The sequence below is a fragment of the Bubalus kerabau genome, chromosome 15 (assembly GCF_029407905.1).
Source record: "Bubalus kerabau isolate K-KA32 ecotype Philippines breed swamp buffalo chromosome 15, PCC_UOA_SB_1v2, whole genome shotgun sequence".
NCBI classification, from domain to species: domain Eukaryota; kingdom Metazoa; phylum Chordata; class Mammalia; order Artiodactyla; family Bovidae; genus Bubalus; species Bubalus kerabau.
The window spans coordinates 84,933,722-84,994,640 of record NC_073638.1 but is presented as its reverse complement, the minus strand read 5'-3'; the positions used below and the strand labels follow the sequence as shown (position 1 = coordinate 84,994,640).

General features: G+C 49.2%; 1 protein-coding gene across 2 annotated transcripts; it reads left to right on the top strand.

The window, feature by feature from the left end:
- Positions 1 to 277: 277 nt before the first annotated feature.
- NCAPD3 (non-SMC condensin II complex subunit D3) lies at positions 278 to 60,413 on the top strand. Of its 2 annotated transcripts, none has more exons than XM_055547265.1 (34): positions 278 to 492; positions 1,432 to 1,586; positions 4,437 to 4,599; positions 5,894 to 6,078; positions 6,638 to 6,805; positions 6,912 to 6,973; positions 7,163 to 7,250; positions 9,374 to 9,507; positions 11,087 to 11,159; positions 11,885 to 12,010; positions 12,137 to 12,389; positions 12,756 to 12,812; positions 15,547 to 15,636; positions 26,264 to 26,337; positions 26,870 to 27,004; positions 27,750 to 27,970; positions 34,116 to 34,307; positions 34,645 to 34,742; positions 34,830 to 34,945; positions 42,394 to 42,501; positions 44,525 to 44,639; positions 44,729 to 44,839; positions 45,495 to 45,733; positions 45,841 to 45,920; positions 52,194 to 52,331; positions 52,477 to 52,610; positions 53,256 to 53,455; positions 55,159 to 55,269; positions 56,681 to 56,803; positions 57,227 to 57,363; positions 57,479 to 57,600; positions 58,575 to 58,673; positions 59,746 to 59,914; positions 59,991 to 60,413. In XM_055547265.1, the coding sequence occupies exons 1-34, from the start codon at positions 429 to 431 to the stop codon at positions 60,094 to 60,096; spliced, it is 4,446 nt and encodes a 1,481-aa protein (XP_055403240.1). In that variant the 5' UTR covers positions 278 to 428; the 3' UTR covers positions 60,097 to 60,413. The 2 variants fall into 2 exon arrangements, with proteins under 2 accessions (XP_055403240.1, XP_055403239.1); XM_055547264.1 differs by having other exon boundaries at positions 26,261 to 26,337.
- The last annotated feature ends 506 nt before the right edge of the window (positions 60,414 to 60,919 follow it).

Below are 60,919 nucleotides of genomic sequence, written 5' to 3'. Positions count from 1 at the left end.
ATCTGACTGCCTTTTCTGCCTTTCCTGTGTTTAACCCGTTGACCGGTGGGCAGCTCCCCAACTCGGACGTGTACGCCTCCGCTTGCTGACTGACGGGTAAACGCGGCCCTTCGACAGGCCGGCGACAGGCCGCCTGACAGGCGGCAGAAGTGACAGTTACAACAGGAAGTGCCCTGCTTCAGCTTCTCTTCAGTGCGTCCGCCACGTAGGGAAAAGGAGCCCACATTGAAGTGACAGCTGAAAACCAACCCCAACTTCAGCCGCGTGGGCGGTGCTCTCTCACCTTGCGCATCCGGCGGAAGGCCCTGCTGATTGGCTGCCGTCCTGCCGGCGGGGCGCGGTGATTGGTCGGTGCTGACCCTTGACGTCAGCGGGGCCTTCTGGGCGCGCGCGCCGGAGCAGCTTTGAAAGTGAGGCGAGCGGGCGTCATGGAGGCTTGCGGGAACCTGGCGTGCGCCCTGCAGACCTGGTGCCCACTGGACCTCAGCCAAGGTGAGGACGCGCCCGGGGTCCGGGTGCTCGGAGGGGTGCTGGGCAAGGGCCGCGTCCTCCTTCCGCTCTGTACTCCTGTGTTTCGGCCTTGCCCCCGGGTCTGCGCGGAAGCCTCGCAGGTGCCGGGGCTTCGGCCGCGCGGCTGTTTGTTGGCCGAGCTGACCTTCTGAACTTGGGGCCCAGGGGTGCGGCTGCAGCCTCCGGGCGCCCGTCGTCACTGAACGGCAGTGGGTGTCCCCACCCGCCGCAGTCGCTGCTGGCTGCTGCCTCGAGGCTGCGTTCCATCCCGCGGCATCTCTGTAGCCGGCAGTCTTTTTTTTTTTTTTTTTTGACTCATATGTTTCTGAGTCATTTCATTTTGTTTGCCTCACCTGTCCCTTTCCACTGTACACTTTATTTGGGCTTATTAGCTAGTGATTTAGACGGTAAAGAATCTGCCTGCAATGTAGGAGACACGGGTTCGATCCCTGAGTAGCCAAGATCCTCTGGAGAAGGGAACGGCAACCCACTCCAGTATTCTTGTCTGGAGAATCCCACAGACAGAGGAGCCTGGCGGGCTGCAGTCCATGGGGTCACAGAGTCGGACGCGACTGAGCGACTTCAGCTTGGTTATAAGACTTTCACAAAGGGACAGCTGAGATAGCTTTTTATTATTTCTTCTCTAGCTTGAACATATGGGGAGGCTGGGTCTTCCCCCAAACTGTTAACATCTATAAAGTGTTTTCCTACTTCATGTTTTTAGAGGATGGCCAACCTAATAGCCAGCTGTCAGTTTAATAAGTAACAGGTTTTTCTAACCTTTTCTGCTTCTCTCTTCATTCTGCCTCCCCTGTGTAGTATGACTTGTGCCCAGAAAACTGTTCTCTTCTTGAATGTATTTAGAGTCTAAAGCTAATTGCTGCAGAACATTAGCTGACTGTGGTTGCCCTTTCCTGCTAGAATGGGTGGATGGAGTATGGGAACTGGAATTCACGGAGACCGAGCCTCTGGATGCCAGCATAGAAGCAGAGATTGTGCAGACTGGACTGAGCGCATTCACAGAGCTTTACAGCGCAATGCTACCTTTTGCTACTGAAAAACGTGAAGCTGCTGAGGTAAAAGAGAAAAAAACCAACCCAGCCCTGTCGTTGTTAGAAATGTCAGGTAAAAACCCGGTATCGTCTAGAGCTTGGTCTCTGGTGTGCAGCGCAGAAGGGAGAGCGGGGTAAAGAGTGCGGTTCACTTACTGGGATGGCCTCATAACCGTCCTCCCAACTTATTAGTCTGTGATTCCTTTCATGTCATGAGCGTTGTTAACAAGAGCAAATTAAAGGACAAGAGTAAAGGCCAAGGTAAGGATGAAAACCAGTAAGCGAAATAAGAAAAGGTGGCCGAGGACAATGCAGTGACAACTCAGGACACCTTCGCTTTAAGGAATTGGATGTTAATCTGAGAAGTGATTAGTTGAACTAAGAAAGGGAAAAAAGAGTTGCTTTAAATGGAGTTCTACATAGTGTGACTGTTACTCTTTAGGTCATAAGCTTCTTTTCAAAAAACTAAAGAACTAGAAAGCAGAACAAAGAATGCTATGCTAAGTCGCTTCAGTCGTGTCCAACTCTGTGTGACCCCATAGATGGCAGCCACCAGGCTCCCCTGCCCCTGAGATTCTCCAGGCAAGAACACTGGAGTGGGTTGCCATTTCCTTCTCCAATGCATGAAAGTGAAAAGTGAAAGCGAAGTCGCTCAGTCGTGTCCGACTCCTAGCGACCCCATGGACTGCAGCCCACCAGGCTCCTCCATCCATGGGACTCTCCAGGCAAGAGTACTGGAGTGGGATGCCATTGCCTTCTCTCAAACGAAGAATACTTAGGTATTAATATTTCTGAAAGATTTAAATTAACAAAAAATATTTCTGTTATTAGTTTCAGGTAGCTTTTCAAAAATTAAATCAATCTGTTAAATACTTGTTGAGCATAATGCTAAGTACCACGTGCAGTACCCAGGAGGGTCACATGGTGAGGGTACGGAGCCTCCCCCTGCAGGGGCAGCGGGAGGGAGAATGAAGCGCTGGGAGCGTGCACTGTCATTGCTCTGGCCAGAGCCTGTGCAGTGACCACATCCACGGGCGTGAAGAAGCACGGGCCACCAGCTCTATGTGTTAGAAACTGCTGTAGGACACGTTAAATACCATCTTGGCGTGGAGAAGGCATCTTGGCTTGCCTGGAAAAGGCAGCTTGCTGAGGTTGAGGTTGGGAAGGTCCCAGAAAGAAAGAAGGTAGCTGGCTGGAGGCACATCTCCACAAACGGCTGGAATGCTGACCAGTAATGAGGATTCCAGGGCAGCCTTGAGAGGGATCCTCACAATGGGGATGCACAGCAAGTCTGAGGGGATGGGGCAGGGTGGGGGCCACAGGACAGCTGTGAGTGGGGTCCGTGGTAGGCTTCCAGAGTGAGGTGTTTGCTGTCCACAAGGTTCGGGTCTAAACGTCATCCCTAGACTAAACCGCTTGTCCTCACATCTGCCTCTAGGAGGAAAGGGTTCTAGGGCGCAGTAGACCCAGGAACGTGAAGAGTGCTGTTTCAGATGGGTGTTCTTAACCAAACACGGACTTAAGGGGGGACTGCTGTCCCCAGGGAGCTCCCTGGGGACATTATGACTGACCCCTGAATCACATGGGTTTTGGCTGCACAGGCCCACTTATATGCAGAGTTTTCAGCAGGACTGCATGGTCCCGGGTGTTTCAGTCCCTGGATGCAGAACCACAGATGTGAAGGAACTGTGTCTACGGAGGGCTGGCTGTGAATTACATGAGGACTTTCCACTCGCCCCATGTTGTTCAACAGTCAATTGTGTTTTGCTCATTGATTTTAAAAAAAATGTGTGTTGTGGTGTGGTCTGGGTTATGGTTGTGGAAATTGGAGTGGAGGGCTAGAAACTGGGGACTCTTTTTTCAAAAAGAGTTAATAGAGTTTTGTGAACTGGGTCTTTGTCAGATATGAAATGCTGCTAAGGTGATTGGGTTCCCCAGGGTCACAGTTCCAGGCAGCGGGAGGGGAGCTGAGGTGGCCTTAGAAATGAAGATGTAACTGCTTTCTTCCACAAGCTTCATGGTGAAGGAAAGAGGTTGCAGAGGTCTAATTTCCTGAACTTTTGTGGGCTTATGTGTTTTTAAGGTGGCTCATAGTAAACCATATTTTGTTCCTACTGTTTGCTTTATACAAATAACCTATTTTCTTATCATGTCTATAAGAGAAGAAAGCATAGAACAGTGATCAGATTAATGAAATTATGGTGTATGCTCTAGGATTTACTTCCTCTCCTACCGAGGCTGTTTCTGCAGTCTGTTGAGCGAGACACTTTCAGGTTTTCCTCTTCTGTTCCCATTGCCCACAGAACATTTCGACTTAAAAAAAGTTTCTCTGATTTTTTTTAGTTAGTAATTAGAGTAATAAATGGATTGAGGTACATTTAACATAGATGGAGGGGTGACTTGTCCGAGTAATCACTGATATAGGTTCCCCAGTGTAGCTTTCAGGTATAGTAATTTCAGAAATACACATGTTTCAAATTTACCCGAAGTTATTTTGCAAGTTTAATTAAGGTTCTTGTATAGTTTCTTATCTTTGTGACTTTCATTTTATTTTTTCTTTTATTGGCTGAGCCACTCAGCTTGTGGGATCTTAGTTCCCAACCAGTAACGGAACCCAGACTCTCCCCAGTGAAAGCATGGAGTCGTAACCACTGAACCACTCCAGGAAGCTCCTCAAATTTGTAAACTTTGAATAATACACTTTAAAATTTTCTGTTTTAGTCCCTTTGAAAATGGCAGACGTTTATAATTAGGAGGCAGAATGGTCTATTCGTTTTTTTTATAGAGCACTAAGCATTCAGAGGAATCAGATACAGCAAGAGGAGACTCTCACAGTGCTCTAACGACTGGTACTTACCGTTTGCCCTCCCCTAGAGCATTTGGACCTTCTTCATGGAGAACAGAATTTCCCACAATGCGCTGATGGCCTTGTTTCACCACTTCGTTTATAAGGTCCTTAAGAAAAACGTCAGTGCTCAGCAGCAGGAATTCGGCCTTCATGCTGCCGGGCTGTATTTTCTGCTATTGGAAGTGCCAGGTATGCACGTTTGGTGTGATGGGGCAGGCCTTCTGTTTGTAATTTGTTTGCTTGGTTTTGAACTGTTATATCAATGCTTTGTCCTCACTGGGAGATTAGGTGACAGTGAATCCGTGAAGCACATGGTCTGTCACAGGTGTTCAGAAAGCTCTCCTGTTTTCCTGTAAATGTGATTTCGGATGTTACTATGCTAAGTCTATAACCCAGCACACAGTCCCAGAGAGGTAAGGCTGGAGGGGGTGTGCCATGTGCCATCGAGACATCCCTGCCCTCTGACTCCTGTCCAGCCTGAGAACAGTGGCAGTTGGAGGGATGCTGTTGCTTCCGCTGTGTGGCGTGGACAGTCGGTGGACTGCTCTCATCTCCAGGGCTGAGCACAGCTGCTCACAGTGAGGGAGCACAGAGGGGAGTGTGTCTGTGCTGCTGCCCCACCTCCTTCAGGCGAGACCCACCCCGGGCCCGGGCAGGAGACGGTGTGGCTGAGGAGTCAGCTGCAGCTGTGGGACTGCGAGTTCACTAGAAGAGAAAATCAGGATCAGTCCACCTGCTGCTTGTCATTGCTTATGTCAGTGCCTTTGTAGTAAATGTTAGGGACCTACTCCATATGATTTGAGAATTGGAAGAAAAGCTATGACCAATCTAGACAGCATATTAAACAGCAGAGACATTACTCTGCTGACAAAGATCCGTCTAGTCATAGCTGTGGTTTTTCCAGTGGTCATGTATGGATGTGAGAGTTGGACTAACGAAAGCTGACCACTGAAGAATTGATGCTGTGGTGCTGGAGAAGACTCTTGAGAGTCCCTTGGACTTAGAGGATATCCAACCAGTCCATCCTAAAGGAAGTCAGTCCTGAATATTCATTGGAAGGACTGATGGTGAAGCTGAAGCTCTAATACTTTGGCCACCTGTTGGGAAGAACTGACTCATTGGAAAAGACCCTGATGCTGGGAAAGATTGAATGTGGGAGGAGAAGGGGATGACAGAGGATGAGATGGTTGGATGGCATCACCACCCCGATGGACATGAGTTTGAGCAAGCTCCAGGAGTTGGTGATGGGCAGGGAGGCCTGGCGTGCTGCAATCCATGGGGTCTCAAAGAGTCGGACACAACTGAGCGACTGAACTGAACTGACTGCTCATTGCCTAGGTGGAAGTTGAATGAAACTTTTTTGCTAAAGGTTGCTGTTAGTTAAGGAAAAGCCTGTGTTTGTTTTTTAATATTTCATTGTTGTAGCAGATATATTTCAAAGCAATTAAACCTACCTTGCTTACTCTTCATTCTTTACGAATAGGCAGCGTAGTCAATCAAGTTTTCCATCCAGTGATATTTGACAAATGCATTCAGATTCTAAAGAAGTGCTGGCCTCAGGAATCCAGCTCGAATCAGAAAAGAAAGAAAGAGCAACCAAAGAACACTCAGGGCAGCTCACAGGAGAGCAGTAAGAGAGCAAGGCCCCACAGGAGAGAGGAGGTGGAGGTAAGAAGGGGTGTGGTCATAAGGCGTGTCTGATTTGTGTAAGAATTTATATCAAGTTAGGGTGTCGGGGATCATGATTATGCCAAAGCCCTAGCATGCTGTCCTCCTTCCCTCCCCTAGGAGTGGCCTCATGCCCTCCTGAGCCTCTGTTCCCCATGCCGTCTCCCCAGCCTCCCTGTCACCTCCCTCCAGTCTGTTCCCAGGGGTGCCTCACCGCAGGCCAGCAGGTGTTACCTTATTTTCATTAGAGACCATGGTTGAAGTGTTCAGAGGACTCATGTCCACAAGAACATCATAGAATAACATTAATTCCAAATTCTCGTGTGACTGGGGTAGAGGTTCATTGACAGCAGAACTGGTAAGAAACCCAGGCAGTCTCCCTGACGTGAAAATCCGGACCCAGAAGCTGTGGTAGCCTTCATCTGGTCCAGACTGAGCTTGCAGCCATGGGCCCAGGGTGGCCACCTAGAGTTCCACTGGCTTCTCAGGGACATTGCAACCTCGGGACAAGCTGTGAGGCGGCGCCACACAGTCAGCTGTGTATTTCTCCATAATCTAGATGGATGAAAGTGCTCAAGAAGAAGAGGGTGAAGAGAGTATTTTTTTTTCTTCTGAAGATCGTCGTCAAATTCGAAATGTCATCTTTCAAGTTTTGAAGAACTTTATAAGGCTTCTTTCTAAATTCTCCTTAAAAGAAAAGCCAGAGTGTATACAGAATTGTGTGGAGGTAAGTGAGAATGCCAGGGACCTTGGGCAAGTTCAAAGAGCGACGACAATGGCCAAGATTTAAAGAGTGAAAAAAACCAGGCCTTTTCTTGGTATCTGTTTTCCAGGTCTTTGTTGCGTTAACTAGTTTTGAACCAGTTCGTTACGAATTCCAGGCTACGCAAGCCCGGTGAGCAATTAAATCTTCCAGTGCTAACATTTAATTAGGGTATGATGTTTTGCTGAAGCAGAGGTGTAAATGTCATTTTATCCTAATTGGCACACAGGTAGAATTTATTCATTTAAATATGGCTGATAGGGTTAGGAGTTTATCCTAGTGAAATCATGTCCATTAACTAGTCTTTTGCCTTTTTTTTAGAATTCTCAGAGAAATGAAATGTATACCAGAACTGGCCTATCACGGATTGTATTTGCTTTGTTCCCCTCTTCACAGAGAAGGAGACAAGGTAAAGGGGACGGGAGCTGAGTTACAGGGAACTGAAGGCACAGGGTCGTGCGACTAGAAACGCTGGAAGGACTCAGCGTGACGTGGTGTGAACTTGCTGGACCATTGGTGTCTGTGACGAGAAGCGCCGTCAGCACGTGGCTGACATTCAGGCCCCTGGTGCCGCAGGGCGCTCCTGTGGGCGTAACGCAGGCTCCAGTGGGGCCTGTAGACGAGCAGGAGCCGCCGAGCACTGCTGCCCCTCGCGCGCTCGCCAGAGGCCTCTGGGGCAGGGCAGATGGCTACGGGCCTTGCCGCTCCCTCGCAGGCCCCTGTGCCCCTGTGTTCCTGTTAGCGCCTGTGCCTTAGTGGATAATTCTGCTGACACTCCTGGTCAGCATTCGTATCTAGATTTGCCCGCTGCTGCTGCTAAGTCGCTTCAGTCGTGTCCGACTCTGTGCGACCCCATAGACAGCAGCCCACCAGGCTCTACTGTCCCTGGGATTCTCCAGGCAAGAACACTGGAGTGGATTGCCATTTCCTTCTCCAATGCAGGAAAGAGAAAAGTGAAAGGGAAGTCTCTCAGTCGTGTCTGACTCTTTGCGACCCCATGGACTGCAGCCTACCAGGCTCCTCTGTCCATGGATTTTCCAGGCAAGAGTACTGGAGTGGGGTGCTGTTGCCTTCTCCAAGATTTGCCCGCAGTGACCTTCAAAGCCACACAGCCCTGACACTGGGGTTAGGGCTTTTTAGGCCCTAGGCTGTTACTCAACCTGAATGTCGTTGGTGCAGCAGGAGTTTGCAGAAAACGTGGCAGACCAAGGCCCTTGCCTTCGGTGCCTGCAGTGCCCTGGTTTCCAGGGGCAGCGGGGTGAGGAGGCCCTGGGCACTCGGGCTCTGCACTTGGGTCCTACCCCTCGCTGCTGTGTGTCTCCCTTTGAAAAGAAAAAAAAGGATTACTTACTTTTGGCTGTGCTGGGTCTTTGTGGCTGCGAGCAGGCTTCCTCTCAGTTGCTGCAAGTGGGGGCTACTCTCTGATTATGGTGCAGTGGCTTCTCGTTGAGCACAGGCTTAGTTGCTCTGAGGCATGTGGGATCCTCCCGGACCAGGGCTTGAACTGGTGTCCCCTGCATTGGCAGAGGGATTCCTTACCACCGAGCCACGGGAGAAGCCCTGTGTGTCCTCCGTGAGTCCTTGGTGTCCTCACCTGGACAAGGAGGATGAGGGGCTTCCCTTCCTGTGGATTTCTCAGGAGGACTGCAGGGAGGAGTGCCTTGGTGTAATGCCTTCTGTTTAGAAAACACCCCATATTTCTCTAATATTTGATGTCGTTCTCTCTTCCCCGTGTTTGGAATATGTGATAGCATTCACATTAAGACTTTTAATTTCTGTGCCCTTTTTAACATTGTAGGAAGTGCAGAGGATGGGAAATAACCCTTTCAGGCAGCAGCATCTCTAAGGACAGGGTGTTTTTCATTGCAAAAGTGTTGGCCTGATGTTGGGTGACTGGTTGTAGCCTGACCTTTGATTACTTGACTTGGGACTACTCATCTTCCAAGTCTTTTATTAAGTATAAAGTGGAGATAATAATAGTGTCAAGTATAAAATGGAAATGTCTTGCTGACCTTGTTAGGTTGAGAGATTTCAGAGTAAGTATGGTCAAATCTCGTAATGCAGAGACATGCTTAATGCAGTACCTGCCACATCCTTGGTTTCCAGTAAATTATTTTATTCACTGGATGCATGAGTTAAGTTCTTGAGTAGATTATGTGAGATGATATATGGGAAGCTGTTCTCTAAGCTTCAGGTGTAATATAGGTAGAGAATCATCACCTTCCTCTTTCCTCTGAGGGGTAATCCGTTGCACTCTTTGCCCTTGCTCAGTTGCGGCTGATTCTCTGAGCCCTGGTTTCTGGGCTGGAGTATAAGGCAAGCAGAGAAACTGGGTGGAATCCGGCTCATCAATCTGTAGGCAGCACCTCCACACTGTTCATTTTGTGCAGGTATGACACCTGGTCATCAACCAAAACCTGTGTCAACCTCTACCTGCTGGCACTTGAAATAGCTCACTGTGGTCTGCGTCAGTTTCCAAGGCCCTGGGTTTCTCTGTCATGCCTTAAAGTTGCATTTCCTTTGCTCTTCCAGGTTCTCAGATACGTTTTGCATCAAATGCTCTGCATAATACTGATGGTAGAAGTGGGTAAAGGCTCCCATCACACCCCCCTTGCCATCACACCTCCGGTTGTCAGCAGTAGGAAGCTGGCCGTCCAGTTTGTAAGGTAAAGGACACACAGCTCGGGTCTCTCTCTCTGTCACTTGCCCTCAGTCGCCTGGGCCCTGTGCTAGCCAGGACCTCTGACACCTGTGGAACTGACACATGTCTGGGCTGTGTGTGGTTTGTGGTTCAGAATAAAGCGCATAGCAGCTTGTCTGGCTTGTGTGGTAGAGGGTGGTGTTGGGAGCAGTGAGGAGTGCACGGTCCGTGGGCCCGCCTGTGAGGCCAGCTCTGGGTCCCGACCTCAGTCTCAGTGTCTGCTGCTCCAAGTCTCTCTGCCTTTTTGACTCTCCTCTGAGTCTCTTTCCTTAGGTTCCTTGCCACTTTTTTTTTTAACTTCTTTATCAATAATTGATAGACTAATCTTCCCCTCACGAGTCAGTAAGCTTTGCCTACAAAGTCCCACGTCTGGGCTTTACTGGGAAGATGCTGCTGCATCACAAGCTGTTCTGTCCTCAGTCTTGTCTGTCTGGCAGCAGCACGGAGGTGGTGGGGACAGTGGAGAGCGTGCCCGTGAGCAGATGCGGTGCCCAGGCAGGTGCGGGCGTGGGGCATGGGTGCGGGCGCAGGTTGCGGGTGCAGGTGTGGGGTGTGGGCGCGGGGTGTGGGTGCGGGTGCTGGCATCTAGGTACAGGCACTGTCTGACCCCTGAGTGAGCCTTTCTCCTTAAGGATTTTTTTTTAAACAGCAAATAAGAGGTTTTAAGTAGAAGCATGTGTTTTAAATTTTCCATGTATTCATGATGTCAGCAGTTGTAGTACTATTTCTATAATGGCGTAAATAAATTTGAAAATGGGTTGAATCTGGGCATTTAATAGCTTCTTTGAGGGTTAATTTTGGAGTACTGTTAGATATTCATTTTGCTGACCTACCACAAGGTAGTACTATGTCTCAATCTGTCATTTACTTCAAAAGGCTATATTGGAGCCTTTTTTTAAAAAAAACTATTATCAAGCTCTTCACAGAGAAAGCTTGCCAAATTTTTTTAAAGTTATTTATTTATTTATGGCTGTTCTGGGTCTTAACTGCTGCATGGGCCTCTCTCTAGCTGTGATGACTGGGGGCTACTCTGATCGCAGTGTGCAGGTGTCTTGCTGCAGAGCGTGGACTCGAGGGCTCCCAGGCTTCAGGGGTTGAGGCACGTGGGCTCAGGAGGTGTGGCTCACGGGCTTAATTGCGCCTCTGCCTGTGGGTCCTTCCTGGATCAGGGATTGAATCCACATTTACTGCATTGGGAGGTGGATTCTTTACCACTGAGCCACCAGGGAAGCTTTATTTCAGCCTTGATAAGAACCATTGTAAGCAGTCCAAGGATCTTGGGAGGTCTGGGCCCTGCCCCTCCCTGACTGGCTGCTGGAAGCAGTTTGGAGACCACCCGGGCGTGGGGAACGGTGCTCCACCGTGACGCTCTCTTCACAGCCCACACGCTCAGACCTTGCTGCCAGCACAGGCAGATTGTTCTTAGTAGTTACGGTTTCTAAAATGTAGAAATGTCACTATTTTTGAGAATAGGTTCAGGGAAAGTTGTTATTTTACTTTTATTATAGGTATAAACAGTGACTGTTTCTTTTTTTTTTTTAAAGTTTGCTGGTGGATGAACTTAAAGAAAGCATGTACCCAGTCCTTCGTACTCTACTGCAGCACATCTGTGTCAAGGTACTGTTTGCTGTATTATCAAGAGTATGAAAAACATGTGAAAGTAAATACCTGTGTGTGTTCGTAGACATGAGTCTATATCATTACCAAGCACTGTATTTTTTATTTAGTATGTTCACTGTTCTCTTTGAATATTTTTGGGAGGATAAAACAACTTTTTTTCCTTCTTTAGAAAACTTCAAATATATAAAGATATAGAACAGAGTAATGAACAGAATGTTAAGTGATTTTGTATAAGGAGAAACTCGACCAGCACATAGGCACACTGGATTTTCTTAGGAAGCAGATTTCATCATATCTCTTCAGACATAAATATTGCATGCGTCTCTACAGCATAAGAACTCTTCAGAAACATATCCACAAAATATTAACATACCTAAAAAACTCACAATAATGCCTTAATATCATCCAATGTCCGGTTAGTATTCAAAATTCTGTAAATATCTCTTAAAACTTTTAACAATTTGGACAGATGATGCTTCACTTGAACTCTGTGGATCCTAGAGATCTGTAAACTCTCTGAAATTGGGCTTGGAGATTTCTTCTAGGCTAGTCTCCCAGTAGGTCTGAGACGTAGAACTGGATAGTCATTTCTGTAACATGTAGATGTTTGGCACTGTTGCTGAGCTGGGTGCACTCAGCGCTTGTCTGCTTGCACCAATGCATGTGTCTCTGTCGTGGTGCGTGGGGCCTGGCGGGGCAGCTTCTCAGGGTCTGTGTTTCAGGTGGTCGACAAATCTGAGTACCGGACTTACGCAGCTCAGTCCCTGGTCCAGCTGCTCAACAAGCTTCCCTGTGCAGAATATGCCTCTTTCATGGCCTGGCTTTATGGATTAACGCGCAATGCCAAGGTAGGCGCTACGCCTGCGTGAGCTCCTGGCTCGCGGCTCTGCAGCTCTGTGCCTGCAGGCTGCAGCTGCAGCAGCACGGTGCCTGCTTCCTCTGTGATGGGGACGCGTGCGGCTCTGCTTCACCAGGTCTCCCACCGGGTCTTCACTCTTGATGTGGCCTTGGCCCTCCTGGAGCTGCCTGAACGAGAGGTGGATGGCCCGCTGGCCCCCGAGCATGAGAAGTTCCTGAAGCATAAGTTCTTGGTTCAGGAAATCCTGGTTGCCCGCTGTAAAGACAAGGCCCCGACGGTGCGCAGCAAGGCGCTCTCCAGTTTTGCACTCTGCTTGGAGTCCTCTGCCACAGCCCCGTCGGACAGCATCCAGGAGCTCCTGCATAACAGTGAGTGCGCTGAGCACCCCGAGCCTGGCCTCGCTCCTGCTGGTCCAGACTGGGTGGCAGAAATAATCAGAGTGCTGCGATAACCGCGGCCCCAGTCCCCTTCAGCTGGTGGTGCTGTGGAGTAGCTCTTACGTGAGTGGTTTCACAGGCCTGTCCTCGGGTTGAGATTGTTGGCTGCGGTCGTTACTACTTTGTGCCGTTGGGTAGTGGATGCATGGGGCCTGTGTAATGCACACAGTGAATTGTCAGTATTTAGAATCTGTCTCATCTTCAGGCCTGATTATCTCGAAATGGGTTCTTCTGTAAATATTTACATATGGTTTCATACTGTGACTTTCCTTCTCTGACCCGTCTGCTTACTTATAGCTCCTGCAGTTCCAGGAGTACAGAGCCACCGACAGAGTCCATCAACAAATTCATCAGGTAAGAAAATCAATGACTATAGTAAAGTTGCAGGATATAAAATCAACACCCAGAAATCCCTTGCATTCCTATACACTAATAATGAGAAAACAGAAAGAGAAATTAAGGAAACAATTCCATTCACCATTGCAACGGAAAGAATAAAATACTTAGGACTATATCTACCTAAAGAATCTAAAGACCTATATATAGAAAACTATAAAACACTGGTGAAAGAAATCAAAGAGGACACTAACAGATGGAGAAATATACCATGTTCATGGATTGGAAGAATCAATGTAGTGAAAATGAGTATACTACCCAAAGCAATCTATAGATTCAATGCAATCCCTATCAAGCTACCAACAGCATTCTTCACAGAGCTAGAACAAATAATTTCACAATTTGTATGGAAAAACAAAAAACCTCGAATAGCCAAAGCGATCTTGAGAAAGAAGAATGGAACTGGAGGAATCAACCTACCTGACTTCAGGCTCTACTACAAAGCCACAGTTATCAAGACAGTATGGTACTGGCACAAAGACAGAAATATAGATCAATGGAACAAAATAGAAAGCCCAGAGATAAATCCACGCACATATGGACACCTTATCTTTGACAAAGGAGGCAAGAATATACAATGGATTAAAGACAATCTCTTTAACAAGTGGTGCTGGGAACTCTGGTCAACCACTTGTAAAAGAATGAAACTAGAACACTTTCTAACACCATACACAAAAATAAACTCAAAATGGATTAAAGATCTAAATGTAAGACCAGAAACTATAAAACTCCTAGAGGAGAACATAGGCAAAACACTCTCTGACATACATCACAGCAGGATCCTCTATGACCCACCTCCCAGAATATTGGAAATAAAAGCAAAAATAAACAAATGGGACCTAATTAAACTTAAAAGCTTCTGCACATCAAAGGAAACTATTAGCAAGGTGAAAAGACAGCCTTCAGAATGGGAGAAGATAATAGCAAATGAAGCAACTGACAAACAACTAATCTCGAGAATATACAAGCAACTCCTACAGCTCAACTCCAGAAAAATAAATGACCCAATCAAAAAATGGGCCAAAGAACTAAATAGACATTTCTCCAAAGAAGACATACAGATGGCTAACAAACACATGAAAAGATGCTCAACATCACTCATTATCAGAGAAATGCAAATCAAAACCACTATGAGGTACCATTTCACACCAGTCAGAATGGCTGCGATCCAAAAGTCTACAAGCAATAAATGCTGGAGAGGGTGTGGAGAAAAGGGAACCCTCTTACACTGTTGGTGGGAATGCAAACTAGTACAGCCACTATGGAGAACAGTGTGGAGATTCCTTAAAAAACTGGAAATAGACATGCCTTATGATCCAGCAATCCCACTGCTGGGCATACACACTGAGGAAACCAGAAGGGAAAGAGACACGAGTACCCCAGTGTTCATCGCAGCACTGTTGATAATAGCCAGGACATGGAAGCAACCTAGATGTCCATCAGCAGATGAATGGATAAGAAAGCTGTGGTACATATACACAATGGAGTATTATTCATCCATTAAAAAGAATACATTTGAATCAGTTCTAATGAGGTGGATGAAACTGGAGCCTATTATACAGAGTGAAGTAAGCCAGAAAGAAAAACAGCAATACAGTATACTAACGCATATATATGGAATTTAGAAAGATGGTAACAATAACCCTGTGTACGAGACAGCAAAAGAGACACTGATGTATAGAAGAGTCTTATGGACTCTGTGGGAGAGGGAGAGGGTGGGAAGATTTGGGAGAATGGCATTGAAACATGTAAAATATCATGTATGAAATGAGTTGCCAGTCCAGGTTCGATGCACGATACTGGATGCTTGGGGCTGGTGCACTGGGATGACCCAGAGGGATGGAATGGGGAGGGAGGAGGGAGGAGGGTTCAGGATGGGGAACACATGTATACCTGTGGCGGATTCATTTTTATATTTGGCAAATCTAATACAGTTATGTTAAGTTTAAAAATAAAATTTAAAAAAAAATTAAAAAGAAAAAATTAAAAAAAAAATAAATAAACAAAACTGCAAAAAATATCTTGGCTTCATATTTAATTAGAGTGAAGCCTTCTCCCCGTGGGACAAGCACCTCATTAAAACACATTTCCAAACCACTTATAATGATTCTTTGACAATTTGGATATCCCAGGTGCTTTTCAGCTTATTGGGGAATCTGCTGATTGGTGATCACTTTGAAGACAGTTCAGGCTTAAGTGGATTTAGAGTCCAGGAAAAAAAAACAAAAACAAAAAACTCCCAAGTGAACAGAATACCTTTAGGACTTTTTGGAGTTTTGAAGTGCTGGAAGGAGCTGCCAGGACAGGCAGGAGAAATGAATTCCAGTACAAATGTGCAGTTAATCATTTCTGTGATCTTATTCCCCTCAAACTCCATTTGCTTTATTTGTTTCATTGGAAAACTAAGTATGTGTGGAAATAGGGGTAAAAAAAAAAAAAAAGAAAATCGGTCAATATACTGTCAGATATTGAATAATCGTGCTTTTAATTAAAGGACTTGCTGAATATTTGTAATGTTTTCTGTCTGCATATTACCTGATTTACTATTGCACTTTTTTCTTCAAAGAAGTTAAAATTTATTTCAGTAATGATTCATAGTAACTTAAATGTGTAATATGCTATGATTATGTTAATGAAAAGTATAACAATTTTTTAGTGTATTGACAGAGCCTTTTTAAAATTTATTTTTCAGCTTTTTCCTATCAGAGGCAGGTACCTAACCCTTCTGCAGGTTCAGAGGTGATCCACACAGACAGCAGTGGTGAAGGAGCCGGATCTATGGGTATGTCAGATCTTATCCCTTATTAGATGAGCAGTAACCAGTAGATTTCAGACAACTGTAGGCAGAGCCTCAAAACGTGGGAATTTTTTTTCAAACTCACCCTTACCATTGGAAGGTCTTTTGTTTTCCCTTAAAAGTAATTCCCATCTTATTTCCTTAATGGTGTCCTTGCACTATTCTGTATTTCATTTCAAGGTAAAGAATAAGATGCATTTCACTTGTCATGTATTTCTGTATTTCACATATTTCTGTCACACTTCAGAGAATGTTACAAGTATTTTATTTGCTCACTGAAGTCAGTTGTTATGAACACTTGGGCTTCCTGACCAGAAAGGACCAGTTACTAGGGAAGGTGCTGCTGATGCTGCTGCTAAGTTGCTTCAGTCGTGTCTGACTCTGCGCGATCCCATACACGGCAGTCCACCAGGCTCCCCCGTCCCTGGGATTCTCCAGGCAAGAACACTGGAGTGGGTTGCCATTTCCTTCTCCAATGTGTGAAAGTGAAAAGTGAAAGTGAAGTTGCTCAGTCGTGTCCGACTCTTCACGATTCCATAGACTGCAGCCTACCAGGCTCCTCTGTCCATGGGATTTTCCAGGCAAGAGTACTGGAGTGGGGTGCCATTGCCTTCTCCAAGGGAAGGTGCAGTAGAATTAAATTTAGTTTAGAGAAAAGTCATCACAGAAGAGGGGGAAAAAATGCACAATACTGTGGCCCTTGTTTATCTTTTATTCCTTATTACTTTTTCATGTGGCATCTTGACTGTGCTCATGCCACCCCAGGATCCACTTCTAATACATGACAGGGAACTGTGAGTCCTGGCTTCCATGGGAAAGTGCAGAATCTGGGTTATAGTTTCTCTATACTAGTAATGCTGAAGCTGAAACTCCAGTACTTTGGCCACTTCATGCGAAGAGTTGACTCATTGGAAAAGACTCTGATGCTGGGAGGGATTGGGGGCAGGAAGAGAAGGGGACGACAGAGGATGAGATGGCTGGATGGCATCACTGACTCGATGGATGTGAGTCTGGGTGAACTCCGGGAGTTGGTGATGGACAGGGAGGCCTGGCGTGCTGCGATTCATGGGGTGGCAAAGAGTCATACACGACTGAGCGACTGATCTGATCTGATCTGATACCAGTAATATGAACTGTCTTTTAACAGGTCACATATACCGTGTGGAAATTCTGGGATCCTTTCTCCCATGAACCCTGTACTTGATTCTAAACACAAGTGATGTTTGTTCTCTTTCAGTGACTTACTGAATCAGAATAATCTGGGATGGTAGAGTGTCAGTGTGAATCAGGAGGGCAGAAACACACCTGGCTAGGTGGCAGAACGACCTGGAGCTACTCTCAGGTTCTGTTTCTGTCTAGCTGTATGGTCTGTGAAAGTCACTTTTATGGGCTCTTCCTTCACCTATATGATGACATGGCATCCTGTAGTAGAGAAAAACTACATTAGAAGTGAGAGGCAGTCTGAATGCCTAGGGCAGTTGTGTTACTAAAAAGCTGGATGACCCAAGACATGGGAGTCAGCAGACCTCCCTGACTGCTTGTCACTTCTGATCCTGTAACCTTGTCTGTCCTTCACAGAGGGCTTTTGTCAGGTCTGCAGAGATCATATTTAGAGAAGTGACTTTAAAAGATAGATAGAAGAGAGAACATGTGCAGAGAATAACTGATATAATGAGATCTATCACTTTATTTGATACACATGGATATCATTCCTCCCAATCTGTGCAAGGCACTGCAGGTACGAACCCTAACAAAAATAGTTCCATGTCTTAAGGAGCGGGGGAGAGGCAGGCATGCGTGTGTGTAAAGTCATGGTGCTGTGAGACGGGTGCTGAGGGCAGTGAAGCGCTGTGGCAGCCAGCACTTGCCATTGCATCGGAAGCGCTACATTCAATGACTAGACATCAGCCTATGCTACTCAAATTCAGAGTAGTAACTCAGGATGTACCAACAGATTCCCTAAAATATCTAAAGAAGTTTAATGTGGAAAAATGTTGAATGTTTGTGTTAGCTCCAGTCTGAGCACATTACAGGTTCGCTGTTGTGCATTGTCATTCAATTGCTCAGTTGTGTCCAACGCGTTGAGGCCCCATGGACGGCAGCACACCAGGCTTCCCTGTCCACACCATCTCTCAGAGCGTGCTTAAACTCAGGTCTGTTGAGTCCGTAATGTCATCCAACCATCTTGTCTTTTTTGTGTAGTTCTTCTGTGTATTTTTGCCACCTCTTCCTAATATCTTAATATCTTTTGCTCCTCCTAAGTCCATCCCGTTTCTGTCCTTTATTGTGCCCATCTTTGCATGAAATGTTCCCTTGATATATCTAATTTTCTTGAAGAGACTCTAGTCTTTCCCATTCTGTTGTTTTTCTCTATTCCTTTGCATTGTTCACTTAGGAAAGCTTTCTTATCTCTTCTTGCTATTCTTTGGAATGCTGCATTCAGATGGGTATATATCTTTCCTTTTCTCCTTTGCCTTTGACGTCTCTTCTTTTCTCAGCTATTGGTAAGGCCTCTTCAGACATTGAACAGGAGGCAGTGATCAAAACCATCTCCAAGAAAAAGAAATGCAAAAAGGCAAAATGGTTGTCTGAGGAGGCTTACAAATAGGTGAGAAAAGAAGAGAAGCGAAAGACAAAGGGGGAAAAGGAAAGATATACTCATTTGAGTGCAGAGTTCCAAAGAATAGCAAGGAGAGATAAGAAAGCCCTCCTCAGTGATCAGCGAAAAGAAATAGAGGAAAACAATAGAATGGGAAAGCCTAGAGATCTCTTCAATAAAATTAGAGATACCAAGAGAACATTTCAGGCATAGATGGGCACAATAAAGGACAGAAATGGTATGGACCTAACAGAAGCAGAAGAGATTCAGAAGAGGTGGCAGGAATACACAGAAGAACTGTACAAAAAAGATCTTCACGACCCAGATAATCATGATGGTGTGATCACTCACCTAGAGCCAGACATCCTGGGATGTGAAGTCAAGTGGGCCTTAGGGAGCATCACTACAACAAAGCTAGTGCAGATGATGGAATTCCAGTGGAGCTATTTCAAATCCTAAAAGATGATGCTGTGAAAGTGCTGCACTCAATATGCCAGAAAATTTGGAAAACTCAGCAGCGGCCACAGGACTGGAAAAGGTCAGTTTTCATTCCAATCCTAAAGAAGGGCAATGCCAGAGAATGTTGAGGCTACTGCACAATTGCACTCACTTTACATGCTAGCAAAAGTAATACTCAAAATTCTGCAAGCCAGGCTTCAACAATAAGTGAACTGTGAACTTCCAGATGTTCAAGCTGGATTTAGAAAAGGCAGAGGAACCAGAGATCAAATTGCCAACATCTGTTGGATCATAAAAAGCAGGAGAGTTCCAGAAAAACATCTACTATTGCTTTATTAGCCTTTGACTGTGCGGATCCCAACGAACTGTGGAAAATTCTTTAAGAGATGAGAATACCAGACTACTTACCTGCCTCTTGAGAAATCTGTATGCAGGTCAAGAAGCAACAGTTAGAACCGGACATGGAACAACAGACTGGGTCCAAATCAGGAAAGGAGTACGTCAGGGGTGTATATTGTCTCCCTGCTTATTTAACTTATATGCAGAGCACATCATGTGAAATGCCAAGTGGGATGAAATACAGGCTGGAATCAAGATTGCCCAGAGAAATATCAATAACCTCAGTTACGCAGATGACACCACCCTTATGGCAGAAACTGAAGAAGAACTAAAGAGCCTCTTGATGAAAGTGAACGAGGAGAGTGAAAAAGCTGGCTTAAAACTCAACATTCAAAAAACTGAGATCATGGCATCTGGTCCCATCACTCGATGACAAATAGATGGAGAAACAATGAAAACAGTGACAGACTTTATTTTCTTGGGCTCCAGTCATTGCAGACGGTGACTGCAGTCATAAAGGTAAATGACACTTGCTCCTGGGAGGAAAAGCTGCGGCCAACCTAGACAGCATATTAGAAGCAGAGACATTACTTTGCTGACAAAGGTCCATCTAGTCAAGGCTATGGTTTTTCCAGTGGTCATGTATGGATGTGAGAGGTGGACTATAAAGAAAGCTGAGAGGCGAAGAATTGATGCTTTTGCACTGTGGTGTTTGAGAAGACTCTTGAGAGTCCCTTGGACTGCAAAGATATCCAACCAGTCCATCCTAAAGGAAATCAGTCCTGAATATTCATTGGAAGGACTAATGCTAAAGCTGAAATTCTAATACTTTGACCACCTGATGCAAAGAGCTGACTCATTGGAAAAGACCCTGGTGCTGGGAAAGATTGAGGGCAGGAGGAGAAGGGACGACAGAGGATGAGATGGTTGCATGGCATCACTGACTCGATGGACATGAGTTTGAGCAAGCTCTGGGGGTTGATGATGGACAGGAAAGCCTGGCGTGCTGCTGTCCAAGGGGTCACAAAGGGTCAGACACAACTGAGTGACTGATGTGAACGGAAGTGGACTCCTGTGGCATGTATTAGCCTCCGTGCATCATTTCTCAGGCACGCTATCTCCCAGGTCTCACCCCTGAATCTGTTTCTCACTTCCACTGTGTAGTCGTCAGGGGTGTGGTTGAGGTCATACCTGAATGGCCTTGTGGTTGTCCCTACCTTCTTCAATTTAAGTCTGAATTTGGCAGTAAGCAATTTGTGATCTGAGCCACAGTCAGTTCCTGGTCTTTTTTTTTGTTGACCATATAGAGCTTCTCCATCCTCCTGTGCAAAGAATATAATCAATTTGATTTTGATATTGACCATCTGGTGACGTCCATGTGTAGAGTCGTGTCTTGTGTTATTGAAAGAGGCTGTGTGTTTGCTATGACCAGTGCATTCTCTTGGCAAAAGTCTGTTAGCCTTTACCCTGCTTCATTCCGTACTCCAGGGCCCAATTTGCCTGTTACTCCAGGTGTTTCTTGACTTCCTACTTTTTCATTCCAGTTCCCTGTAATGAAAAGGACATCTTTTTTGGGTGTTAGTTCTAAAAGGTCTTGTAGGTCTTCACAGAACCATTCAACTTCAGCTTCTTCAGCATTACTGGTCGGGGCATAGACTTGGATTACCGTGATACTGAATGGTTTGCCTTGGAAACAAACAGAGATCAATCTGTTGTTTTTGAGATTGCATCCAAGTACTGCATTTCAGACTCTTTTGTTGACTGTGATGGCTACTCCATTTCTTCTAAGGGATTCCTGCCCACAGTAGTAGATATAATGGTCATCTGAGTTAAATTCACCCATTCCAGCCCATTTTAGTTCACTGATTCCTAAAATGTTGATGTTCACTCTTGCCATCTCCTGTTTGACCTCTTCTAATTTGCCTTGATTCATGGGCCTAACATTCCAGGTTCCTGTGCAATATTTTTCTTAACACTATCGGACTTTACTTCCATCATCAGAATATCCACAACTGGGTGTTGTTTCTGCTTTACCTCAGCCTCTTCATTCCTCCTGGAGCTATTTCTCCACTGACCTCCAGTAGCATATTGGGTACCTACAGACCTGGGGAGTTCATCTTTTAGTGTCGTATCTTTTTGCCTTTTCATGCTGTTCATGGGGTTCTCAAGGCAAGAATACTGAACTGGTTTGCCATTCTCTTCTCCAGTGGACCACATTTTGTCAGAACTCTCCACCATGACCCATCCGTCTTGGGTGGCCCTACATGGCATGGCTCAGTTTCATTGAGTTAGACAAGGCCATGATCAGTTTGGCTAGTTTAATTTTCTGTGATTGTGGTTTTCATTCTGTCTGCCCTGTGATAGATGAGGATAAGCGGCTTACGGAACCTTCCTGATGGGATGACTGACTGTGGGGTAAATTGAGTCTGGCTCTGGTTGGGGGGCCGTGCTCAATAAATCTTTAATCCAGTTTTCTGCTGTTGTGTGGGTCTGTGTTCCTACCCTGTAGTTTGTGAAAGTTGCTCAGTCCTGTCTGACTCTTTGTGACCCCATGGATAGTCCATGGAGTTCTCCAGTCCAGCATACTGGAGTGGGTAGCCTGTCCTTTCTCCAGGACATCTTCCCAACCCAGGAATCAAACCAGGGTCTCTGCACTGCAGGCGGATTCTTTACCAACTGAGCTATCAGGGAAGCCCCCTGTAGTTTGGCTTTGGCTGAGGTCAAACTGTGGTGGGGTTAATGGTGGTGATGATGACCTCCTTCAAAAGGACTTATGCCAGCATACCTCGGCTCCTAGGACTGTTGTATTCAGTGCCCCTGACCCTGTGGCAGGCCAGTATCGAGCCATGCTTCCACTGGAGACTTCTGGATGCTCATAGGCAAGTCTGGCTCAGTCTCCTGTAGGGTCACTGCTCCTTCCTCCCGGGTCCTGGTGGGCACAAGGTTTTGTTCGTGCCCTCAGAGAGTCTGTTTCCTGTCCTGTGGAAGTTTGGTAATCAAATCCCACTGGCCTCCAAAGTCAGATTCCCTGGGGGTTCTCAGTCCCTTTGCCGGATCCCCAGGTTGGGAAGTCTGTTGTGGGCCCTAGAACTTTTGCAACAGTGTGAGAAGTTCTTTGGTATAATTGTTCTCCATTCTGTGCGTCCTCCACGTGGTGGCTCTGTGGTGGGGCTAATGGCGACCTCCTCCAAGAGGACTTTGGCCAGATGCCACGCCCCCCAGCCTGCTGCAGCCAGCGCTCCGTCCCCAGGGCAGGCCACTGCTGACCTGCGCCTCCGCAGGAGACACTCAGACACTCTCAGGCCGGTCTGACTGAGTCTCTTGTGGGGGTCACCGCTCCTTTTCCTGGGTCCTGGTGCAGACAGGGTTCTGTTTGCACCCTCTGAGCGACTCTGGTGGGTATGAGGTTTGATTCTAAACGCAGTTTTGCCCCTCCTGCCATCCTGTTAGGGTTTCTCCTTTGCCCTGGGACGTGGGGGTATGTTTTTTTTGGTGAGATCCAACATTCTCCTGTTGATGGTTGTTCAACAGCTAGTCGCAATTTTGGTGTTCTCAGAGGAGTAGATGAGCACAAGTCTTTCTCCTCCGCCTCAGAATCCAATAGTGGATTCTCACTGTTGTACAGACGTTTCCAAACGCTACTGTATTGCTTTAATGATGCGTCTAAATGATAAGAGCTTGCCAGAGGTAAAGAGCCCATGTTCCCACCTTATTTTTGATAAACTAAAATGACTTGTGTTGTTGGCATTAACTGTACGTTAAAAATTTGTATAGTTACTACATGCCAGATACTGTGCTAATAAGTACCGTTGTTGGTGTTTTTTGTTTTGAGAGATAATTCATAAAAGTCACCGTTTAAAGTATGTTGAATCCAGTGGTTGTTAGTGGTTCATAGATTTGTGTAATCAACTTCCAGAAGCTTCTCATTAACTGAGTGGGAAACCTCATCCCCACGAGCAGTCAGTCCCTGTGCTCCCCCCGTCTGTGGATCCTCCTGTTCTGGACAGTTCACACAAGTGCAACCCTAGAACATGCAGCCTTGTGCAGACAGCTGCTTTGCCGTCTGTTTTCAAGGCTCATCTGCGGTGAGGCGTGCACTACTGCATCAGCGCTCTGCTCCTCTTGCTGGCTGCATATAGCCCCTTGTATGGGTGGACCACATTTTGTGCGTTCGTTCATTCTGGCAGTTCCTCAAAATGTTAGACGTAGAGTCACCACATGACCCAGCAGTTCCACTGCTTAGTGTGCAACCACAAGGGAAGAAAAGAGTGAATCCACACACACACTCATACACAACATCCGCACTCATGCACCACATGGAATGAGGATGTTGGTAGAAGCATCCTTCACAGTAGCCAAAAAATGGAAACAACCCATGTCCATTTATCTTTTGATTTTTGAGGTAAAAGTTCATATTTTCTACATCCAGATCCTTTTCGGATATGATTTGCACACCTGTTCTTCTCATTCTTAGGGTTATCTTTTCACTTTCTTGATGGTGTTCTAAGAGTTTTATAGTTTTAGCTCTTAACATTTTGGTCTTGGTTCAATTTTGAGTTAATTTTTGCGTATGATGTGAGTTAGGGATCCATCTTTCACTGTAAATATCAAATTGTCCAACTCTTTCCGACCTATTTGGACTATACAGTCCATGGAATTCTCCAGGCCAGAATACTGGAGTGGGTAGCCTTTCCTTTCTCCAGGGGATCTTCCCAACCCAGGGATCGAACTCAGGTCTCCCACACTGCAGGCAGATTCTTTACCAGCTGAGCCACAAGGGCAGCCCAAGAATACTGGAGTGGGTCACCTTTCCCTTCTCCAGGGGATCCTCTCGACCCAGGATCAAACCGGGGTCTCCTGCATTGCAGGCGGATTCTTTACCAGCTGACCTACCAGGGAGTGCCAATGTGGGATATATTGCCACCGTAACGACACTAAGCTTTCCAGCCCATGAACAAGGGATGCCTTTCTATAGTTAGGTCTCCTCTAATTCATTTCAGTGATGTTTTATAGTTTTCAGTGTGTAACTCTTGCTGTTTACACTTATTCCTAAGTATTTTATTCTCTTTGTTTATTATAAGTGAAATTGCTTTCTTAATTTCATTTTGATTGTTTATTGATAGTTTATACAACTGATTTTAATGATGGATCTTGTATCCTGCAATGTTGCTAAATCAGTTACTAGCCTTAAAAGGTTTTGTGTGTGTGTGTGTGTGTGTGAGATTCCTTAAGATTTTCTACCTATCAGATCATGCCATCTGTGAGAATAGTTACTTCTTTTTTCTAATCTGAATGCCTTTGTTTCTTTTTCTTGCCTGTTTTCCGCACTGGGACTGCTAGCGGAGTGGAAGTAGGGAAAGTAGACACCCATGTCTTCCATTTGTCTTTCCCGTCGAGTGTGGTGCTAGGTCTGCGTTGCTTCAGGATGACCTTTATCACTGTGAGGAAGTTTCCTGTTTTCTGACTTTGTTGACTATTTTTATTGTGAACGGGTGTAGGGTTTTGCATGCACCACTTCTGCATCTGTGGAGATGATCATGTGGCCTTGGTCCTCTGTTCTGTGATGGCATATCACAGTGAATGATCTTCCCATGTCCTCGGATAAATCCCAAGCATGGAGTATAATCCCTTTTGTATTTTGCTGGGTTAATTTGCTAATATTTTGCTGAGGATTTTTGTTTTTAATTTTTTATTTTTTGGCCTTACCACGGGGCATATGGCTTCTCGACCAGGGAACAAACCTGTGTCCCCTGCCTTGGAAGCTTGGAGTCTGCACTGCTGGACCCAAGGGAAGGCTCTTGCTGAGGATTTTATGTTTGTATTCACAAGAGATTTTGGTCTGCTGTTTTCTTGAGCTATTTTGTCTTGTTTTGCTTTCAGGATAATACTGGCTTCATAGAACGAGGTGGAAAGTGATGTAGGGATTCTAGTTTTTTTAAAGAGTTTAGGAAGCATTGTTTTAGTTTTTGTTAATTGGTGTTTTGTTAATAGTTGGCAGGCTCCAGTAGAGCCATCTGGTCCTGACCCTTTGTGCATGTGTGTGAAATATTTTGCTTACTAGTTCAGTCCCTTTACTTGTTACTGTGTATTCAGTCTTTATTTCTTCTTGAGTTAGTTTTCCTAATGTATATCTTTAATAATATATAGATATTTAATCCAGGTTACTTAAATGTGTTAGCATAAAACTGTTCATAGTATTCATAACCTTGTCCCTCCTTCATTCCTGATTTTAGCAGTTAGACTCATCTGTTATTTTCTGTCTAGGAAAATATTAGTTTGGTTGATCTTAAATAACCTACTTTGATTTCATTGACTTTCTTTATTGTGTTCCATATTGTTTTATTTTCTACTGTTCTTTCTTGTGCATCAGCATTTCTCAAGTGTGGTTTGGGATCCCTAAGCCTCCTTCAGTGGGCCCTTGAAGTTAGTACCGTTTTCATAGTAATATTAAGACATCAGTTACCTTTTACTCTCTGGTTTTCTCAAAAGTGTACTTTGGAGTTTTGCAGACAGAGGTCCCAGACAGGCAAAAGCGGATAGAAGCAGAGATGACAACCCAGCTGTCTTTTAAGTCTGACATTAAAGAGTTTGCAAAATGTAAATCAGTGCCATTCTCTTCACTACTTTATTTTTCAGTTAAAATGTATGCCATTTATTTGGTATCTTAAGATGAATTATTAAATCTTTTTATAATTCTCATTTTAAGTTTCTAATTCATGTTAAAAAGCTATCATCCACATTTATTTGAAAGAAAAAAAAAAAAAAACCTCTTACGAGTCTTCAGTAATATCTAATAGTGTAAAGGGACTTGATGAGAGGGTTTTAAAACTCCTGTTCTATATTGTCTTATTTAGTCTTTAAAACACCCAATGGTTTACATCTTCCCATTTGTAGTAAATAGAATGAAAAAATCTAAATAAATTCATTCAGAATTTTAGTCTTAGGAGCCCAGTTTAAAGCTTAATTTTCCAGAATTTATACTCTTTTGAAATGTTACTACTCTACTACTACTTCTGCATTATTGTACCTATCAAATAAGAGGTAATTATTTGAAGTTTCTTCTTTTTCTACATGATTTCATGCTGTGGTTTCTTATGATTTAAAACCAGCTAACTGGCCAGTTTTGGATTGGTGCATGCTCTCAGGAGTGTGCGCTGAGAGGCTGGGGCTCTGCTGGCCTCAGGCTGTAAGGACTTCTTTGTGTTTCCTCAGCAGAAATGGGTTTCCTGGTGTCACTGAGGAATAGGGTCGGCGACGAGAAGACCAGCGTCAGGAAGTCTGCGGTCCAGGTGTGTTTTTCTGGACATTCTTTTCATACCCTCTTTTGAAGCACTAACAGCTTCAAGGTGCAAGAGACTGTTTTAAAAACTGTTCTGTCATACTCAGTACTCACATTTCACTTGAGGCTAGTTCACCTTGTCCCTGTTAAATGGAAATTACACAGATGAACTGAAGGATCCTCTGTTCTTAAGTGGCCTGCTGGATTGCTGGCTTCCTAGGAACCACAATTTTAGATCCTTAATTTATTTTTATAGAGTAGGGATTCTTAACCTGGGGACCACAGATGGATTTTGATAGGGTTAGGGGTCATGAAACCCCTGAAATGGTTTCTGAGTACATGTTGATGTAAACTATATGTCAGATTTTCTCCAGAGAGGTCTTAAATTTCCTCAGATTCTAAGAGGTGGGCTATTACTGGGAGGAGTGACAGATCAGTGATCTCAAAAATGAGAGAGTCAGGAACTTGAAGGAATTGTTCGTGTGCAGTCTGTGCTGACCGGTGCCTGTGTCGCCCCTCGGTGTGACCCATGTACCTTCTAGGTCCTGGTGAACCTCCTGAAGCACTGCGACGTCGCGGGTCTGCAGGACGAGCTCAGCATCCTGCAGGACCGCTGCCGGGACGTCGCGGTGTCCGTCCGCAAGCAGGCCCTGCAGTCTCTCACCGAGCTGCTCCTGGTGAGGCCGGCCGTGGTGTATCTGAGGTGCCCTTCTCCGTCAGGATAACCCAGCCTAATGATGGCGTGCCCGTTAGAAACCCTCCCGAGCCGCCGTGGCCCCAGTGGTGTACAGAGAGGAGTCTCTCCACCGCTTGTGCTGGATCGCATTTCCTGTTAAATATGCATGTGTCATGCGGACTAGTGCTGGAAAACGCTAATAGTCAGCATGCATCTCACACAGAAATGTGAAGTTTAAAATCTGTTTGGTTAGGCCAGAGGCCTACATTACTTTTTGTCCATTGAAACCTGTATAGGTGATATTGCCAAAGGAGCAGATCCACTAATCCTATGTACAATTTACTTCTGCCAGCTAGTTAGTTTTTGAAGAATTTTTAAAGTGTTTTTTCTTATTTCACAGTAGAAGACTTTAAGCAATGCCTGGTTTGACTTTCTTCATTAGCATCTTTTCTGGTTCTTTCTTGAGATAGATATTTTTTCTCTAAATCTTGAATTATTCCAGAAAAGTGCTGCTTTACTACCAGTGATAGATAATCACTTTAAGTCTAAAATGTCAGTATGCTGTGCTTTATAGTAACTGGAGCTTGAACTTGGTTTTCACTTGTATCTGGAGGGTTGACATTTTTCCACTGTTAGGATTTGTTTGTCATTGTGTTGGAACTACTAATAACACGTCCTAAAACAGGGCTCATAGCGGCCCCGACCTGAGCTCGCACCCTTATGACTTGCTGACTTGGACTTCTCAGGCCCAGCCGCAGTGTGTGCAGATACAGAAGGCCTGGCTGGGGGGCGTGGTCCCAGCCGTGACGGACGACGAGAGCAGCGTGCAGGACAAGGCCTTGGAGTGCCTGGACCGGCTCCTGCTGCAGAGCATCCAGCACCACAGCGAGGGCCGTGATGCAGACGGTGGCCAGGCGCTCGCCTGGGCGCTGCTGACGCTGCTGGACACGGACAGCCGGAAGCTGGGGTACGCTTTTCCTGGGCAGCTGCATGTCCTCATGGATGGGCCTTGATTATCAGTTCCTGGGTTGATACTGGAAAATCAGCTCTCCAAATTGCTTGATATACAAAGACTCAATCTTAGTCTCTTTCTGTTGACCTAGTTCAAGTCTCTTAGCTTTTGTGGTGACAGTTTTTGTGAAGCCTTCCTTTGCCTTTCTGAGTGTTCCCCAGCTTCGAATTGATGTCTTAATATGTAGTAGAAAGCATTAATGAATTTACTGTATTGACATTAACTTTCCACAGTACCAGTTGTGATAGATGACTTCCTAATTAGGACACATTAGACTTTTTCTGACATTTTGTTGGATTGATGACTTAATCACACCACAGTGTTCTTTCCGTTGGATATATGTTGGTGTTTGCTGTGCAGGGAGCAGTGTGGTGACGAGTTGGCACTGCACTGATCGGTATTAGTTTCTGCTGCAGGAATCTAGCAGCTGGCCTTTGTGCTCCTTTGCCTGTGTTCTCCTTTCTTTGTTTGCTTTACTGTGCAAGAAGTACCTCCCTACTTGTTTCTGTGCTTGTACAGAGGAATCAGCATCCAGTGGGAAGAGTAGCAGGGTTAGTGTCATGTTGTTGCTGTTCAGTCACTGAGTCATGCCTGACTCTCAGCAAACACTCGGATGGCCATGCACAAGGCCTCCCCGCCCTTCACCCTCTCTCGGAGCTCACTCAGACTCATGTCCATCAAGTCGTGATGCCATCCAGCCATCTCGTCTTCTGCCGTCCCCTTCTCCTCCTGCCTTCAATCTTTTCCAGGTTCAGGGTCGTTTCTAATGAGTCTGTTCTTTGCATCAGGTGGCCAGAGTATTGGACCTTCAGCTTCAGCATCAGTCCTTCCAATGAATATTCAGGGTTGATTTCCTTTAGGATTGACTGGTTTGATCTCCTTGCAGTCCAAGGGACTCAAGAGTCTTCTCTAGCAGCACAGTTCAAAAGCATCAATTCTTTGGTGCTCAGCCTTCTTTATGGCCCAACTCTCACAATCATACATGACTATGGAGAAACCATAGCTTTGACTATATGGACCTTTTTCAGCAAAATGATTTCTTTGGTTTTTAATGCACTGTCTAGGTTTATCATAGCTTTCCTTCCAAGGAGCAAGGGTCGTTTAACCTCATGGCTGAAGTCACCATCTGCATTGATTTTGGAGCCAAGAAAATAAAGTCTGTCACTGCTGCCTCTTTTCCCCCTTCTGTTTACCATGAAGCGATGGGACCAGATACCATGATCTTGGTTTTTTGAATGTTGAATTTCAAGCCAGCTTTTTCACTGTCCTTTTTCACCTTCATTAAGAGGCTCTTCTTTAGTTCCTCTTCATCTTCTGCCATTAGAGTGGTACCATCTACATATCTGAGGTTGTTGATGTTTCTCCCTGCAGGCTTGATTCCAGCTTGGGATTCATCCAGCCCAGCATTTCGCATGATGTGCTCTGCATAGCAGTTAAATAAGCAGAGTGACAATACACAGCCTTGTCGTACTCTTTTTCCCAGTTTTGAACCATTCATTTTTTCCATTTAAGGTTCTAAGTGTTGCTTTTTAACTAGGAGACAGGTAAGGTGGTCTGGTGTTCCTATCTCTTTAAGAATTTTCCACAGTTTGTTGTGATCCACAGTGAAAGGCTTTTGCAGTGTCCGTGACGCAGAAGTAGATGTTTTTCTGGGATTCCTAGCTTTTTTCTCTGTGATCCAACAAATGCCGACAATTTGATCTCTGGTTCCTCTGCCTTTTCTAAACCCAACTGTACATCTGTAAGTTCTTGGTTCACGTACTGCTGAAGCCTAGCTTGAAGCATTTTGAGCATTACCTTGCTAGCATGTGAAGTGAGCACAATTGTGCGGTAGTTTGAACATTCTTTGGTGTCGTCCTTCTCTGGGATTGGAATGAACACTGGCCTTTTCCAGTCCCGTGGCCACTGCTGAGTTCTCCAAGCCGGCTGGCATAGAGTGCAGCACTTTCAGAACATCATCTTTTAGGATTTGAAATAGCTCAGCTGGAATTTCATCACCTTCACTAGGTTTGTTCGTAGTGATGCTTCCTAAGACCCAGTTGACTTTGTACTCCAGGATGTCTGGCTCTAGGTGAGTGACCACACCTCCGTGGTTATCCGGATCATTAAGACCTTTTTTGTATAGTTCTGCTGTGTATTCTTGCCACCTTTTCTTAATCTTTTCTGCTTCCTTTAGGTCCTTATCGTTTCTGCCGTTTATTGTCCCCATCTTTGCATGAAATAGTTCCTTCGTATCTCCAGTTTTTTGAAGAGATCTCTAGTCTCTCCCATTCTGTTTTTTTCCTCTCTTTCTTTGCATTGTTCAATTAAGAAGACTTTCTTATCTCTCCTTGGTAGTCTCTGGAACTCTGCATTCAATTGGGTATATCTTTCCCTTTCTCCTGAGAGGGTAACAGGCAGGAAGGCCAGGGGTCTCCACATGGAGGAAATAGGCTGCAAGTGTCAGACATTGTTTTATCTCTCTCAAGCTACAGGAGGAAACAAACTAGCCATATTTTTTTTCCTTCTCTGTACAGATTTAAAAAGAGGTTTCTCTTAAAATACTGTGTTGCCATAATGACACCTGGTTCCACCTGAACTTTTCTCAAACCTTGAGTTAACCAATGCATTTTTCTTATGGAAATGTTTATCTTAAGCTATGTTAATGTACTATGCATTTACCCTAAACTCTGTCTTCAAGTTAGGAGAAGGCAATGGCACCCCACTCCAGTACTCTTGCCTGGAAAATCCCATGGACGGAGGAGCCTGGTGGGCTGCAGTCCATGGGGTCGCTAAGAGTCGTGTCACTTTCCCTTTTCCCTTTCATGCATCGGAGAAGGAAATGGCAACCCACTCCAGTGTTCTTGCCTGGAGAATCCCAGGGACGGGGGAGCCTGGTGGGCTGCCGTCTCTGGGGTCGAACAGAGTCGGACACGACTGAAGCGACTTAGCAGCAGCAGTCACTATACAACATCCGGCGAAAAACTAGCAGGAGAGTATTCTTTATGCCCCCTTCTGATGTCTATGTCAGAAGCTTTCTCTGTCTCCTTTATACTTGAGTAAAACTTGATTGCACAAAAGTTCTGAGCGCTCAAGCCTCATCCCTGGCCAGAAGCCGAGAGCCCTGGCGTGTGTTGTGGCTCAGCCACAGCCTTCCACTCCCTCGCCTTCCACGTCTGCTCTTTCTGGCTCAGTGGGTAAAGAAGCCGCTGCAGCGCAGAAGACGCGGCCTATGTGGGTGTGCCCCCCGAGTCCAGAGGCAGAGCCTTGCTCGGCCGAGCAGCACCCGCCCTTTCCCTCCGGTGTTCTCCGTCTTGCCTCAGAGGCGGTGCCGCTGACTCCAGCACCAGGTGTGGTTTCTCTGCGCCTCCTCTTCCCACGAGCGGATTACATGGTCTCTGCTCTTTGTGAGTCTGACTCCTTCCACTCAAAGAAGAGCCAGGCCCGCTCAGGTGGCTGTGCAGCTGTAGCTCATCCACCGTCGTCGTTGCCCGTGTGTCTCACGTTCATGAAGAAGCCACAGTTGATGTATCCTGTCGACTGTTGGCTGATGATGGATCGTTCCCAGTTTTCCATTGTGAGGGGAAATGCTGTGACTGTTCTGGGCACGTCTGTGGTGCACATCTCTGTGGCGCGTGTCCCCAGGAGCAGTGCTGTTGGGCGTGCTCTTATCCTCCCTTAAGTCGCCGCAGACAGCGCTCCAGAGTGGTGGTGCCCGGCTGGAAGCACTTCAGAGAGCTGCAGTTGCTCCCTGTCTGTGTGCCCTTGGTCTTTCTTTTTAGTCATTTTGGTGGCCAGTGCTTGTATTTCTTGGTGGTCTTAATTTGCACTGCCATGGTGACTGATGCGGTTGAGCCCCTTTCATAGCTGGATTAGCATCTAGATATTCACATGTGTATTACCTGCCCAGATATCGTGCCCCGGTTTTTAATCAGGCTGTCTATTGCTCTTTTGCTTGTTCACCCAAAAGCGTTCAAACGTGTAGAAACACTGTTGTGTGCATTACAGATTCCTCTCCCCCAGCCCAGTGTTTGCGTCTTTAGTCTCTTAATGGTGTCTTTTGATGAGTTCAGTTTGTTAGTGGTTTTCTTTATGGTTAATGGATTTTTTAAGAATTTTTTCCTGTAGATGTTATATAGGTTTTTCCTATAGATCTTTTCCTATAGATGTCCTGTAGGCTATGTAGATGTTTTCCCGGATAATTTCCTAGAAGTTGCTTTTTTGTTTTTTCTTTCCCCTATATGGTTTCTGTCTCCTTTTCTTTGTCTGGCTTAGAGTGGCTTCCTGTTGATGGCGGCATGACTGCAGTCATCTCTGGAGGTGGAAAGAGTTGAGATGAGCTAGACCGGCCTGATGGTGAGGGTCTCCAGGCAGGAAATGGCAGCACAAAGACTGAGGCCTGACCCTCTCAGATCCTAAATGACAGGGCTGCTAGGGGATTTCTGGCCCGGCAAGCAGAGTTGGGGCCAGCCAGGGCAGGGGAGTGCTGTGCCTGGAGCCCTGCTTTAAATGCCTGCTCTTGGCACTTCTGGTGGTGGAGGGAGTCACCAGGCTCGGCTGTAGATTGGAGCAGAGGATGTGGAACAGAGCGTCTCAGCATCAGCATCTGGTGTGATAGACGCACAGGAATTAGTGTACCAGTCAGACAGTGGACTGCAGCGTAAGGGAGAGGGGCCCCGAGGGTGCGTTGGGTGGGTCTCAGGCTAGCGGCCAGCCGTGCTTTTCAGGAAGCCCAGGTGGTGGTTGCTGAGCTGCATTCTTGTGACCGCAGTGGGTTGATACTGACTGGGTCCAGTCAGGGGGCCTTTGGGGACAGCTCAGCGCTGGTGGAGGGTGTGTGTGACCACCCTCCAGAGGAGCTGGATTTGAGCTCTTGAAACTCTTAAGTTCAGAGGACACTTCTTCCCATTCTGTTGGCTTCCTGTAGTAAATGTCATTTAATATTCTGTGTGATTCTTGTAGATAAATTTTAAAAATATTTGTCAATTCACTCTATCTTGGTTTTGGACAGCAGTCAGGTTTGAATCATGTTAGTCATTTGCAGTAAAACTCTAGATAGATTTTTTAGATAAAAGCTAATTTATAAATGCAAACCATTCATTTATATGCGTATGCTTACTGTGTATGGGTGTGTTTATTTTCTTGTAGTCACCTTCTGCACGCTCTGAGAATTGTTTTTTTCATTTAATGAAAAAGTTTTGCTAATCTGAGTGTGTGTGTTTGTGCGCGCGTGCGTTCCTAGCAGCAGAAGAAATTACTTGGGGAAGGAATGTATTTGTTTTTCCACTTAAATATAAAATGTTACATTTGTCTCATGAGTCATGTCATTCACTGCTATGGGAAAAAATAAAACAAGAAATGGTCTAAAAGTAGCAGTGACACCACACAGACACTTTAATGCATCAGAAGAATTTTTTGTTTTCTTTTAGAAAAGTTTGAAATATGTAATTCTGCGTGGTTTTGACAGGTCATAGCAAAGTTGAGCTCCTTTAATACCACCATATTTCACCTCTGGGGTGTTATTTCTCTGCAGTCCTTCCATTGAAAAAGGACATTGTCTACATGTTTTATCACTAAAACCTCATAAGCTCTGGATGTATGTGTTATTGGCATCCTACCACATATGTGTACATACAAGTTTTAGAGGGTCTCACGTGTATTCTTCCCTGGTGGCTCAGAGGTTAAAGCGTCTGCCTGGAATGCGGGAGACCTGAGTTTGATCCCTGGGTCGGGAAGATCCCCTGGAGAAGGAAATGGCAACCCACTCCAGTACTCCTGCCTGGAGAATCCCATGGAGGGAGGAGCCAGGTAGGCTACAGTCCGCGGGGTCACAAAGAGTCGCACACGACTAAGCAGCTTCACTTTCACGTGTATTCTGAAACTTTATTCTTCCCTTTAAAAGTAAAAACTTTGGGGAGGAGGTGGGTTAATAATACCTTATTTGGTGTTGTAGCATTTGGAAGGACACCTCGGTTGGTGTCAGACGTGCCCCTGGGCAGGAACCCCTGTGTGGCTGCTGTACCGGAGGAGAGGCTGCTGCAGAAGCCCACACCCTGGACTGAGGGGTGGTCCGAGGCTGGTGTGCTCACAGTCACAGTCCTGCTTTCCGTCTCTTTTCCAGCTGCTACTTAAACAAGGCTTTTCATATCTGGTCCCGGAAAGATAGATTCTCCCCCACTTTTGTAAACAACGTGCTCTCCCACACGGAAAAGGAGCACTCTGCGCCTGCCTGGATGCTGCTCGCCAAGGTGGCTGGTGCGTCGCCTGTGCTGGACTACTCCACCGTCATCGAGGCCTGGGAGAGGATGAGCAGGTTCGCACGCTTGTCACAGAGCTGCCACCAGACATGAGGGAGTCCTGGACACAGGGCTTGTGTCTTGAGGAAGTGGGCCCTCTCATAGCTGTTTGTGTACATGGGTCTTTCCTTTAAATTCTGGTGTAAAAAGCAAGAGGGAAAATGGAATCACTGTTAAGCTTTGATTGTCCAAGAACAGTAAGTGCCGCCGCGTTCCGCAGCGTGGCTTGTGGGCCGGGCTCCCTCCTCCCTCCGGTCCTATAATCCGGAAGTACTATAATCCGGAAGAAGGCGCTGTGTCGGCAGCGGTGCCTCCCGGGCTTCTGCACTGACTCTTCCTCTGCCCTCTCCCCAGCCAGCAGAGCCCCAGTGAAGACACCTTGGGGCACATCCTGTGTGTCATCCGGCACATCGCCAAGCACCTTCCTCAGAGCACCCGGGACACAGTGGCAGGTGAGTGTCTGCCAGGGAGTCGTGAAAAGCCTTGCCTCTCACTTTATTTTGAGAGTTAAAAACCTGGAGGGAATTGACTCTTTTTAGATGTTCTCAAGAAAAAGCTGAATGGATTCTGCTGGTCGACAATGTTGATCACCCCAGCTGTTGACACTTTACAGAGCCTGTGCCGGGCAGCTGCAGGGACACCGGCGGAGGAGCAGGTACACTGCAGACTCGTGTGCGGCTGCCGCCCGTCCACGTGCAGACACAGCGCTCTGCCCTGAGGCTGGGGTGCTCCTCAGCCAGCCTAGAAGGGCAGTTAGGTCTCTAGGGAAGCGCCCATCTGACAAGCAGTTGACATTCCCCAAGAAGAGCTTGGCTGCTAAAGACACAGCACCTTCAGGAGGTCACCTCCTTGGTTCTGGGCACCACTGTCTTCTAGGAAGCATGCATCCTGGGCACTTCAGTCACTCGCTCGTGTCCGACTCTTTGTGACCCCATGGACTGCAGCACGCCAGGCTTCCCTGTCCATCACCAACTCCTGGAGCTTGCTCAAACTCATGTCCATTGAGTCGATGATGCCATCCAACCATAGATCCTCTGTCGTCCCCTCTCCTTCCATCTTCAATCTTTCCCAGCATCAGGGTCTTTTCAAATGAGTCAGCTCTTCACATCAGGTGGCCAAAGTATTGGAGTTTCAGCTTCAGCATCAGTCCTTCCAATGAATATTTTGGGCTGATCTCCTTTAGGATAGACTGATTGGATCTCCTTGCAGTCCAAGGGACTCTCAAGAGTCTTCTCCAACACCACAGTTCAAAAGCATCAATTCTTTGGCTCTCAGCTTTCTTTATAGTCCAACTTTCACATCCCTACATGATCACTGGAAAAACCATAGCTTTGACTAGACAGACCGTTGTGGACAAAGAAATGTCTCTGCTCTTTGGTATGCTGTCTAGGTTTGTCATAGCTTTTCTTCTGAGGAGCAAGTGTCTTTTCATTTCATGACTGCAGTCACCATTTGCAGTGATTTTGGAGCTTAAGAAAATAAAGTCGGTTACTGTTGCCATTGTTTCCCTGTCTGTTTGCCCATGAAGTGATGAGACCAAATGCCATGATCTTAGTTTTTTGAATGTTGAGTTTAAACCAGTTTTTTCACTCTCCTCTTTCACCTTCATCAAGAGGCTCTTTAGATCTTCTTTAGTTTCTGCCATAAGGGTGGTGTCATCTGCATATCTGAAGTTATTGATATTTCTCCTGGCAATCTTGATTCCAGCTTGTGCTTCATCCAGCCCAACATTTGGCATGATGTGCTCTGCATAGAAATTAAATAAGCTGGGTGGCAATACACAGCCTTGGCAATATACTCCTTTACCAATTTGGAACCAGTCTGTTGTTCCATGTCCGGTTCTAAGGGTTGCCTCTTGACCTATATACAGGTTTCTCAGGAGACAGGTTAGGTAGTCTGGTAGCCCCATCTCTTTAAGAGTTTTCCACAGTTTGTTGTGATCCATACAGTCAAAGGCTTTAGCATAATCAATAAAGCATGAGTGAGTGAAGTCGCTCAGTCATGTCTGACTCTTTGCAACCCTGTGGGCTGTAGCCTACCAGTCTGCTCTGTCCATGGGAATCTCCAGGCAAGAATACTGGAGTGGGTTGCCATTTCCTTCTCTAGTAAGCATAAGTAGATGTTTTTCTGGAATTCTCTTGCTTTTGTATGATTCAGGAGATGTTGACAATTTGATCTCCAGCTTGAATATCTGGAAGTTCTTGGTTCACATACTGTTGAAGCCTAGTTTGGAGAATTTTGAGCATTACTTTGCCAGCGTGTGTGATGAGTGCAATTGTGCAACAGTTTGAACATTCTTTAGCCTTGACTTTCTTTGGGATTGCAATGAAAGTTGACCTTTTCCAGTTCTGTGGCCACTGCTGAGTTTTCCAAATTTGCTGGCATATTGAGTGCAGCACTTTCACAGCATCATCTTTTAGAATTTGAATAGCTCAGCCCAAATTCCATCGTCTCCACTAGCTTGCTTTGTAGTGATGCTTCCTCGGGCCCACTTGACTTGCATTCCAGGCTGTCCGACTCTGGGTGAGTGGTGATACGATCATTGTCATCTGAGTCATTAAGATCTTTCTTGTATGGTTCTTCTGTGTGTTCTAGGAAGCGCGCTTGCCAGGCCCCTGGTCCCAAGATGGAAGCGGCAAGGCTGTCCCTTCATCCTCTCAGGCTGGGTGCTCGCAGTAGCCTGGTGGCCCCTCCCGCCTCAATTCCCCCCTCCCTCCCAGGGTGTGTAAGCGCTCTCCTGGTCCGGGCTCCCCCCCAGGCCAGAAGGTTTTGGTTGATCTCTGTGCTATTTCCCCCAAATGTCTCTGGTACCAGCGCCTCCTGCTGACACGCCCTCTGGAAGCTCCCTCACAGACCAGCGTTCTGTGGGAGACGGGGGATTAGGTTAACTTCTGAGTGCTCTCCATTTCAGTATCTCTAATGATGAGTCATCTTATTACCATGTATTCAGTTTTTGTCATGAAATATACTCCTGAAAGTGAAGAAGGTGAAAGTGTTAGTTGCTCAGTCACGTCCGACTCGCTGCAGTCCCGAGGACTGTAGCCCGCCAGGCTCCTCTGTCCATGGAATTCTCTGGAAGAATACTGGAGTGGGCAGCCATTCCCTCTCCAGGTGATCTTCCTAACCCAGGGATCGTGCCCGGGTCTTCCACTTTTTAGGTAGATTCTCTACTGTCTGAGCCACCAGGGATGCCTGGGTTACACTTCCAAACAGTGCTAATCATGATGAAGCAGTATAGGACTGGGGGTTATTAATAACTATTTTAGAAGTCAAAAATTAGATAATTGCTGAAATATTGAGTTGGCCAGAAAGTTTGCTCTTGTTTTTATGTAACATCTTATGGAAAAACCCAAACGAACTTTATGGCCAACCAATATATTTACATTTCCTAGAATAAAAACATTATTGCTTCATCTGAGCTACCTGCCACCTTCCTATGCTTCCTTTTCTTGTATAAGTTCCTTTTAAAAAGTCCTTCCCTCATAAGTTAACAGGTATAGTAAGACAGCATAGTGTAACTTTTTTGCTTAGGGTATGAGCAGGTTGAAATTTACTTAATTTTAAAAATGCCCAGCTCTTTCTGTGTCTGGGATTTTCCTTACTAAACTTTTTGACACTTCTTGGTGAAAAGAAATACTTCTTTTATTTGATTTCTAACCATTTATCTCTGATCCAAGAAAGTGTGTGAAAACCTTTTAAATAAGGAACATTCCCTAAGTAGGGAGCATGTGTGAATAGCAGAAAACAGGTAAAAATAAAACAACAAGCTGATAATGAGGGAAGAGTGCCACAGGGAAAGAGGGGGGTGCCGAGGGTGCCATCCTGCTGGTGTCCAAGGTGCGTTGCTTGTTGGTATGGAGCCAGGCCTGTGGCTTGGACCCCAGGTCCCCAGCTCTGGCTGGAGGAGGGTCTGCCCTGGGTGAAGCCGGGCCGAGAGGACGCACTGTCTGCCCGCCACAGGCCCCGGTGCTCAGAACAGTAAGCTGGGTCCTTGTTCGTCTGTGGGGAAGGCTGAGTTCTCTTCTCACCTAGGAACGAGACTGGAAGAGTGTGGAGCTCACTGCTGTGTTAGGAGAAGGCAGGGTTTTGGCTCTGCCCCCACAGCATGGTGGACGAAGGACTGAGGCCCGATACGCCCCAGGAGCTGGGGGTGATTTCCATCCAGGTGACCAGAGCCATACCTCTGTTTCTTCTTTTTCTATAAATGAATATCCTGTGTTTTATGGAGAAAAACAGATACCAAAGACACGACCACCGAGCCAAAGGCTAGGACTGTGGGCGTGATGCTGTGTCGGCGGCCCTGAGCTGACGGCGCTGTGGAGCTGCAGTCAGCAGCGGGCGCAGGCGTGGACGCTGGGAGTGGCGCCTGGGTTTGCAACAGAGGTGCGGGCTTGCTGTCTGCACTGGTTGAGTCTGAGACCAGTGCCCCGTCCTCTGTCTCAGGACAGCCATCAGAGCAGGGTGGGTGAGACCCGGTGAGCGGCAGCGAGGGGTCAGAGCAGGCTAGCCAGGGCCGCTGAGGGGCCTGGCCTGTGCAGCCGGAGGAGGAAGCGCGTGGCAGCAGCCGGCCTGGCTCCATGCACACGCGACCGGAGACCCAGACGACGATCAGAGTGACTCGGTCACTTAGGACCGGTTTGGACCAGTAGGTGGAAATTGCAAGGAGACAGACTTTGGGAAACTGAAGAAAAAGCGTTCTGAGGTCTGCCTAGACCAGACAGACGCGCCTCTGGACACGGCCCTGGTCAGCGGGAGTGCTCAGGGCAGAGCTGGAGGCAGGGCGGGAGCACCTGTGGGGACAGAGCCCGAGGCGGGCGGGTGGGCGGGCTGACTGGCAGCTCACCAGCCTCTGAAGTCTTCCTCTCACTAGCAGCCGGGGCCTGGGGACCCAGACGACTGGGACGCAGCACGTTCATTCCAGAAGCTCCAGGTTGTGCTGTTGATCTGTAGGGCGCAGCAGGAGCGTGCACACGTTTTAGGCTGCATCAGCCGCAGGAGTCTGGGTTGTGATGGTGGTTTGCCAGCAGTTTGGCAAACTTGGAGTACCGCCTTGTGGTTGAGCTGCTGGGCACTACCTGGGGTGATGGTCAGACTGCCCATTCCTAAGGCCCCTGCCACGCAGTGGGGGAGACCCACATGTTAACAGGTAATTCCGTGGTAGAGTAAGTTCTGAAACAGAAGTGAATATCCTTCTGATTTTTTATTGTCAGTGTATAGGAGTGCAAGAGATTTGTGTATTAATTTTGTGTTCTGCGACTTTACTGTGTTCATTGATTAGTGCCAGTAATTTTGTGGTGGCATCTTTAGGGTTTTTTATGTAAAGAATCATGTCATCTGTAAAGTTTTTACTTCTTTTCCAATCTGGATTCCTTTTATTTATTTCTTTTTTTTCTCTGACTGCTGTGGCTAGAACTTCCAAAAGTATGTTGAATAATACTGGCAGAGTGGGCACCCTTGTCTTGTTCCTGATTCTAGATGAAATGCTTTTTTTTTTCATCATTGAGAATAGTATTTTCTATGGGTTTATCATACCTGGCCTTTATTATGTTGATGTATGTTCCATCTGTGCTTACTTTCAGGCTTCCCTTGTAGCTCAGTTGGTAAAGAATCTGCCTGCAGATGCAGGAGACCCGGGTTTGATTCCTGGGTTGGGAAGACCCCCTGGAGAAGGGATAGGCTACCCACTGCAGTGTTCTGGCCTGGAGAACCCCATGGACAGAGGAGCCTGCTGGGCTGCAGTCCACGGGGTCTCAAGAGTCAGACACAGCTGAGCCACCACCATGCTTCCTCCAGAGTTTTTACCATAAATGGGTGGTGAATTTTGTTAACAGCTTTCTCTGAATCTATTGAGATGATCATTTGGTTTTTATCTTTAAATCTGTTAATATTTTGTATCACATTGATTCATTTGCATGTATTGAAGAATCCTTGAGTTCCTGGGATAAAGTCCACTTGATCATGATATATGATCCTTTTAATGTTCTGTTGGATTCTGTTAGCTACAATTTTGTTGAGGATTTTTGCATCTATGTTCATTAGTGATGCTGGCCTGTAACTTTGTTTTTTTGTGGTATCTTTGTCTGATTTTGATACCATAGAGTGAGTTTGGGAGTTTTCCTTCCTCTACAATTTTCTGGAAGAGTTTGAGCTGGATAGGTGCTAGCTCTTCTCTAAATTTTGGTAGAATTCACCTGTGAGGCCATCTGGTCCTGGTCTTCTATTTATTGGAAGATTTTTTTACTACAGTTTTGATTTCCATGTTTGTGATTGGTCTGTTCATATTTTCTGTTTCTTCCTGGTTCCATTTGGGAAGGTTATACTTTTCTAAGAGTTTGTCCATTTCTTTCAGATTCTCCATGTTATTGGCATGTGGTTGCTCATAGTAGTCTCTTACAATCTTTTGTATTTCTCTGTTGTCTGTTGTAACTTTTTCATTTCTAATTTTATTCATTTGCGTCTTCTCCCTTTTTTCCTTGATGAGCCTTGCTGTTTGTCAATTTTGTTTATTTTCTCAAAGCACCAGCTTTTGGTTTTATTCATCTTTGCTATAGTCTCCTTTATGTCTTTTTCACTTCTTTCTGCCCTGGTCTTTATGTTGTCTTTCTTCTACTAACTTTGGTTTTTTTTTGTTCTCTTTGTAGTTGCTGTAGGTGTAAGGTTAGGTTACTTGCTTGCTGTCTCTCTTGTTTCTTGGGGTGGGCTTGTGCTGCTATAAACTGCCTTCCCACCCCTGCTTTTGCTGCCTCCCACAGGTTTGAGTCATTGTGTTTTCATGTCATTTGTTTCTAAGCATATTTTGATTTCCTTTTTGATTATTTTAGTGATCTGTTGGTTATTTAGAAGCATAGTTTAACCTCCATGTGTTTGTATTTCTTATAGTTTTTTCCCCTCTGTTATTGATATCTAATCTCATAGCATTGTCAGGAAAGATGCTTGAAATGATTTCACTTTTTAAAAATTTACCAATGTTTGATTTACAGTCCAGGATGTGATCTCTCCTGGAGAATGTTCTGTGTGCACTTGAGAAAAAAAGTAAAATCTAGGAAGATGGTACTGATGATGTCATTTACAGGACAGCAAAGGAGATGCAGACATGTGACCCTGAGAGAGGGAGAGGGTGGGAGGGCATGAGAGTGCGGCGCTGAGCATGGAAACCACCGTGTGTGGAATAGACAGCGGGGGGAGCTGCTCTGTGGTGTAGAGAGCCCAGAGCGTGTGCTTGTGGCCGCCTGGAGGGGTGGGAGGGGAGGGGGGTGCACGGGAGGTCTCAGAGGGCGGGGACACATGTGCGCCTGTGGCCGGTTCATGCGGATACCTGGCACAAACCATCACAGTGCTGTAAAGTCATTGTCCTCCAGTTAAAAGTAAACTAAAGATATAAAAGACAGTGACTGTCTGACAGTGTGGTGCCCGTCATGGTGTGGAGCCGCTCGGGTCCGCCTGGGTGTTAGTGACACCCAGGTCATAGGGAGCAGCCGAGACCCTCTGCAGCCCGTTGTGGGCGGTGAGGTGCGTGGGCTGGAGATGGGACCCCTGGAAGTCACTTTCACTAACAAGAGACTCTGAAAACTTGTCTCTAATGAATACATTCCAGGAGGATAACAACTATTTTTTTTTTTTTAGTCTGTTTATTTAAAATACACTCTTTAGTACAGCAGTTAATTCACTGTCTACATATGCCGGAAGAATTGCAATGTGTTTGTTATTGGAGGAGCATTGGTGTTACAGATCTCTTAGAAATTCGGGCGCTAGACCTTCCTGAGTAGATGTCTTTCCCTCTTATAGAGCAAACGTAGAAAGAAAGACTTTATATATGCAAAAGACTTTTATATATAAAATATGTGTATGCATACAAAATGTAGTATGTAGAGTGTATTTGAAAGACTATACATAAAGTATTCTTTGTGAATTCCACTTAACCAGTTCGTATTGCCAGGTCGCTAAAAGAAAGAGCAAAGATGCAAAAACATGATGGCTCAGATTTTTCGTGGCTTCCAGTTTATGCATTTGGAGGCCATAGCGTTTCTTCTGTGCAAGTTGTATGCCATGGGCAGTCTGCTGGATGCCTGGTGCCCCTCAGAGGTGACCTTTGACTTGCCACAGGAGTTACTGGCGCAGGCGTCTGGGGACGTGCTCGCCACCTGCGTGCGCCACCTTTCCGACATCATCCTGAAGGAGGACGGGCTGGGCCGGATGAGAGAAGACCTGATGGTGAGTGGCTGCCGTCCCCCCACCCTCCTCCTCCCGCGCTGGCAGGGCTGTGAGTGCCTCTGTGGTGTGTGTGCAGCACCGTGAACAGGAGAGGGTGTTCCTAGCCTGGTGCTTACTCTTCTTTTCTAGAATTTTTTACTGGTGACCTATTCATTTTCTTCTCACTTACTACCTGGGGGAAATGATGGCAAATGCTTCTCCCAGTTGGGTCCTGTGAGATTCCTGATCCAATAGGGAGAACACAGTGTGTGTTGTGAGCTCAGAAGTAACAGGTGAGAAGAGAGTACTCTTGCTTCTTTGGGCTTGACTTTGATGTTTTTTAAGATTGTCTACTGTGTCTGCTGAGTGGTTTGAACATCAGACTATAGAACAGTTCCCAGGTCACATGTGAAACAAGAAGAGATGTTTGAAAGCTGGAGAAATTCCTGCCCTGGGAGCAGTGAGAGTGTGTGACATGCACCCACTTTAGAAATTGTATCTGGAAGAGGTGCCTTTGAGTCTTTGCACACGGGGCCTGTTTTCTCAGCCTAGGGGCTGGCTGTCAGCAAAACATCGGTGTTTCTGGTTCTGGCATCTGACACTGTCCAGTAAGGGCCTTTCAGGCTAGGCTCTCACTCGGCGGAAACTGGCCATTTTCCTCATCTGTTTGTTCAGCTCCTGTTCCCCCCTGTTGAGTTCAGTTCCCCCTCGCACTTGAAGCTGGGGGTCAATGGTTATGTTTGGATATTTTGGAGGAGAAGAACCTTTGTGCTAAGACATCAATACGCTCCCAGTTCAGTAATTAGAATTACCCTAATCAATAGGAACCCTGGTGTTTTGGGTCAGAGGCCACAGTGTGTAGAGTGGCCGAGACCCAGGGCTTCTCTGGAGGGTCTTTCTCTGTTGATAGGTCTGGGATTCCCTACCCAGTCTAAGAAAAACGTGTAATATGACCAGGGAGTTTTCCTTAGTAAGCCTATTTTTCCTGTTCAGTATGTCACCAAAATCTACCCTTCAGTCAAAATATATGGAGAAGTTTCCCGTATATATATTATTTACTTCACTCTTATTTAAATATAATTCAAATATTCCATCAGTCCACTGAGATACAGTATGTTCAGGTCTCTCTAAGCACACATATCATTATTAGCTTTCTTACTCTAAAAGGTCTTTATTTAACATTTTACTGTTTAGTTAATATCACCCTTGCATTTTTATGATTGAATAATTAAAACAGTGTTGCTTAAGTATTAAGCTGAACATCCTCAATAAAGACACAGTAATGGTGCCTTGAGGTTTTAGTGAGTTCCGGGAGGAATCTTAGTAAGCTAACCAGGAGGACGATTTGAAAGTGCATTTAAAGTGTGTAGCAGGCTCTATGCCCCCTCGTCCTGCACGACCCTTCTGAGGAGGCAGAGCGCTGTCCCAGCGTGCAGGGCTGTGCGTCGGAGACGATGCAGACAGCAAAGGATTCGGTCACGTAGACGCATGGTGATAGCGTGGTAAGCTTTGATGACGTTCTTGATTTCTAGCATACTTTTGTGTATTTGTCACACGTGTTTGTTGTCTACATTGACATGAAAGAATGCCTGATGCTGAAATTTAGAACTGCGGCCTTCAACCTAGTGTGATTGGTAAGTGTGGGAGAAACGCAAGCATGAAGCCCTGTGACCATAACAATACTTGGAAAAGAAAGTCATCCAGAAAAACAAGGATGGTGTCTTGTGGGTGGCGGGATTGTGAGTCGGCTGCTCCGTGTTCCTGTTTGCTCGGGAGCGCCGAGCTCACCCCTGTTATCACAGTGTACCTGCTGGCCAGCGCCCCTTTGACTTGCAGGAGTATCTGGAGGGAGATGATACAACTATGTGGTCACCCTAGTTTAGGCAGTGGCTGAGTTTTTCCAATGGCCGTGTCTTGTTTCGGAGGAAAAAGACAATCATTTAATTAACAGGACAAAAAGAGAACTCCGCTGACACGGCCTTCATCCCGCTAGAGTTCGTTTTCCTTTGCCATACTCTTACTGCAGAACCCATTCTCTTTGCAGGTGAAGTATGTTTTCACCTTAGGAGACATCGCTCAGCTCTGTCCAGCCAGAGTGGACCAGAGGACCACCCTCCTGATTCTGTCTATCCTGGCCGCGTCTCCCAGCAGAGAGCCTCGTAAGGCCCTTGACGCGCCCCATGCCCTCTGCCCAGGGCCGGCCTCGCCCTGAGTGGTACAGTAAGCCCACCTCCCCTCCCTCCTGCAGGGCCCCAGGCACCCCCGGGCAGCAGTGTGGCCCCAGCCTCCCAGCCCCTCTCCCAGGTCCAGGGCGTGGTCATGCCCTCAGTGGTCAGAGCACACGCCGTCATCACCCTGGGTGAGTGAGGAATTTTACTGGAGTCTCCAGTAAGCCAGTGATCTGTACCTTGCGGGTGCAGCCCTGCAGGGCCCTCACCGTCAGTACACGGGGGCTCCCGTGGTGCTTTTACACTCAGTCTGTCCATCAGATTTTTCTAAAATCTCAGAACTAAATAAGAGCAAAGTGTTCTCCAGGCCAAAAAAAAAAAGGTGCAGACACAAAACTCAGCAGCGTCCTTTTCTCTCCTGACTGAACGAGAAGTGAAGGGAAGGACACAATCGTGTTTGCCTAGCTCAGGTTTCAAGTTCATTACGAAACTTTTTACTTATATTGATTATGTGTATAATCAAAAATAAGTATCATCAGTTACATTTTATTGGTCATTTTCCAGGTAAGTCGAAAACTGTAAAATTCATATGTTGACCTTAGAAGAAGGCATTTGTACTGCCATAGAGGAGTATCTCAGTGTGTCTGTCTCGTGTAACCTGGGGGTGGGGAGTGTATGTATTTTGAGCATCATAATATTTAGTATGGGTCTGTCTGCCTTTGGCTTCTTTGTTTGTGGTTGTTGATGTGATGTTTTAACTGTAACTAAAATCCCTGGAAAGATCTAGCTGGAGAACCCGTGAGGCGGTGAATGAGAGTAGAGTTGGGGTCTGTCTCTTGGGGACAGGGAAGCTGTGCTTACAGCACGACGACCTCGCGAAGGAGAGCGTCCCCGTCCTGGTGCGGGAGCTGGAGGTGGGCATAGACGGGAACGTCCTCAACAACATCGTCATCGTCCTGTGTGACCTCTGCGTCCGCTACACGGCCCTGGTGGACAAGTACGTCCCCACCATCTGCACGTGTCTGAAGGACCCGAACCCGTTCGTCCGGAAGCAGGCGCTGCTCCTGCTCACGGGCCTCCTGCAGGTGTGCGTCGGGGCAGCCTGCCAGCGGCAGCCCCTGGTGGGGGGGGGGGGGGGGCGGGGGCGGGGTCTGAGCAGCGGAGTAAGTGTGCGTCCCCCTCCTCTCTGCAGGAGGACTTTGTGAGGTGGAAGGGCTGCCTGTTCTTCCGCTTTGTCATCACAGTCGTGGACCCGAACCCAGAGGTCGCCAGGTGAGCCTCTTGCCTCGCAACAGGCAGCCGAGCGATCGGCCTCGATTCTGGAAAGTTCTCTTTAAAATTGCTTTGGATTTGTGTCGTGTGGGGTTTAGTGAGGTTTTGGCAGTTGCTAGATAATCAGTCAACTCTTAAAGTACTGAACTGCACAACAAAGCTTTAGTTTTCATGTAAGTTTAAGAACAAAAGCACCGTGGTCCCGGTGGCCTCGGGAGAAGCCCAGCCCCGAACACACCTGCTGATGCTGCCCGTCCCAAGCAGAGGCGTGAGAGCAGGGCGAGCCGCGGCCACGCCGGCTGCTGGAGCAGAAGCTGTGCCCACAGCGTGACTTACAGTCGACTTCTAGGCCAGTAGCATAAGGCTTCAGGCTTTCCTCTAAGTGCAGAAACTAAGGAGGGCGTTCTAGGAGTTAAGACAGAATTGCTCAGTGTGGAATGAGAGTGTACAGTTCACAGGGCTCCTTGGAAATGGGTATTTCCTGAGTATTAGAAGGAAAGAGAGTTGCCTTGCCACTTGTTCATTCTTGTCCTTCTGGAATTTTTTAAAGATTTCTTTTCAAGGGGTTGAGGAATGATCTCACAGAATTTGCTAACCTCAGTTGTGTTACATGAATAATGCTGTTTAAAGCAAGTCTGTAATTGGAAAATAGAGTGTTGAATGCATGGCAGGAGCGGCCACAGTTGAAAAGCGGTCTTTACAAATTCATTAACTCTATAGCATATAATAATGGGTCCCTCTGGTTCTAAATGGTCTTCCCTGGTTGCTCAGACACTAAAGTATCCGCCTGAAATGCAGGAGACCCAGTTTGATGCCTGGGTCAGGAAGATCCCCTGGAGAAGTGAATGGCTACTCACTCCAGTATTTTTGCCTGGAGGATCCCATGGACAGAGGAGCCTGGTGGGCTACAGTCCATGGGGTCATAAAGAGTTGGACAGGACTGAGCAACTAACACTTTCACTTTTACTTGTTCTAAATATCATCACCAGTGGTTTACTCTGGGTTCCATGGAAGAATTTCTGTTTGGTCTCCTTTGCGTATGTTTCTGCAAGGAGGAGCATTTACCTGACAAGCTGGGAGAAGGCTGGCGTGCTGATCAGCATGTCTAGAGCCATGTCGGAGGCTGAGGCTCCTGCGTTTCCTTTCTCTCTGCGTAAGTGGGGAAGGTGTTGGGCCGCTGCGCGGTGCCCTCTCACCTTCTCCCGCCAGGCCAGCCCCAGGCCCCGTGTGCCGTGGGGGCCCAGGAGCAGAGAGGAGCGCAGTGCGTCGGCCCCTCCCGTGCGCATTACAGTCTCGATCGCTGTGAGGAGCACGCGGTGATGAAGTCACAAGCCAGAGGGACACTAGAGGACAGGCAGGTGTCTCTGCAGAGTGCCTCTCACCCATTTTAGCCCTGCCTTCTGAGTTGGTTTGAATCACGGCAAAATGTGGAGCATGATTTGAAGAGCTTTGAAAAGCTAATTTAAATAAACCTGTTCATCTATTTTTAGGCCAAAGGTCAGGCCTATCTGCTTCCTTTATACATGTTAATTTTTCCGTATGTGTCTGCTAGGACAGATCTTCACAAGAGACTGTAGCTGCAGAGCCCTGTGAATTTACTTTTGATCTAGGTGGATTTCTTGACGATTCCAGCATTAGCAAAATTGTATGACTGTTTTTTAAATCAATTTTTATTGGAGTATAGTTGATTGACAGTGTTGTGTTTCTGCTGTACAGCAAAGTGACTCAGTTATATTATACATGTATCCACTCTTTTTTAGATTCTTTTCCCATATAGGTCATTAAAGAGTATGAAGTGTGTTCCCTGTGCTATGCAGCAGGTCCTTGTTTTATGTATAATAGTGTGTATATGTCAATCCTAGTTCAGTTGCTCGGTTGTGTCTGACTCTTTGCGACCCCATGGACTGCAGCACGCCAGGCATCCCCGTGCATCACCAGCTCCCGGAGTTTACTCAAACTCATGTCCATTGAGTTGGTGATGCCTTCCAACCATCTCATTCTCTGTCGTCCCCTTCTCCTCCCGCCTTCAGTCTTTTCCTGATCCAGCATCAGGGTCTTTTCCAATGTCAATCCCAACCTCCCAATTTATCCCTCCCCTCCTTTCCCCCTTGGTAGCCATAAGTTTGTTTTCTCCATCTGTGGCTCTTCTTTTTGTAAATCAGTTCATTTGTAGCATTTTTTAGACTCCACCTGTGAGTGGTATCATGATGTTTGTCTTCCTTCCCCCACTGGGTATGATAATCTCCAGGTCCATCCATGTTGTTGCACATGGCATTATTCCCTTCTTCTGGCTGAGTAATATTCCATAGTATACATGCACTGCATTATCTGTATCTTATCCTCTGCTGTAATATTCCATAGTATACATGCACCGCATCATCTGTATCTGATCCTCCGCTGTAATATTCCATAGTATACATGCACCGCATCATCTGTATCTGATCCTCCGCTGTAATATTCCATAGTATATATGCACCGCATCATCTGTATCTGATCCTCCGCTGTAATATTCCATAGTATACATGCACCGCATCATCTGTATCTGATCCTCCGCTGTAATATTCCATAGTATATATGCACCGCATCATCTGTATCTGATCCTCCGCTGTAATATTCCATAGTATACATGCACCGCATCATCTGTATCTGATCCTCCGCTGTAATATTCCATAGTATATATGCACCGCATCATCTGTATCTGTTCCTCTGCTGATGGGCATTTAAGTCACTTCCGTGTCCCGGCTGCTGTGCCCAGTACTACAGTGAACACTGGGGTGCGTGTGTCTTAGATTGTGGTTTCCTTGCGTGACATTTTGGATTGGTCCTAAAATATAAACCCCCAGTGTGGAGGCTGTAAGCTTGTATGCGATGTACCCTGTCTGCCCACCAGGTGAGCCCTGCAGACAGCAGTCAGGATGATGGCCAGGCAACAGGTCGGCTGTCTCAGGGGGCAGGGCAGATGCTGCAGCTCTGCAGGAAGGCAGGGCTGGAAGGGGACTGCAGTGATGGGCCGGTGACGTAGAAAAGAAAGAAAAGCAGTGATTGCTCGATTTGGGAGAAAAGTGCACCACTGAGGATCCAGAGGGTTCTGTGCGGGACAGGTGAAGGGACGAGGGAGTCAGAGAGCTGTCGGAACTGTGGGCGGCTCGCCGACCTCGGCGGGGGCTCCAGCGTTGTCGCAGAGCCTGGGTCCCTGGAGTCGATGAAGCCGGGAGGACAGGAGGCTGTTTGGAACTGAAGGTGCTCTGAGAGACTGTCACAGGCTGGCCAGGCTCCTGGAGCAAGCCCCACAGCCTGGGCAGCTGATGAGCAGCAGACACTGCCCCCTCCCTGCTTGGAGGTGGGAAGTCTGAGGTGGGCGCCAGCAAAGCAGTTTCTAGGGAGCCAGACCCCCACCCTGTCTACATGGCCCCGTGTCCTCACGAGGTGGGAGGGAGGGAGGGAGGGACTCCAGGACTTTGTTTATAAGATACTCACCCCGTTCGCGAGAGCCTGGCCTTCGTGGGCCAGTCTCCTCCCAGATGTTCACCTCCTGATAGCACCCCCTTGGGGGCCTGGTTTCCAGCGCAGGAATTCGGGGAACACATACTGGTATGCATGCCCTAGCAGTGATGTTGGGGCTTGGAGTGGAGAAAATCAGGAAGCAGTTAGCAAGCAGGTGAGGGTGAAACAGATGTGTTCAGGAGTGGCCAGAGGAAAGGCTGAACCTGGTGACCCTAGGGGAGGACATGGGTTCTCCCCAGCAGCTGGCCCCCTCCCTTTCCCCCACGCCCTCCCAGCCGCCTTTTGCTTCAGATCACTTTTGTCAACACATTCTGTGTGGTTTTGATAACATCTGCCCACCTGATGGGACACAGGCATCCTGGAGTCGGAGGTTGTCTTGTTTACTGGCATCCTTCCTGTCTGAGACGGCCTGAGGCCAAGGAGACACTCAGGGGACACTGCATGAGTCAGTGAATGAAGATGATTGAGGCAGAGGGTGGGCCTCATTCCCTGGGTCCTTGAAGGACAGCCCGCTAGCTGAGAAGAGGAGGGACAGAATGGGGAGCAGTCAGCATGTTGTGGGAGCAGGACCACAGCGCACATGACAAGATACAGGTGGCAAAGCAGACCTGGGACGGGAGCTCAGGTGACAGCAGGGAGGGCTGAGAGGCAGGGCCGTGGGTCCTGCTCACGGCTGTGGTCAGCGTGGGCGGCGGTCAGCGTGGGGGCAGGGCTCCATCCCCATCATGGCGGTGGTCAGCGGGGCGGCAGCCAGTGTGGGGCAGGGGTCCAACCCCATCACGGCCACGGTCAGTGCAGGGCAGGGGTCGGCACAGGGTGGGGGTCCACCCCCATCATGGCTGCGGTCAGCGCGGGGAGGGGGTCCATCCCTATCTCGGCCGCGGTCAGCACGAGGTGGGGGTCTATCCCCGTCTGCTCACGGTGGTGGTCAGTGCGGGGCAAGGGTCCATCCCCATCTGCTCACGGTGGTGGTCAGCGCGGGGCGAGGGTCCATCCCGCTCACGGCCGTGGTCAGCATGGGGCAGGGGTCCATCCCCATCTGCTCACGGTGGCAGTCAGTGCAGGGCGGAGGTCCATCCCCATCTGCTCACGGCCGGGGTCAATGTGGGCCGGGGTCCATCCCCGTCCCAGCCCGAGGGCGTCCGGGTCGGGACTCTGAGTCATCCATGTGTCCTCCACCAAGCGGATACCAGCTTCAGAGTAGCATGTGTGTAGGAAGAGATCTGAAAGAAGAGGAACATGTGTGTTTTCTGCTTGATCTAAGAAGGAAGTGACCACGCTGCTTGCCCCTTGAGCCTGTCGGGCTGACGAAACGGAGATTTGGATTCTTAGTGCTCCTTGGGATGACTGCCCTTTGCTCTGTTTTTCACGTGAGGTGGTTCTGCTGTGTGAAGTCTGCAGTGTCCCTGACTTGGTGGTGTGTTGTGTGTGGTTCCAGTTCAGGGTCCTGGGGGTGAGGAGGGCAGGAGAAGGGGCTGGCCCCAGCGGGCACCGTGGAGGACGCTGGTTTCGTGTGACTTTTCAGCTGACAGATGCCACATGGCCCCTCTTGGCGAGTCGGTCAGGCTGGCGGGCTGTGTGTGTCCTCATGCGCTCAAGGCGAGTCTCTCCCTGTGGGCCTGTCCGTGCGGCTGGGCGTCCTCCCCGCTCTGGACCTGCCTTCCGCCTGTGTCCAGACCCCGCGCGTCATTTACATTCCTGTGGAGTTGACTCGTTCAGCTGGTTAAGCTGGTGATTCACCAGGGTGCTTGCCCGTGCGTCCCTGCCTGTACCTACTTTTGACCTAAAGCGAATGGACCAGCATCTGATGTTGAACGTCTGAAAGTCTTAGTCACTCAGTCATGTCCTGCTCTGTGTGACCCCGTGGACTGCAGTCCGCCAGGCTCCTCTGCCCATGGGATTCTCCAGGCCAGAATACTGGAGTGGGTTGCCATGCCCTTCTCCAGGGGATCTTCCCGACCCAGGGATCTGACTCGAATTGGCAGGCCTCCTCCCCAGGGATTCCCCCGAGCAGATGGCGCTTTAGCAGTTGTGTGCTCGAGGGTGCATCCGGTGAACAGTCCGAGGTCGCCGTTGGCAGCAGGTCACTGCCCTGTTGAGGTCTCTGAGTGGCCATCTCTGACTGGCTGCGTGTGAGCTCTGAGCAGACTGACCACGTCCTGAGCCTGGAGGAGAGCTGCCGGGAGGGCTGTCGCGGGTCTTGTGCATCCCACGGCCAAGAGCAGCGCGTTCAGAGTTGTCCCCCATCCTTCCCCTGGGGGATGGGCTCCTGGCAGCTGGAGATTGCAGTCAGCTCAAGGTGTGGGGAAATGTGGGTCTGGTGGGGCACTGGGTCAGAGCCTTCCCACTCCTGGGTTGGCCCGGCCTGGACACCCGCCCTGTCCCTCGGGGGGCTGTGGGTGCTGCCCTGTGGCCCTTTGCCGCCTGGGTTGAGTGGTGGCCGCCTGTGGACGGTCCTGTCTGCCCACTCGTGGGTTTCGTGTTGGTCCTCAGGAGAGTTCAGGCTGAGGCAGGAGGCCTCGGGTGGTCATGGCTGGCAGGTCCACCTGAAGGGGCAGCTTAGGGGGCTCCTGCATGAGAGGTGTGGCTGACTGACGGTGGGTTGTGAGCTTGCAAGCACAGCTGGGGAGCCTGGGTTCACAGGGCGGGCCCGGCCCCAGAGCTGCGTGCGCCAGAGAGCCGGTGCCCTACATCGTGGCCTCTGCGGGAGGGCTCCTGGGGGCCTGCGAGGCGTCCGCGGCGTCACCCGGCCCCGTCCCTTCTCTGCAGCACCGGGGAGGTCTGCCTGGTGCATCTGCTCCTGAAGAGGAACCCGACCATATTCTACCAGCACTTCATCGAATGCATCTTCCATTTCACCGGCTATGAGAAGCATGAAAGTTTCAATAGGTTCCCCCAGTCAGACAGGTCAGTGCCGAGGCGGGGGTGGCGCGGAGGGCCCAGGGGGCAGCATCACCATCAGGCACGGCGGCCCTCTGGCGGGTGGCCCAGGGGAGAGAGGGCCTCTAGCCTCGCCGAGGGGCTGTGCTGAGACGGTCCTGCTCTGTCCCAGAGAGAAGCGGCTCTTCTCCCTGAAGGGGGGTAAGAACAGGGAGAGAAGGATGAGGATATACAAGTTCCTCTTGGAACACTTCACGGACGAGCAGCGGTTCAATATCACTTCCAGAATCTTCGAAAACGTCCTGGGTAGGACCGGGCAGATGGGGGTAAAGCGTGTGGAGGGAACTGCTGAGTAGCTGGGGGTCCAGCCCCACTGCAGCCCAGGGGCCCCGACGTCCCGACCCCGGCATCCTCGGCCGTCGGCCCGACGTCCTGACCCCGGCGCCCTCTGCCGTCCACCTGATGTCCCAATCCCGACGTCCCGACCCCAACGCCCTCGGCCGTCAGCATGATGTCCTGACCACGACGTCCTGACCCTGACGCCCTCAGCCATCAGCCCGACACCCTTGGCCGTTTGCCTGATGTCCTGACCCTGGTGTCCTAGGCCATCGGCCCGACGTCCTGACCCCGACGCCCTCAGCCATTGGCCCGACGTCCTGACCCGGACGTCCTGACCCCGACACCCTCGGCTGTTGACCCAACATCCTGATCCCGACGCCCTCCGCCGTTGGCCCAATGTCCTGACCCTGGTGTCCTAGGCCATCGGCCCGACATCCTAACCCCGGCGCCCTCTGCCGTCTGCCTGACGTCCCAATCCTGACGTCCTGACCCCGTCGCCCTCAGCCATCCGCCCTGCCCTCAGGCCGGCAGGCCACTGCCTCCATTCATGCCCAGCACCACCCGCCCCGACTGCGGGCAGCAGTTCTCAGGGTCCGCCTCTGCTTCCTCCAGCCTGCTTCGCTGACGGCGACCTGCCCCTGGACATGGAAGCCAGCGAGCTGCTCTCGGACACGTTTGAAGTGCTCAGCTCGAAGGAGATCAGGCTGCAGGCGCTCAGGGCCAGAGCAGACAGGGACCAGCTGGGGGAGGAGGAGGAGCTGGCCCCTGCCAGAGCGGCCCTGCAGGAGTCGCAGAAGAAGCTCCTCTCGCAGGTGAGTGTGTTGCTCCCAGAGGGCTGGGTGCCCTGTCCCGGGCTCTCCCGAGGCCCCCTCCAGCCTCACCTGAACACCCACCCTGCCCGGGGCTCTTCCCTGCCTGCGCCTGTGGCCCTGGCAGCTCGCGCGCGCCTGGCCTGGTGTGTCTGTGCACGTCACGCCCACTCACGATATCTTTAGAAAGTGGGTTGGAGGCGTCCTGTCACCTTTTGGGTGAACTCTCGATGCCCATGTGTGCCCTGGCCCACGCCCCCCCACCCTGCAGCCCTCCGGCTCTGGTCTCCGAGGGGCCACGCCTCCGCCTGCGGGGCCTCTCCCCACCCGGCCTTCCCTGTGCCGCCTGCCCAACCAGAGTCCCCCAGACACACACCCTGCCCTGCCCCTTCACTCCCGGGCGCTCCCACGGCCCCTCACACCTTGCCAGCCTCACGTCGTGGCACACAGCCTGGCCTGGAAGCAGCTTGACGGCTGAGTTCTTGGCCCCATTTGTGCTGCCTGGGAGGTTAGCCGGGTGTCCAGTGCAGAGAAGGTATTGGATGATGTTTGTGGAGTGAATGCGTTTAAGCCACTTTTTAAGGCTCTCCCTAACTTAGCCTTTGCTCAGACTCATCTTTATTAAATTATTTCTTTAGTCTTGGTCCTCCTGTTTCAAGAACTCTGGTAAGTCTTTAGAAGTGAGTGGATTACAAGTAAATAACATCTGCTGCTGCTGCTGCTGCTGAGTCACTTCAGTCGTGTCCGACTCTGTGTGACCCCATAGACGGCAGCCCACCAGGCTCTCCCATCCCTGGGATTCTCCAGGCAAGAACACTGGAGTGGGTTGCCATTTCCTTCTCCAGTGCATGAAAGTGAAAAGTGAAAATGAAGTCGCTTAGTCATGTCCAACTCTTAGCGGCCCCATGGACTGCAGCCTACCAGGCTCCTCCGTCCACGGGATTCTCCAGGCAAGAGTACTGGAGTGGGGTGCTGTTGTCTTCATACATACTAGTGACTTTAAATGAGAAAAGAATGATTTTCAGGTTCTGAAGGGCAGTCTGGCGTGCGTGGGCCAGTGCAGTGCGTTGTGTCTAATTCTCAGAGATTTGCCACAGACATTTGTGCTTGGCGCTCACTCTTGGTGAAGGCCGTGTGTGACTACCCGGCAGATCTTCCCCTGTGTGCAGAGTCTCAGAGAGGGACCCACACCCTCTCCAGGCCCAGCCCTTCCCATGCCACCCCACCTGCAGGGACACGGGCGTGCTCGTGCGGCAGGGCCGAGCCCCCTCTCATCTCGTGGAGGAGCCCGGGGTGTAGCCAGGCTGTGTGACGGGCTCGTGGGAAGGCTGAGAGCTCGTTTTCAGTCCTTCATTCAGTTGACCCTTGAGCAGGCGGGGGGCGGGGGTGCCAACTCCTTCCTTCCCACACAGGTGAGGCTCTGTACTTACAGGGCTGTTCAAGGCTCTACTGTATTTCTAGTTCCTTCTTCTTGTTTAGGAATAAGACTAGTACATGTCTGCCTCCCGCTTTGCGCCATTTTGCAGTGATGGTTTCCTAGTCTCCCCAGCTGAGGTAACTTCCTCTCCAGTCCTCAGAATGACACCAAAAATAAAAAGTAAACTTGACATCATGTTCGAGATGGGCCATGCAAGAACCAGGTGAAGGGAACACGTTTGTCTTTCAGAACTTCATGCATCTGAAACAGCCTTCTTTTGCTACCACAGGTTCAAAAGAGGAATTTAATAGAAATGATTATTCCAATTATCACCTCCCTGAAGTCTGCCCTAGAAAAGAACAAGATCCCAGCTCTGCGAGAACTCATGCTCTACCTCAGGGTAAGGAGGCCTCGGGCTGTGTGGTTGCCCCCTGCCCCCCAGCCCCCACTGGTCACTCAGGACCCTACAGTCCTGACCATAGGTCCACCGTGGCTTGGAGCAGGGCCTCAGGCTGACCTTTGACTGGGAGAGAAGACAGAGGGACCACAGGTCCCCCAGAAGCTATTTCTGCCTTTCCTGGGGAGTTGGGTCTGTGTCCTTACTGACCGTTAGGTTCAGGTTTGAAGTTTCTCATCTGCGGCCACAAACAGGCCCGTCTTGGTTCAGTCTGCATGGGGTGAAGTGGAGGTGCTCATTGCTGACGGGAGCTCACCCCTGGCTCTGGGTCTGGGTTCCAGTTGGGGGTGCTGCTCAGAGCAGCAGCCTTTCTGCCTCCTGGCCCTGGGCTCCCCAGGGGACACGTGCAGACTGAGAGTGCACAGAAATGAGGTCTCAGACCTTCCTATAGAGTCTATCAGTCAGAGAGAAACACAGCATTTCCCCTTTCCGTTTATGCTGTTGTTTTCCTTCTCAAAAAATGCTCAGATTCCTTATTTCCCAAGAAGGGCTGTGGCAGGATTACATTGAATACAGTTTTCAAATACATCTTCATCCTACAGAAGTGAAGGTGGGAAAGGCTGAGTGTGGAGAAAATGAGGAGTTTAGGTCACTCGCACTGTCCTTGCCCCGGTGAACCTCAGAAAGGAATAAAATCTTGGGTAGCCCCCTGAAACACACGCGGACAGGGAGACCTAGCGTCTGGGCACGCTCGAGCAGGGCTGTGCGCCCGGCTTTGTGTGGACCCTGTCGGAGCAGCCCCCATGGTTCTCACCTGCACCTGGGAGCACCCTGGTTGCCTGAGGCCTGGGAGGGCTCCTCCCTAGTGGTTGGGCCAGGTGGATCTTCCCTGCCTCCAGTAGTTGGGAAGAGTGGCTTCTTCCTCATGGCACAGAGGCTGGGTCCCCGCCTTCGACCTTAGCCCTGGTGTGCTCACAGCCTCTGTCACTTCATGAGGAGACGCACAGATGGCCCCAAGCCTCAGCTGCATCCTGAGAAGGCCGGTGTGGACGGCTCCCCGTGCCCAGTCTAGCCAGGATGCCGTGCTGCCCGCCTGCCAGCCTCCCGCTGGGATTCCTGAGACAGGTCCCACAGCCCTGCAGCCGCACAGTTGTGAGCCCTGCTGGGGGCTGCTTGCAGCCACAGCTCTGGGGCCCACGGCGCCTCGCAGGTGTTCAGGAGGCCTCCAGGCTCCTGAGGCCAGCGCAGCTGCAGGGGCACCTCCTGGAGAGCGGCGCCAGGCCGCTGGTGGGTCGACGGAGCGGAAACCGTCTGCTCTGAGCATGCGTCCTGCCGTGTTCGAGTCGTGATCAGGTTGTGGGGAAGAGCCCGTGCGCCGGCTCGGGGCGCTCAGGGATGCCGCGGTCCATTCTAGGAGGTGATGCAGGATTACGGAGATGAAGTCCAGGACTTCTTCACAGTTGACAAGCAGCTGGCCGCAGAACTCGAGTACGACATGAGGCGCTACCAGGAGCAGCTGGCTGAGCAGCAGCAGCCGGTGAGGCAGGCGGCCCCGGGCGCCGCGGGGCGCAGAGCGGCCGGTGGGAGGCAGCCCTGCTCCCATCTGCCCAGTGTCACCCCACACCCACCTTGGTGGCCTCCTGTCTCAGGGGGCACCGTCAGCGAGGGCCTTCCCTGTCACCCCTACCCTGCTGGAAAGTCACCGCATCCCAGTGGGGGAGGGAGGTGTGCCTCTTCCCAGACAGCGCTGACCCTGATGGGGTCCTGGCTCCTTTGGTGGCAGAGATCACAGTCTCCCCGAGCCCCTCCTTGGGGTGGCTGCTCCCCCGGAAGCCTGGACAGCCCCATGGGCTCTGTGCGAGGCAGTGCTGGGAGCCCGGGTCTGACATGGTTTCGAAGTGAGTTCCTCTGGGCCTCCAAAGTGCTGGGAGATGTGCTCTTTAGTTCTTTTCTGTGACAGGTTCTGAGCTTGGAAACAATTCCAGCTCCTGCTGGCCGAGAAAAAGACCCTGTGGCTGCTGCCGCGGACCAGCCGTTCACGCCCAGGCCCCACGCTGCACACACGGCTGCACCCCTGTCTCTGGTGCCCAAGGACAGGTGTGCGGCGCTAGCTCAGCTCGTTGCAGGGGCGGCCCCCGGCACCCGTGGGCAGGGACCAGGGAGCAGGAGGGCACGTCCGCCTCCGTGCCTCACGGTGTCTTTGCGCCAACAGGCCCATGTCGGCAAGCACCATGGACATCCTGAGTTCCGTCAAGAAGGTCGTCGAGTCGCGCCGCTGGCACGGTAGCCGGACCACGGGTCCGCTGCCCTCAGACAGTCGTCCTGAGAGCCCTGGTGAGCCCCGTGTGTGTCCACTGGCGGCCCCGGAGCTCAGGAGACCTGGGCCCTCCCCTGTCTCCGTCAGGCGCTTCTGTCTGTTGTCTAAACGAGCCACTGGGACGGGCCCAGGGTCGGAGGGTGTCCAGCAGCCCTGCTCAAAATGGACGGTCTGGAGGGCAGGGTGAGGCCGACATGGCCGGCAGCGAGGGGCGTGAGGAGGAGGGCGTGAGTGTGAGGAGGACGGTGTGAGCTCGGCTGGCAGCGAGGGGCGAGAGGAGGAGGGTGTGAGCATGAGGTGGAGGGTGTGAGCGCGGCTGGCAGCGAGGGGCGAGAGGAGGGCGGGCGCGCCGCCAGCAGCGAGGGGCAGGAGGGGGGGGGAGGAGGGCGTGCGTGCGGCTCAGGGAGGGGGGGGGGGGGCATGCCCGCGGCCGTCCCGGGGTCTCTGCGCTCGGCGGGGAGGGGCCGGGGGCTCTCTTCGGCCTCGCCCGGGCCTTGGTGGCCATGGAGCAGGGCTCACCTGCCTGTCCCTGAAAACGTAGGTATTTTTCACTTTTCCGAAACCAATCACGTCACAGTGAACATTGGAATGTAGACTTGTATGTGTATGATCTTCAAGATTAATTCCCATGAGTATTTTTTAAACTTTTGATGGTGTAAGACCGTTGTTATTTGTTCCCTTCACAAGAATTCCCACCTTGGCCCACGAGAGTCCACATCCTGCAGAGAACCGGGTTCATAATATATCCCATTTTCTCTGCTGAGCTGTAGGCCAAAAATTTTAATTTCATTTGTTTGAATCCTAGTGAGAAAGGCCATGGTTTCTCATGCTTATCATTTGTGTGTATCTTTCTGAATTACCTCTTTATAAAAACTTTATTTGGGACATTGAGTGTACTGTGTATCTTGCAAATGTTTTTTCTCCTTGGCATGTTTTGTTTCTGGGGCTGTTTGGGTTTTTGGAGAGGTAATGCTGTCCCCTTTCCTCCCAGTGCCCGTGCGGGTCTTGGAGCTGGAGTCCAGTGGAGCTGACCCGGAGTCCAGCGGAGCTGTTGACTTCGAAACAAAGCGAGGGATCAGCACCCCTGAGCGTAAGTAGTCTGTGGGCACAAGCAAGTCTCCTGACTCTGCAGCGGGTACCGCGTGTGCAGGGGCCCCAGCACAGTTCCCTCGTGCATGCCATGAGGCATGTGGTCACACTGAATGCCCCTGAGTGACTGTGACGGCTGCTGACCGGGCACAGCTGACCGCGGCCCCTTCCGGGTGCTGCCAGTGGCTGTGAGGGATTTTCAGCGCTAGATTTAACTGAGCAAGGGGCAGTGGGGTAGCAGGTCCCTCCTTGGTGGTGAGTCGGCTGCAGAAGCGCGGCCACCTGGCCATGCTGGGCTGTGCGAAGGGCTCCGAGCCCTGTCCTCAGTCCACACAGCAGCGGTGAGGGGCGGGAGGGGCTCCCAGGCCTGTGGCACCGCGGATGCACCAGCAGACCTGACCCCCGGCCAGGAAGGTCTCCCCAGACCTCAGTGGTCACAGCACAGGGAGCACGTGGAGCCTGGCCGTCTGGAGGGTGTGCTGAGAGCACAGCTAATTGGGACGGGGCGGGGCGTCCCGGGGCAATAGCACCCGCTCTCAGGCGTGGCCCAGGCGGAGGAGCGCACAGGGCTCTGGACACAGACGGCCCTGGGCGGGGAGGGAGCCCCACCAGCGTATGACAGCGGGGGCTCCGTGTCCTCAGCACTCAGATTGTCCTGACCGAGCACCGAGTGAGGGCTTATCCCCAGTGACCTGCTTTAAACCCAGCAACTGCCCTGAGGGCGGTGCCTGTCTCCCCTCTAGAGAAAGAGGTTCTCAGTTTAGCTCGCACTGGGATGCAAAGCCCAAGTTGGCCCAGGTGGGAGGGTGGGTGGCAGTGAGCAGGGGGCAGCCAGCAGGGCGGCATCTTCAGGGCACCCAGGAGGAGCAGCAGGAGCAGGGGTCTTGAGGGGCTCTGAGTGCGGTGGGGCCTCGGGGGGCTGGGGAGGAGCCGTGAGCAGCAGCTCTCGGAAGGCCGTCAGGGCTGGGAACCCAGGGAGGGAGGCAGGCCCTGGCCCCACCGTGCGCCTGCTCTTGCTCAGCTTCTCCCCCGAAGGCCTTTGTTACCCTTCCACTGAATATTCCCCCTTCCAGAGACCATCCCAAATGTCACTTTTGGCTCGGAAATCAGCTACATCGTGTCACCGGGCCAGTCGCTTCCCCTCCAGAGCAGGAGCAGGAGGCGTGCCCCAGGAAGCCGGCGGGGCTCAAGAGCTGCAGGCCAGGGGGACAACGTTCTGTGTCTCTCACTGCCCGACATGCCGTAAGTCCCCAGTCCCTGCCCAGAACAGTCCCATCTGAGGGTTGGGGCCCCACGTGACGTGTGCACTCCCCCGCAGGCCCCCGCAGACTTCCCAGTGGAACGTGAGGTCTCCCTCCAGAAGCGAGGACCACAGTGCCTCCAGGAGGCCACGCCGCCAGGCCTCCAAGAAGAGGGCCAAGTGACCACCTCTCTGGGAGTTCTCACCTGGAGCCCCGGGGCCACCCGCCTGTTCAGCTCTGTGGCTGGTCAACACCTGGTTAAGAACTGTAACACACCAGGGAAATGCCTTACGTATTTAATACGGACTTAAATATCCAAAAACATCCAGCTCATTCTAATAAGCTCTGTTCTGGTCCCAGTCCAGAATGTTGTCTCTTAGAAGTCCTGCTTCTGTTAGCTGTTTTCCAGTTCCTTATAGTAAGGACACTGCTTCCTATATCTGTTATCCTGACTGTAATATTTTTTCTATTGTTATTAAATTGCAAACTTTTTAAAGCTTCTTCCAATGCACAAAGGTTAAGCATAAGTCCAACCTCTGAGTGTTTTTAGCACAGTGTTTTTATTGGTAGTCATTTAACTGACAAAGTGTTGGAGGAGAATAAAACCAAATCTCTCCTGTTAGGGAAAAGGGACCCACACTTTCTTTAAGTTTCAGGTCATCTGCCTCCTCACAGCAGCTGTTTTAGCGTAGACTGGAGTCCCTGCTTAGAGAAAATCTCTGTTTCTTACCCAGAGCGACAGGAGCGCTGCTTTACGTCCAGTCCCGAGGGCCGTCCCTGTGGTGGAGGGGCCTTAGGTTCTGGGCCCACTTAACACTGGTGGGCATGTGCTCTGTCCAAGAGTGAGCAGAGAGAAACAGGGTCGGCCCAGGGTTCATCCTGGATCTGCAGAAGCAAAAGCACAGGGTTTCTGTCCATGCTGCACGTGGAGTGCTGGTAGGTTGAGAGCGTGGAGGCTGTCCTAACCCCGGCTTCCCATGTGTGAGCAGATGTGTGTGCACACGTC

What these genes read in the sequence shown, in the direction of transcription:
- NCAPD3 (XM_055547264.1), top strand. Translation starts at nt 429, where the DNA reads ATGGAGGCTTGCGGGAACCTGGCGTGCGCCCTGCAGACCTGGTGCCCA. An exon ending in GTCTCCCAGCAGAGAGCCTC is followed by an intron (nt 44,640 to 44,728) that starts GTAAGGCCCTTG and finishes TCCCTCCTGCAG; the next exon opens with GGCCCCAGGCACCCCCGGGC. An exon ending in ACACGCCGTCATCACCCTGG is followed by an intron (nt 44,840 to 45,494) that starts GTGAGTGAGGAA and finishes TCTTGGGGACAG; the next exon opens with GGAAGCTGTGCTTACAGCAC.